Source organism: Sarcophilus harrisii, chromosome 2 (assembly GCF_902635505.1).
Source record: "Sarcophilus harrisii chromosome 2, mSarHar1.11, whole genome shotgun sequence".
Taxonomy (NCBI): domain Eukaryota; kingdom Metazoa; phylum Chordata; class Mammalia; order Dasyuromorphia; family Dasyuridae; genus Sarcophilus; species Sarcophilus harrisii.
Window position 1 is genome coordinate 34,752,945 of NC_045427.1, and position 67,984 is coordinate 34,820,928.

Genomic DNA, 67,984 nt, shown 5'->3' on the forward strand with positions numbered 1-67,984 from the left:
TGTCACACGTGCGGAGGCTGAGGGGGTGTCTGTCTGAGACTTGTCCATCACTGCCCAGACAAGATAAACCTCTCTAACCCTCAGGGGGAATGGCTGCGGACGGGAGTAAGGTGGAGTCAGATGGAATCAGCGCTCAATCATTAGGCAGTGATTGTATGGCTAGGGACAGAATTATTGGTAAGAAATACAGTATCACCTGTACCTACCACTCTTCTTAATACTATAACGTGAGAATTCTAGTAACGTCCCCACATTCCTACTTTTTAAGTTGCCTGATCAGAAGTCAGGAAGATTTACTCAAAACTGGAAACTGGGCGCATGCCCATCAGAGGGAGAATGGCTGAATAAGTTATGGTATATGAATGTTACAGAATATTATCATTCTCTAAGAAATGACCGGCAGGATGATTTCAGAGAGGCATGAAGAGACTTACAGGAATTCACGCTGAGTGAAATGAGCAGGACCAGGAGATCAAGACACAGGCAACAAGAAGACTATACAATGATCAATTCTGATGGAATTGATCTCTTCAAAAATGAGAGGATTCAACCCAGTTCCACTTGTTCAGTATGAAGAAAGCCATCTACACCCAGAGAGAGAACTCTGAGAACTGAGTGTGGAACACAACATAGCATTCTCACTCTGTTGTTATTTGCTTGCATTTTGTTTTCTTTCTCACTTTTTCTTTTCCTTCTTGATTTGATTTTTCTTGTGCAGCAAGATAGCTGTATAAATATGTATACAAATATTGAATCTAACATGTATTTCAACATATTTAACACGTATTGGACTACCTGCCAGGTAGGGGAGGGGGTGTGAGGGAAGGAGGGGAAAATTTGGAACAAAAGGTTTTGCAAGGGTCATCGTTGGAAAAATTACCCATGCATATGCTTTGTAAATAATAATAAAAAAGATAAGAAAAAGTTTCAAACCATGACTATCTCCAAGCCATCCTCTCAGTTCAAATAATTCCATTTAAGAAAACAAAATGGAAAATGTAGGAAAAAAATGAAAACCAGCAAAACTAGAAATTAAATATCTAGAAAAGTTTAGAAATACAATGACTTTTGCAAAGCTATGTTCTGATATAAAAGAAAGATTAGTTGCACGTAGGGAGAATGAATTCTTTGCATAGACAAATTCACATTCCAATCTATAAATGTACCTTCTAGGAGAGGAATCAGACTGACTGTCAAACTGAAAGTCTACAGAGCCATTGTGCTGATGGTTGTGTGCCTGTGAAACCTGGCCAGTCTACCCAGCACCCTGCCAGCAATTGTATTGTCTCAGGAAGGTTCTGAAGATTACCTGGCATGATAGAGAGCATGCTTTTTGGAACTAAACTGTCGAGCATTCAGACTCTACTGCAGAGAGCACAGCTCTGTTAGGCTGAACATTATTTGAATGACAAATGTACGTTTGCCAAAAAGATTGTGTAATGGAGAACTCACACAGGGCAAAAGGAAACCCCATGAGGTTGGAGCAAGCCTTTAGTTGTCAGGCTGAATCCTAAAAGGGATTTATACCCTTAAAAGAGAAGTGGGATTTGAGAAGAGTGCCCATTTGGCATGGGCAAGTGGTAAGGGGAAAGACATCAGGAGGCAGAGTATCCTGACAGCCTGACCCAAGGAGTTCAGTGTCAAAGCCATGGGCCATTAAAAGCTGATTTGTAGGGAAAACAGCCTCAGGCACTCGATATAACTTGAATTTCTGCCAGGATTACTTCTACATAAGGTGGGAGCACTGAGTTAAAATGGTCTCTATCAGAACCTTCTTCCTGCCACCCCTAGGGAACAATTTTATCAATACTTCAGTTTCTCTCTGCTCACCTAGTCCATCATTCAGGACTTTATCACTGTGAATTATTGAAAAGAGATTAAAAAGGAAAAGCTATGTGCTAAAATATATTTATGACAACCTTCCTGGTTAATGAAAAAAAATACCTTTTTATTTTAATTTGGTTAGATTTAATTTACTTATATTAGACATGTACATTTGTTTTGAATACATTTCCATATGAGTCATGTTGGGAGAGGAAAAAACAGAACAAAAGGAAAAAATCATGATTAGGAAAAAAAAAGAAAAGGTGAAAATAGTATGCTTTGATACACATTCAGTCTCCATAATTTTCTCTCTACATATAACTGCAATTTCCATCTAAAGTTTATTAGAATTGCCTTGAATCACTGAATTGCTGAAGAGAGCTGTCTGTCATATTTGATCACTTGCTGTTGCTGTGTTTAATATTCCCCTAGTTTTGTTTACTTCACTCAGCAACCCTTCATGTAAGTCTTTGCAGACTATTCTAAAATAAACTTTTTCATCATTTCTCATAGAATTATAATGTTCTCTTACATTCATATATCATTATTTATTCAGCTACTCCCCAACTAATGGCCAATTACTTACTTTCCAAATCTTTACCAACCAAAAAGGACTGCTACAGATATTTTTGCAAATGTAGTTCCTTTTCCCTCTTTAATATTCTCTTTAGGATAGGTACCCAGTAGTAATACTGCTGGGTCAAAGGGTATGCACAGTTTGCTAACCCTTTTGGCACAGTTGCAAATTGCTGTCTAGAATGGCTGGGTCAGTTCCTAACTCCACCAATGATGCTTTAGATGTTTTCCCACTTCCCCTCCAACATTTATCATTATTTTTTCCTGTTATCTTAGCCAATATAATAAGTGTGAGATGGTACATCAGAATTGTATTAATCTGCATTTGTCTGATCAATAGTGGTTTAGAACATTTTTTCACAAAACTACAAATGACTTTAATAAGAAATTGTTTTTTGATGAAGAATTGGAAGATGTTAGGCAAAAATTGGGGGGGAACTAATTTATTTTCTATTCATGTTGAAAAGAATGAGAAGCATCAAGAAATCTGAAATGATCAAAATGAAGCAATGAAAAATGAAGAACATAAATCCCAAAGAAGAGAGAAGCTTCTGAAAAAGCAAAAGTATATACATCAATAAGAGGAAAAATAATCAAAGGGGGCATGGAAGGAGTAGCTGTCATTTATTATAGGATATTTTCATCCATTTGAGTTGATATATCCAAACATAAATCATTTAAAATTATACCTATTAATTTATTTTCATTTAAGATGAAGTTCATGATAAATTATTAACAAAATAAAAGAGTAACATATGATGAATCTGTTGAAATTGAAAAATGAGAAAAATGGGGGCAGCTAGATAGAGTACCAACCCTGAAGTGAGGAGGACCTGAGTTCAAATTTGCCCTCAGACACTTAACACTTCCTAACTGTGTGACCCTGGGCAAGTCACTTAACCCCAATTGCCTCAGCAAAAAAAAAAAAAAAAGGAAAAATGAGGAAAAACAACAATTATTTCATTATTTAATGAGTACTTTTTGGGGAAAAAAAAGCAAATAATCACAAGGAAGAAAATGAATTTAAATGCATATGTAACACCATGTACCAAAGCAATTTAAAGACGGATGAATAAATCATGTGGGTAAAAAACTACGTGTTTTGTGAGAAAAAAATATAGAAAATTATGCAATATACCATAAATTAGAACTGACTGCATTAGTGTTCAAGAAAGTCAAAGCAAAGGCTTTATTATATTCATATAATATTATATTCATATAATATTCATATACCACAATTTATTCAGCCATTCTCCAACTGATGGGCATCCACTCAGTTTCCAGTTTCTAGCCACTACAAACAGGGCTGCCACAAACATTCGTGCACATACAGGTCCCTTTCCCTTCTTTATGATCTCTTTGGGATATAAGCCCAGTAGAAACACTGCTGGATCAAAGGGTATGCACAGTTTGATAACTTTTTGAGCATAGTTCCAAATTGCTCTCCAGAATGGTTGGATGTATTCACAGTTCCACCAACAATGTATTAGTGTCCCTGTAAAAACATAAGTCTTAAAGAAATGAGTTGGGAATGACTGAATAAATTGTGGTGGGCAACAGTGGTGGACCATAAAAAGCTGGTTCCTCAGGAACCAGGAGAAGTTCATCAGCAGATACTGATAGAAAGAGAAATCAATAGATGGGGGAGGACAGATGATGAGAGGAATAGCAGCAGTAAACCTGGCAGAAAGGCCATGCGTGATAGCCCGGAATTCCTGCTAATGGGGAGGTTGAGGCTGGTGGATTGTTGGAACGCAGAGGTTGGAGCTGTAGGAAGACGAATACCAAATCTGGTGTCCAATCCAAGTCTGGCCCCAGAATCAGCCCTGGTCTCTGCAACCAGGAGGCTGCCTAAAGACTTGTCACCTGGCTCAGGTCAGAAAAGGAGGACGTCAAAGTTTCCATGCTAATCAAGAACCGGATCTAACTTGTACTTCCAACCTGGTGAAATAGGGAGATCTAATCTCAAAACAATTTGGAAGGGGGGAGGGAGACCTTCATGATTTCTGGCAAGAAAAAAAAAAACAATTACAATTTAAACTCTCTCTGAGCCGTTAAAATGAATCTTGACCCACTTGGGCTGAGATTTAATATTGGCCACTCCCTAAGCCAGTGTGATTTGGATTTAAGGCACAGTCAAGTAGCTCAATTTGATCCTGAATAGGCTTTTATCATATCCTGGTTTTCCAGAACTCACATTCAAGAAATTTATATTCTTTTTGGTGGAACAACCACATCCAAGTGTATGATTTTGGAAAATAAGGATAGAAAGAAGAAAGCAAGAGAGGGAACAAAGGAGGGAGAGGAAGGAGGAAGGAAAGAGACGGAGGGAACTTTGGAGATCCTTTGGTTTACAAGGTATTATGAGAATGTGTCCCTTGGGTTGTTGAAGGGCAGATGCTTATTCTCTTCTATATGGTTTTTATATCTTTTAAAAAACTACAAAAATAAAAACGGGATTGCTGGTTTCCCCCTTGCATTTTATAGAGGGCGCAATTGAGGCCAAAAGGAGCAAAATGGTTATTCAGATGCCTTTTTCTTATTCAAGTCCATCTCCTTTTCTCCGCTTACAATGCTGTCACCATCTGTCAGGTGCTCCTTATCTCAAGCTGGACTCTTGTTATGGCTGTTTGGTTGGTTTCTATGTACCAGTTCTCTTCCCACTTAGCTGTTCAATGGATCATCAGAGTGCAGGTCTGACTATGTGACCTCCATTTGAGAAATTCCAGTCACTCTTTATCATCTTCAGAATTGAATATAAAATTCTCTTATTGGCTTTCCGCCCCTTGTTTACTCCCTTTCCAATTTCTTTAAATTTTAACTTCCTTCTGTTGAGGTTCAAAAGAGACCTCAAAAGGCTGAGATTGCAGATTGATGTTGTGAGGTATCTCAAAAGAATTTCCCATCTCCAAGTCAAGGGCAAAGTTTAGTGTGATTGTAACACTAATTGAATCCAACTGAAGTGGGCTAAGTTCCAAAAAGATTTAGCAAAGAACCAGGAGCAAGAAGACAAATTTGTAGGAAAAGATCTGGTTCTTCATGTTACTGATATGTTAATTTTATGGCTTACAGGTAGGTTTGAGGAGTGATCTATTCTCTATTGTCTCAGGAACTTGGTTGTCACTGATCAATAGATTGTCGTCTGACAGTCAGCAAAATTTCTAGGACTATACTATAGTATTCCTAAAGATCATCAACACTGTTAGAACAACAATCCTTTCAAGGTCTGGGGGCCTCAGGATTACAGCTATATTTCCCCTAGAAGCTGCACCCAATCACTTCCAAGTATTGCACAAACTAGTGATGCTAGCCTTCTGGCTGTTTATCATTATAAATGACACTCCTGACTTTGTGCCCTTTCCCTGGCTGTCCTCTGTGATTGGAAACCTCTTCTTCCTCACTTTTCCTTCCTGGTTTCATTTCCTTCTTATTTCTTTGCCTCGGCCCGCGAGGCACAGTGAGTGGACCCTGGAAGAAAAGAGGTAAGGGCAAGAGAGAGGGGACACACAGAAGAATGGAGGCAAGACAAAACCATCTGATCAATTATATACTTCAACAACAATACTATATGATGACCAGTTCTGATGGATCAGGCCATCCTCAGCAACGAGATTAACCAAATCATTTCTAATGGAGCAGTAATGAACTGAACCAGCTACGCCCAGAAAAAGAACTCTGGGAGATGACTAAAACCATTACATTGAATTCCCAATCCCTATATTTATGCACACCTGCATTTTTGATTTCCTTCACAAGCTAATTGTACAATATTTCAGAGTCTGATTCTTTTTGTACAGCAAAATAACGTTTTGGTCAGGTATACTTATTGTGTATCTAATTTATATTTTAATATATTTAACATCTACTGGTCATCCTGCCATCTAGGGGAGGGGGTGGGGGGGGGTAAGAGGTGAAAAATTGGAACAAGAGGTTTGGCAATTGTTAATGCTGTAAAGTTACCCATGTATATATCCTGTAAATAAAAGGCTATTAAATAAAAAAAAAAAAACATCTGATCAAGCCTCATTTAATTAGTGCAATAGTACAGATATATATAGCAGCAGGGTTATGCGAACTTAATACAGGAGATGGGGGTCCTAGACAAAGGATTGGGTTTCCACCCAAGGATGAGCTGATCAGATGTCTTTGGTCACTTAGGAAGCTCCAGGATGTGATTAGGAAATGTATATCTGCCTATTCAAGTTTAAGGTGGTCTTTGGTAACTCCATGATGTGATTAAGAGATTCCTGTTCAAGGTTAGGGCAGTCTTTTGGAATGTGGCCTTATCACCTGTAGATTAGTGCTTAGCTCCCCACATTTCCTTAGAAATAAACATGTGGTATTCAACATATATAGGACTGCTTGCCATCTAGGGGAGGGGTTGGAGGGTGGGAGGGAAAAATCAGAACAGATGTGAGTGCAAGGGATAATGCTGTAAAAAAATTATCCTGGCATGGGTTATGTCAATAAAAAGTTACTATAATAAATAAATAAATAAATGAATGAACAAATGAATAAAAAAAAAAATAAACATGTGTTAGCTTCTAGTTATAGTCACTGTGATATACTTAGCTCCTTTGAGCAATGCTGTGATTCAAGAGTATTCCAGTAGACTTGGAATGAAAAATGCAAATGGAAAGATTTATATGAAGCAATATAAAGCAATATATAAGGAAGATTACAGAAACAGAATGGAATTTGACAAAAATTAAATGAAAGCCAAAGAATATGGCAATGATTTTGTGGAAAAGAAAAAAGAAAAGAAACATGGAACAATCAGGTGGTGTTTGTTGTGGATAATAAAATTTGAATTTTCATCTATAAAATGTTAAACATTGTGAAATAGATTTCCTTGGTTTTAATGATTTATGGTTAAGTTGAAAATTATTGAATAAGTAAAAGATGAATATTTAACAAACTTGAATACTGAGAAAAGGACCATTATTTTTAATCATTATATTGTGGGGAATCATGGGAAATAGAGCAGAACCAGAGCATTGTACAGAGTAATAGCAGTAATGTAGCAATGGCCAACTGTGAAAGACTTGACTTCGTCTGGTAAATATAAGGACCTTCAAAGGACTCATGATGAAGTTCCCCTTTGAGAGAGATCTAATGAAACCATGGGTCAGCTGGAAGCATACTTCCTTCACGTTCTTTATTTTTCTTTTTTGTTGTGTATTTCCTTTTGCAATATGACTAATATGAAATGATTGAAAGTCCCTTACTTCATTGAAACTCCATCATCTCCCCTGAATGAAGATGCTCAGTCTGTCTGGGTAGTTAATTCTTGGTTGTAACCCCAGGTCCTTTGCCTTCTGGAATATGATATTCCAGGCCCTTTGATCCCAGAGACACTGCTAAATCCTGGGTAACTGCCTAATCTGTTATTGCTGCTGGAACTCATAAAGCTATTTTCATGTAAAATAAATAGCACTGAAAACAGTTCCTGTCCAGTGTGGGTTCTACTGGATCTATTGAGTGTTCCTGCTGATTGAAAGCTTTCTCACATTCTTTACATTTAGATTTCTCTCCAGTAGGAATTATCTCATGTTTCATAAGTTTGTGAAGTGCAAGAAAGTTTTCTCAATTTCATTACATTCGAAGTTTGCATTTTGATTTCAATCTGCTTCAACATCAGTTCCAGGATCTCCACCAAGAAAACATGAACTAGGGTCACAAAGTTTTCGACAGGACTCAAGTCCTCAATAGAAAAGGACCACTAAGAAATGAAGTGAATTTCTCAATGTCACACTTAGTTAGAGGCAGGCTCTGAACCCAGGTTTGCTACATGGGAAGTTGGTGCGCTTTATACTTGGTAACACATATGCTTTAGAGCCTTAGAGCCTGTTTTCATGTCCTATGTTTCCCTGTACTAAGAAAATCCCTATATTTGTCAAGATAGAAAGTCAGAGTATGAGTAGCAGTTGTGACACTTATGAGGTCACCATGGGCACTTATGCCTTTCCCCAGGCCTTATTCTAAAATGGGAATGATACAAACACCATACATCTCAAACGTTGGTAAAGCACGCCTAAATCTGCTCCTAGTATATTAGTTCTAGTTATTATTAAAGTTAGCAATGACTTAAAGACAATTTTCCATGAATCAGTGAAATGGCTGACAGCATCAATTCAAAGTGGGGGAAGGGAAAGTAGGAAGAGGATGGAAGGGGTAGAGAGCATCTTTATAGGAAATGTCACTGAAAAGAATGAGACCAATTGGAAGGAAGATAAAACAGACAAGAAGTTGGAGCAGTGGTCTGATTTTTTAAATAGAGGTCAGATTTAATTAAACCTGAAAGTTCTTTTCTCACAAAGGACTCATCAAAGGGAAATAATACTGTAAGGATTTAAGAAGAGAAAACAGTCATAGAAATAAAGAATAGAATGTAGCATATGGGTGGAAGGCTAAGCATGATCAAGAAGAATTACAGCTTTTTCTGAGACTAGAGAGAAATACAAGGGCAGATTTACTAGAAAACCATTTCTTGACATGGAAGGTGAGGTTACAGGAGGAGTGGAGGATGGACAACCACAGCTCTTCTCCTCAGGCCTATGGACCTTGAAAGAGAGCTCCAGGCCCAACATTCCAAGGTAACTCACTCTAATGACCCAGCCAAGCTCAAGCTGCCAGTGAGTCTCTGCTTAGTTTTTTGGGTCAGGGGTTTTCAGCTGCATGTGACCCTTTGTAAGCCCCTCTGAGGGATTTCTGGGCAGAGATTCATATCTCAGAGGAGTCTGCCATTTCCTTCTCCACATCATGTCACAGATGAGTCCAGGGTCTCCCTGCTGGGAAGTGTCTGAGGTCAGATTGAAACTCAGAACCCTGAGGCTCCTTCAGTCCAGGGCTGGCTCTCGGGGGATTGTACCCCCTGCCCGCCTGGTTATTACTCACCCTCAGAAATGCATCTGGGGTCTGCTCCCTTGATAGCCACCAGGCTTCATGTCTCTGCAGAAAAGAAATTACAGCTGGTTTAGTTACTGGAAGCCCTGCTCAAGGAGAAATAAGTGGGAAGTGCTGAGAACACAGGGACACCTCAGAACTCAGTCCTGGTCTCTCTCTACAGAAAAGGGGCATGTCTGGAAATGCCAGGGGAGAAGCATCAATGACCCCTTAAGGAAGTTTCCCTCAGCAAATGTGAAGGAAGGGACAGAGCCTTTGGTGCAAACACAGGACAGATGGGGTCACATTCACCCATTCCTAGTCTGCTGGGAGAAGTCTTTCCTTCTCTGTTCTGGGGCTCTATGGAGAACCTGAAGCCTGGCTGAGCAGAGAGTGTGGAAGGAGAACCTGCAGGGCTGCAGAATGAAGCTGCTGATTTCCAGCTGGATAAAGGACTTTTTGTCTGGGAAGAGCAACAACTGCTCACAAACTGCCCAAAGGTCTGAGGGCATCTCTATGTGAAAGGTATCTGTGTGACTCTCCCTCCCTGTCCAGTAAACTCAAATTCAGCCAAGCTCCTCAGCCCCGCACGGCCACGGACAGATGGAATTCTCTGACCTTGCAGTGGCTCACATGTGATGCTCTCCCTGCCATCTCTGCAGGTCACCATGGGATGGCCCCTCCCCCAACTCTGCCATGTCCTGCTCTTTATTTTACAATTCTTGTAAACCTAGTTTCCTTCATAGCTTAGCTGAGAATGAGTGATCTCTGGCATTTCTATATCTCAGGTTTCCTTTGTGTTGCTGCAGTTCTTCTATATGCACTCAGTGGGACATCTCAGGCTGAGACGCAATAGAATATGGATCATTTCTCTGTTGCGTGTCCAAGTTTGGCCTGAATATACTAAGAAAACAGAGGCTCTGGTTCAACCAGCACCACACCATCCATCCTTGGAACCATTAGGTACAACAATGGGAGAAATGTGGAATACTGTGGATGAGTCCACTTACCTCGGCAGTACACTATAAAGGGATGTACACATAGATGAAAAGGTTGATGCATGAATCGTTCAGTGTTTGGGAAGCCCAGAAGAAAAGGTTGGGAAAGAAGTATTAGCCCGATTACCAAACTGAAAGTCTTCAGAGCTGTTGTGCTGACTTTATTGTAGTTTGGCTGTGAAACCTGGAAAGTCTCCCTGCACCATGTTAGAAAATGGAGACATTTAATTGAACTGTGTTAGGGATAATGAGATAGGAGTCACATAAGATGAAAAGGGATGGAGAGAAGGGCAGGGAATCCCCATTATTCTAATTGAACAAATACTTACAGAAACGCGAAGTGGAGAATGCTGCAATGGATGAATACCATAGATTCAGAAGTTCCCACCAGCATCAGCAATCACAATATCTGTCCATCCTGTGTGATTCCTGGCCATGTCCACCTGATGCAATGGAGGTTTCTCTCACTTTTCCCTGTTATCTCCAGGCCTCTAGTGAAACATTCTGGCTGTCCACTTGTTATCTCTGGGGTTTGTCACAGGACCAGCCTGTTTTCCCTTCTCTTCACATAATCACTAAGGACATCTTTTAATCCTGTTCTTCAGTATTGAGAAACATTATTCATCAGAGCCTGTTCCATCTACTGTGGGCCTCTAAATTGTGCTCTGTGTGACATTAATTTTAAATTTTTTTTAGAGACTGTTGCATTCCTTCTCCCGCTGACATACTACCTTCTCTTGCCCTGATGCACAGCCTCTCCCTGTGTCCTATTGTGTCTGCATGCAGCATTCATACTCTTAGCCTAATTTGTTCCCCATGTCCCCAGACCTCCCAGACGGTCTCCCTTTGCCAAGCTAGGCTGGACAAAGGACTGAGTTCTGGATTTCCCTATCAGGATATGGTCTGATGCAGTTTCTACATTTGTCAGGAATAGAGTGACCAGTATTAAAAACACAGGCCATTGCTTTCCCAGGAAGCTTGGGGGTCATCCAAGGAGCTCTGTAACTTCCTGAAGGTAATCCAGCTTGCTCTCTTTTCCCTTTTCAACTTAGACATCTGTGTGTCCCAGATGTACATAGGAACGAGCAAGATCTATGCTCTATCCAAAAGCAGTCTCAGCTAAGGCTTGGAAACAAAAAGAATTTAAATACAGATAATGGCCCAGGTGAAATGAACTGAAGATGGAAAGAATTCAGAGACTTTTGGTCCACAAGGTATCCTGAGGAGGATGCATCCCTTGAGTTGTTGGAGGGGAGGTGTTTATTCTTCTCTTCTGTATTGTTCTATCTTCTTCTGAAGAACTACAAAGAGAAAAAAAGATTATTGGTCTCCTCCTTGCAGTTTGTACGTGGGGAAACTGAGGCCAAAAAAGCAAAATGGCTCTTCAGGTGCCTTTTTCTTACTGAAATCCAACATCTCCTTTGCTCCACTCAGAAAGTCACCACCTTCTGTCAGGTGCTCCTCTTTTGCTCACAATTGGACTCTTGCCATTTTTATTTGATCAGTTTCTATGCACCAGCTCTCTCCCCACTTCAGCCAATGCTGCACTCAGCTGTTAAATGGATCATTGGAGAGTGCAGGTTATAAAATATTACCCTCCTGCTCAAGAAAGTCTGTCACTCTCTATTACCTCCAGAACCTAATATAGAAAATCCTCTGATGGGCCTTGACAGTCAATTCTAACTTGACCATGTCCTCCCTCTCCAATTTCTTTAAATTTTACTTCTTCCCAAGTACCCCATGAGCTAGTGACAATGTCCCTCTGCCTGTATCTCATCATGAGGCTTCTGATGCTCTGACCGTTTCTCTTACTATCCTATAGACTGGAATGCCCTTTTTTCTCACTTTTCCTTGCTTCCTATTTCCTCAGAAATAAACATGAGGGAAAAACTTCAGTTTTATTCACTTGCTAATATCAACTCCCACTGGGGTCTTTACAATTTTGCACATTCTGCATTACTGGAGTCAGATAGGTATCTGTGTGTTTTTTAAGTTTTTTTTTTTTTTTTTTTTTTTTTTTTTTATGCTTTACTCAAATAATAAATCACTTCCATACTTGAAGAACATAAAAAGTAGATTCTCTGAAAAACTATCCATCTTCACTTCACACAGCTTGCAAAAGAAGCATGAATAATTCCATCCTGTTTTTTTTTTTTTTTTTTTTTTTGGTCAACTGTACTACTATTCTATTCTTCTGTTCTTTTTAAGCGGGTGTTTATTTAAAAAATAACTCGATGTTCTACTTTAAAAAAATTATGCTTGCTCATCTCAGTCCTGAATTAAAATTTGAGAAATAAAAAAATTTGCCATAACACATAATTGCATGAATCTGTTGAGTGATGAGATACTCTAACAGTAATGGGGGTCCACAGGCCACTTTTGCAGGTTTTGGTTAAGAATTCAAAGTCCCAGTCTGCAACCTCTGGAAAAATGGGTTTATTTTCACTGAGCAGCTCTCTCAGTGGGCCAGTTCCTGATTAGGAAGACAGCAAAGTTTGGGATAGTCTTGATTTTTTTTTTTTTTTTTTTTTTAGCCTTCTATGGATGGGGTTAGGGATCACTTAGGGGCTAATTTCCAAATCAATAAGAGTGGTGATTGTTTCCCAAATCAAAGTGATTCACAGATCAATTAGAGGTGGGAGGTTCCCATGGGAGACCAGTAAGAGGATGGGGATGCTCTCAGAGGCTGGAAGGGATTGAGATTTAGGGTTTTTGTAGCTCAGGAACACCCCCCAAAATATCAGAGGGACACAGAGTCCTATTACATCAAATCTAAGCAGTGGATAAAAATAACGGACTCTTTCTGGATACACGATCTTTTTGTCAGGAGATAGTTGACAACCTTCTCAGTTTCACTACAGACACAGCTGGGAATTGGTGTTTGTCTTTATAATGCTCATGTCCTCATGAAAATTAATCAGTTAATATCATCCCAGATTTTATGAAACAGACTCACAACAAGTTAATAGCATATCTTTGTACTGTTTTATTCAGTTATTTTCCAATTATTTAAGAGAAAATCCAAGGCATCGCCTTAGACTCTACTGATCCATGATGAGGGTGAAGAAGGGACCCTGAAACTCTAAAACCCCTTGAAGAAGAAAATCTCCTTCAATTCTGCCTCAGTGAGGGACCCCGCCTGAGGGAAACAAGACAAACAGCTTCATTCAGTTATCTAGGTAAGGTTGGTTCAGTCCTCAGTAAAAGAATTCCAACCCTATTCAATTAAAGATCTTCTATTCAATTCAACTGCACCCACCAGCTTTACAGGGAGGGGGTGCAGGCCTACCTTGCAACCAAAGACCTCCTTATAAAATTGGCAATTAAAAACTCAGTTCTTTGCAGAAGTCCTGATGATGATGTTGGAATGGTCTAGATTAGTGGCTATAAGAGAGCTGTTAAGAATCCCCTTTAAATCGGCCGCAGGTTTTAGGAGTGAAAGAATTCACTCATTTCCGAATATTAGTTGCAAGATGAAAAGTTTATTGTTGGATAGAAATCAGTGGCTCAGATTGCTCTTCGCACTACACATGTTTTGGGCAGCAAGGTGTTACAATGGGTAAAGCACTGGGCTTGAAATCATCTTCATGGGTTCAAATCTAGCTCAGATACCAACTGTGTGACCTTAGGCAAGTCACTTAAACTAGTTTGCCTCATTTTTCTCAATTTTTAAAAAAGTTGGAGAAAATATGGCTAATATTTTTGCAAAGAAAACTCCAAATAATATCATTAACAGTCAGAAACGAACAAATAAAAATACAAGTGGTGATCTGAATTGTTTGGGCTAGCTTTCTGGAGGGTCTTGGGACCAGTCTTGGTCTCAGCAGAATACTCACTTTGAGAATAGTCAGAAATAAAGTCCAAAGTCTTTATTGTGTCCTTCAGTCTCCCAGTCTGAACCAGTCTGCTCCACAGTCTGTCAGTCTGACTTGAGTCTGACTTTATCCCCAGTTTAAATATCCTATTGCAATTACATCAATTGTAGAACTATTACATCACCATGCTAAGTACTAAGTATATGTAAACTAGAAAACCATCATCTCATCAATTCCACTGAGTTAACAGCTTCTTTCAAGTATACTTCTCCAAAGTTCTGCCCTCTACATCCACCACTTAAGTTTTGTTGTAAATGGGATATATGCTTAAGTCCTTTTTGAGGGAAAGGGGTACAAATCAGGAAATAAGAAATATTTAATATTACCTCATTGTTTACAGTAACCTTTATCAGATATTGCATTGCTTCCTTATCTCTTTTAGTAAAATCTATTTTTATTTTTGCTTCATCTGAGATCAGAAGTGCTATCCCTGCTTTTTTAATTTCAGCTGAAGAAAAATAAATTCTGTTGCAGTCTTTTACCTTTAATCTGTATCTGTTTCTCTGTCAGATGTTTATTGTAAACAACATACAGTAGGATCCCGTTTTTTAATGCACTCTGCTGTTTGCTTCCATTTTGCTGGAGAGTTCATCCTATTCACATTCATAGTTATGATTAGCAGCTCTTTATTTCCCCATATCCTATTTTCTCCCCTCCCACCCTGTCCTTTAGTATTTTTGTTTTTTTTACCCACCTACTTATTACTTTATCTCCTGTCACTTCTCCCCTTTCTCTTAACTTTTTAACCTACTCCACCCCCTTCCTTTTTATCTGTCAACTCTTTCCCCCTTCACTTAACTTTTTCTCCTAGTGTTTCTGCCCTCCCTTCTATCCTGCCTCTCCCTTTTATTTTCCTTTCTCCTCCTACTTCTTTATAGGGTTGGGTAAATTTCTATATTCAACTGAATGATTAAATGATTCCCCCTTAGAACCAAGCTGAGATCAAGCTTTAGACAATGCTCATCCCCCTCTTCTTTCCCCCAATTGTAATAGGTCTTTTGCACCTCTTCATGTGATCTGGTTGTCCCATTGTCCTATACCTTTGCTCTTTTTCCAGTACAGACGTTTTCCCACCACTTAATATCTTTTTCTTTGATATCATCACATCAGAGTTCACTGACAAGCACACCCTCAGTCCATATGCTGCCCCTTCTGTAGGCCCCAGTGACAGATAAGAGTTCTCAAGAGGTACAGGGACTATTTTCCCATCTAGGGATATAAACTGCTTAAATTTTAAATAATATATATATTTCCCTGTTTACCTTTCTATGCTTCTCTTGATTCCTGTGATTAAAGATTAAATTTTCTGAATTTTAATAGAATTTTTTTTTTTTTTTTTTTTTTTTTAATAGAAACGATTGAACGTCCCTTACTTCATTGAAGCTTCATCACCTCCCCTGAAAGATGCTCAATCCAGTTGGGTAGTTAATTCTTGGTTGTAACCCCAGGTCCTTTGCCTTCTGGAATATGATATTCCAGGCCCTCTGATCCCAGAGACACTGCTAAATCCTGGATAACTACCTAATCTGTTATTGCTGCTGAAACCCATGAAGTATTTTCAGGTAAAATAAATAGCACTGAAAAAAGTTCCTGTCCAGTATGGGTTCTGCTGGATTTATTAAGCATTCCTGCTAGTTGAAAGCTTTCTCACATTCTTTACATTTATATTTCTCTCCAGTATGAATTATCTTATGTTTCTTAAGTTTTAAATGTGCAAGAAAGTTTTCTCAATTTTATTACATTCAAAGTTTGGATTTTATTTCAGTCTGCTTCAACATTAGTTCATTCAACAAATTTCCCTCCAGTATGAATTTGTTTTTCAAAGCTTCTATACCACTTAAAAGTTTTTCCACATTCCTTGGATTTGTAGGGCTTCTCTTCAATATGAATTCTCTTATATAAATTAAGGTTTCCCATACATTTGAAGGCTTTTCCACATTCATTACATCTATGGTTTCACTTCTATATGCGTTTTCTTATGTCTATTCAGATGTCCCTTATAGTTGAAGGCTTTTCCACATTCATTACATTTATAAGGTTTCTCCCCAGTATGAATTATCTTATGTCTATTAAGGCCCCCTTTCTCCCTGAAGGCTTTTTCACATTCATTACACTTATAGGGTTTCTCTCCAGTATGAATTCTCTTATGTGAAATAAGGTGTCCAATCTGCCTAAAGACTTTTCCACATTCATTACATTTATAGGGCTTCTGGCCAGTATGAATTTTCTTATGTACATAAATAACTTCTTTACAACTGAAGGCTTTTCCACACTCATTACATTTATATGGTTTTTCTCCAGTATGAACTTTCTTATGCCTTTTAAGGTGATCATTCCGGATGAAGGCTTTTCCACACTCATTACATTTATAAGGTTTCTGCCCAGAATGAATTGCCTCATGTAGATTAAAGCTTCTCCTACAACTGAAGCCTTTCTCACATATAGTACATTTATAGGGTTTCTCTCCAGTATGAATTATCTTATGTGAATTAAGGCCTTCCCTATGTCTGAAGAATTTTCCACATTCATTACATGTATAGGATTTCACTCCAGCATGTATTACCTTATGTGAATTAAGACCACCATTCCAGATGAAGGCTTTCCCACATTCATTACATTTATAGGGCTTCACTCCAGTATGAATTCTCTTATGTGAATAAATACCTTCTTTATAACTGAAGGCTTTTCCACATTCTTTACATTTATATGGTTTTTCTCCAGTATGAACTGTCTTATGCCTTTTAAGGTGCTCACTCCGGATGAAGGCTTTTCCACATTCATTACATTTATAGGGCTTCTGGCCAGTATGAATTGTGTCATGTAGATCAAGGTTTCTCTTACAGCTGAAGGCTTTCTCACATAGAATACATTTATAGGGTTTCACTCCAGTATGTATTACCTTATGTGAATTAAGGTGTCCCTTCTGCCAGAAGGCTTTTCCACATTCATTACATTTAAAAGGCTTCTCCCCAAAATGAACTGCTTGATGCATATCTAGAGTTATCTTATATCTGAAGGTTGTTCCACATTCATTACATTTATGTGGTTTCTCTCCTGTATGAATTCTCTTATGTATGTAAAGGTTTCTCTTCCAGCTGAAGGCTTTTCCACATTCATTACATTTATAGGGTTTCTTATGTTGACAAACACATCTCCTCTGACTCAAAGTTCTCCTACCTTTATTACATTGCTTTATAGGCTTTTCTTCCAGATTTTTCTGATGAACAGCAAGGTCTGAATCGTAGCTGGAAGCCTTACCACAGTCACCAGATTTATGAGCTTTCACTCCAGCCTGAATTCTTCCATGTACACTACAGCATGAATTAATGTGGAGGGTTTTGCTGCATTCATGAATTCTATGAGGTTTTCCCTGAGAGCATACTCTATGGTAAAGATTATGTTCTGAATGGTGATGATAACACTTCTTAAATTTATTAAGCTTACAAAAGTTCTTCTCCATGGAAATTCTGCTATATGAAGTTTTGCTGCACTTAATTATTAGCTTCATGGATTGTCTTTCCAGGTTGTTTATCTGACTTTCTAATTCAATGTCATAATTCCAAGCTTCTCCAAATTTAGAATCCCAGAAATCATCCTTTATGAGTCTCTCTCTGGATGGCTCTCTGGTAGGAATATACTGTTTTGGAATTGACTCCTTGGTTTCAAATTCTTTTTTTTCAACAGAGAAATCTGAAGGTAACACAAAAAAGTGTCAGCACCAGTGCTCAATGTTGTGGGAAAAGAAAAGTACTTTGTGCTCAATTCTAGATTCAGTCACTTCCATTAGGAAGAAGGGTGACTAATGGGCAAGGCAAGAGGGAGCTAAAGCTCAAAATGGGTCAAGAGGAAAGTAACAGAACTGCCCATGACTTCAAAAATGTTAAAATTTTCAGAGAAAAATAATTCTAAATCCATAGATGATTACATTTGAAGTTGATCTCTGGTAACACTGAAGAAAACAGTGACTAAAGCTATGAATTTATAAAGAGATTCCCTTGACCAAAAGAGGTTTACACCCTTCAATGAAAGTTATAGCTTGAGAGCTATCTAGACCATTGAACAGTGAGGTGTCATCGCCAAACTGCACAGAGCACTGAACCTCCAGTGAAGAAAACTCTTTTTCCCGAGTTCAATTTGGCTCCAGATACTTTCTAGATGAGGGACCCGGGTCAAGTCATTTAATTCTATTAGTCTCAATATCCCCATCTGTCATATGAGCTGGAGAAGGAAATGGTAGACTATTCCAGCATCTACACCAAGGAAACCCCAAACAGGGTCACAACTTGTTGGACTCAAGGCCTCAACAGAAAAGGAGCATTGAGAGGTGAAGTGAATTGTCCAATACCATACTTAGTAAGTGTTAGAAGCAGGCTCTGAACCCAGCTCTGATAAGTAGGAAGCTGGTGCTCTTTATACTTGATAACACGTCAGACCCTTAGATCCTGCTTTCATGTCCTGTGTTTCCCTGTACTAGGAAAATCCCTCAATTTGATGAGATAGAAAGTCAAAGTGTGAGTAGCAGTTGTGACACTTATGAGGTCACCATGGGCAAGTTAAAATCTTCTGCCTTTCCCCAGGCCTTCTTCTAAAATGAGAATGATACAAACACCATACATTCTAAACGTTAGTAAAGCACTCCTAAATCTGCTCCTAGAATATTAGTTCTAGTTATTATTAAAGTCAGTAATGACCTTAAAGACAATTTTCCATGAATCAGTGAAATGGCCGACAGCACCAATTCAAGGTGGGGAAGGGAAAGAAGGAAGAGGATGGAAGGTGTAAATGGCATCTTTATAGGATCTGTCCCTGAAAAGAATGAGACCAATTGGAAGGAAGATAAACCAGGCAAGAAGTTGGAGCAATGGTCTGATTTTTTAAAATACAAGTCAGACTTAATTATGCCGGAAAATTCTTTTCCCTTATCTCTCATAAAGGACTCATCAAAGGGAAATAATACTCTAAGGATTTAAGAAGAGAAAACAATCATCGAAATAAAGGGTAGAACCCAGCATATGAGTGGAAGACTACAAGAATTACAGCTTTTTCTGAGACAAGAGAGAAATACAAGGGCAGATTTACTAGAAAACCATTTCTTGACATGAAAGGTGAGGTTACAGGAGGAGTGGAGGAAGGACAACCACAGCTCCTCTCCTTAGGCCTATGGACCTTGAAAGAGAGCTCCAGGCCCAACATTTCCAAGGTAAGTCACTCTAATGACCCAGCCAAGCTCCTGCTGGCAGTGAGTCCTGTCCCTGCCTAGATTTCTGGGTCAGGGGTTTTCAGCTGCATCTGACCCTCTGTAAGCCCCTCTGAGGTTTTTCTTGGCAGAGATTCATATCTCAGAGGAGTTTGCCATTTCCTTCTCCACATCATGTCACAGAGGAGATCCACAGGGTTAAGGGACCTATCCAAGGTCTCACTGCTGGGAAATGTCTGAGGTCAAACTGGAACTCAGAACCCTGAGGCTCCTTCAGTCCAGGGCTGGCACTCAAGGGACTGTACCCCCTGCCCGCCTGGTTATTACTCACCTTCAGAAATGCATCTGGGGTCTTCCTTTGATAGCCAGGGGGCTTCATGTCTCTCCAGGCGAGAAATCACAGCTGGTTTAGTTACTGGAAGCCCTGCTCAAGGAGAAATAAGTGGGAAGTGCTGAGAACACAGACACCTCAGAACTCATCCTGGTCTCTCTCTACAGAAAAGGTTCATGTCTGGAAATGTCTGGAGAAGCCTCAATGACCCCTGAAGGAAGTTTCCCTCAGTAAATGTGAGGGAAGGGGCAGAGTCTTTGGCGCAGACACAGGACAGATGGGGTCACGTTCACTCATTCCTGGTCTGCTGGGAGAAGTCTTTCCTTCTCTGCCCTGGGGCTCTATGGAGAACCTGAAGCCTGGCTGAGCAGAGAGTGTGAAAGGAGAGCCTGCAGGGCTGCAGAATGAAGCTGCTGATTTCCAGCTGGATAAAGAAGGACTTTTTGTCTGGGAAGAGCAACAACTGCTCACAAACTGCCCAAAGGTCAGAATGCATCTCTGTATGAAAGGTATTTGTGTGACTCTCCCTCCCTGTCCAGCAAATTCAAATGCAGCCAAGCTCCTCAGCCCCCCACAGCCATGGACAGATGGAATTCTCTGATCTTGCAGTGGCTCACACGTGATGCTCTCCCTGCCATGTCTGCAGGTCACCATGGGATGCTCCCCCAACTCTGCCCTGTCCTGCTCTTTGCCTTTCAACTCTTGTAACCCTAGTTTCCTTCACAGCTTAGCTGAGAATCAGTGATCTCTGGCATGAAGCTTTTCCTTATCCCCCTACCTGCTACTGCCATCACTTGGAAAAGACTTGTTTGATACTGACATTTCTGTTAACAAGTATTAATATTCTTAGGAGCTCTCTGGATAGTACAGAAGCTCCATGAGCAGGCCTTTTTTTTACCTTTCTCCTCCTAGTGAGTGCCATAGTTCCTGGTACTTACCTGGAGAGAAATAAATGGTGACAGAATGACTAAAAAAAATTTATCTTACCTAGAAGTAGAAAGTTCTCATAGTTCTCCAGCATCACATCCCTGTACATGTCCTTCTGGCCAGGATCCAAATAGCTCCATTCCTCCTGGGTGAATTCCACAGCCACATCTTGGAATGTCAGTAATTTCTAAAACATGACAGAATCATAACTTGAAAGATGAAAGAGACTTTAAAAGCCACCTACTAACATGGGGTCAGAACAAAAGAAGGGAATCATTTGCATCTCAAAATATAGCCAAAAAGTGAAATAAATTTTATTTTTTTACATCCCCCTTTTCTTTTTTCCTTTTTAAATAATAATTTTTTCATTCTTCAAAATTCATGCAAAGAAAATTTTCAACATTCACTCTTGCAAAACCTGTGTTCCAAATTTTCTTCCTTCCTCTTTCCTCCCCCAATTGTTAACAGCAAGCAATCCAATATAGATTAAATATAAGCAATTCTTCTAAATATATTTCTACCTTTAACATGCTTTGCAAGAAAAATCAGGTCACAAGGGGGAAAAAACGAGAAAGAAAAAAAAAAAGCAACCAACCAACCACTCACAGAAAAAGGTGAAAATACTATGCTTTGATCCACATTCAATCCCTATAATCCTCTTTCCAGGTGCAGATGGTTCCCTTCATCAAACATCTACTAGAACTCCCTTGCATCACCTCACTGTTGAAAACAGCCAAGTCCATCTTAGTTGATTATCACATAACCTTCTTATTGCTGTCTACAATGCTCCCTTGGTTTATGTAAGTCTTTCCAGACTTTTCAAAAATCAACCAGCTTATCATTTCACATTGAACAATATTCCATTACACTCACAGCACAACTCATTCTATTTTCTAGTTCTTTACCACTACAAAAAGGGCTGCTAAAAATATTTTTGCACATGTGGTTTATTTTCCATTATATTATGATCTCTTTGGGAGATAGACCCAATAGAGACACTGCTGGATCAAAGGGTAATACTGAAATGTATAGCCTTTGGACAAAGTTACAAGTTGCTCTCTAGAATGGCTGAATCAGTTCACAACTCCACCAACAATGTATTAGTGTTCCAGGTCTTTTACATCCCTTCCAATATTTATCATTAATTTCCTCGCATCTTCACCAATCAGAGAGGTACCTCAGAATTGTTTTAAGCTGCATTTCTCTAATCAATAATGATTTGGAGCATTTTTCAATATGACTAGAAATGGCTCTTTCATTTCTTCAGCTAAAAATTGTCTGTTCATGTCCTGTGACCATTTATAGACTGGGAAATGACTTGCATTCTTATACAATGGAGTCAATTCTTTATATATTTTAGGAATGAGGCTTTTTTCAGAAACATTAGATGTAAAATATTTTACCTACTGCTTCCCTTCTAATCTTGGTTGCAGTTGTGTTGTTTGTACAAAACCTTTTTAACTTTAACACAATCAGAATTATCCAATATACATTGTATAATATTCTCTAGTTCTTCTTTGACCATAAATTCCTTCCTTTTCCACAGATCTGGGAGATAGACTATCCCTTATTCTCCCGAGTTGTTTATAGTATTATTCTTTATGTCCAAATCATGAACCCATTTCAACCTTACCTTGGTATAGAGTACTCAGTGTTGGCCAACGCCTAGTTTCTTGGACTCTATACTGGGTCTCCATCATAGTGCCTAAGACCACTGTCAAATATCCATAGGATATTTAGGATCAGAGCATCACAAGGTTATTTCTATTGCTATGTATCAAACAATCTTGAATGATTTTGATGTATGTAACCTTCTCATTGTAAAAGGAGTCAAATACATCATTCCACTGAATAAAAACTGGTGGGATACAATAAGTACAGTGGGATCTTATGTTTTCCATATTTTTCAGTTAAATATGAAAAAGGAAAGGTGTCCCTTTGTCAAATAATGATAGTGTAAGTTTACTTGTTTCCTACAAATACCCAGATTGAAGACTTTCAATTTATAAGATGATTCTCATAAACATCTTGTAATGACAGGAAAGGAAGAATACAGAGAAGTAGACACTGATGTTTTTTCAGATACATTTTAAAAATAATATTAAAGCACAATTATTTTCCCATGCCTATGGTACTCTTTATCTTTATCAAGCCTTAAAAACTCTTACACCTTTGCTTTTTCTAAACAAAGTACGTCTGTATAAACTTGACCCAAGACAGCTGTTTTTTCCATCTTTATCATATTTAATGCTATTTCCACTACCCCATTTTGAGGTTAGAGTGTGGCAGTTCCAACTGCCTGATGGTGAAACATAAGTGATATAACAATTTTCAGAAATCTTTTCAATTTTTCTTTTATACTTGACTTCCAGTTTTCATCCAAAAAATGTACCTCTTAGGACACCTTAATTAATATCAAGCCCTCTTTAAAATGGTTTGGCTTTCCATGCTTTTTTTTTTTTTGACTAAAGAAATGATGCTTCTCATGACTAGCATCCTTTTTTGTAAGATTTTATAAATAAGCATATATTATAATTTGGTATTACTTTTGGCAATCATCATTCTCTGCCATATAAGTTAGATATTCACTGCATCATATGAAAAGCAATAATCAGTCCAAATGTTTAGCATGTATTAGATACTTGAGATGTAGGGGAGGAGGTGGGGAAGGACGGGAAAAAATTTAGAACACAAGATTCTGTATGGGTGAACGTTGAAAATTATCATGTATATATGTTTAAAATAAAACGTTTTAATTAAAAGAAAAAAGAAAAAAAGAAAAGCAATAATTAGATATCAACAAATGCAAAAGAACTGTGGAAATGATTTGGAAGAAACAGGATGGCTACAAGGTGCAATTGCAGGATTTACAGGAAACTCACAGAAACTTATAAAGACCAAAAGATATTCAAAGGAGAAAGGCCAGAGGGAATGAACATAATTCACACAAGAGGAAATACAACTGGTAACTAAACACTCTAAAAATTTTTGCAACCATTAATTAGGAAAAAACTAAAACAAAAGAAAAACTTGTAAGAGGCATTATCATTTACTCCTTCAGGAATCAAAAATAAATGTGAGGAAACACAAGAAGTAGGTACAGACATATGCTTCTGGTGGTATACAAAAGTTTTTTGAGAAATAGGACAAGACCGCTGACCTTTCATGACCCAGGAGTTCATAAATAAGGACCATCCAATCTCTGTCTAATCACTGTTCTGTGCAAGGGACACTAAAATAGTGTTCAGTTCCAGTAGCTAGTTCCCCACAATCTCTTTTCCCCTATTAACATAACAGAAGACCATCTTTCCTTTTTCTCTTAGGATTTAGTTACAAGAAAAAAAAATTAATAAAAAATAAACAAGAAAAAGGCAAATGGTTTCTAAGGCTTCCAAGAATAAGGAGAATCACTGAGTCCAATGAGAACTAAAGTATGGTTCTCTGAGAGAACACATTGAGTAAATTTGATGGTTGAAATCTGAGGTAAAAGAGAAGCAGGAAATAAAGGGAGGGTGTGATACAGCTCTGAACTCAGCTATGAATAGTCAGAAAGATTAGCTCTCAGATTTGAGTTCAAGGAACTCAAGGGAAATGGAAAGATGAAAGCCCAAGGTGCAACATCAAAAGGTTTCTGGATTAGTGCCAAGAGGAAGCAAAGCTACTTCCACTTTTCTCACACTAGAATAGAAGGTCCTGGAGGATAGGGACTGTCTTGTGCTTCTTTTTGTATCCCCAGTGCTTAGCACAGTGTCTGGTGCAAGATTATTTCAAAGTATTTACTGATTTGAAAGATGTAGTAGAGAAAGTGATACACTGTCAGGAAAGAGAGCTCAATCCTTCAAGTTCTCTAGAGTAATATCCAGAGTTTTCTCATAAGGATTCAAGGACTTCTACAGTCTAACACTGATGCGGGAAAGATTCCAATCTTTGATTCCCAACCCCCCTAGCCAAGGTAAATAACCCTTTGACTCACAAATCCTGGTCCCTTTGAATTCCAATAGAAGATCTGGACCTGTCCCAGCCCCACCCGGATCTGAGCCAACTTTGGGGCTACATCCCAAAGCCCCTCAAGCTAAGTCTCCAACTTAAAAGGACCACACTGGGAACCCCTTTTTGCAGAGATTCCAAACATGGCAGCCATGTTAGGACCCTCTGTCCACTGCCCTCCTTATCTCTACCTTCACCTATCTCCTACTTCTAGACTCAATAATAAACCTCTTTTATCAATCTAGCTCTCGGGCTAATAAATGCTTTTATTGGGGACTCGCGCCGCTTCTAGACCTCATATACCACCGTATCCTTGGGCTGAATCCAAGAGGGTTGCAGTGGAGCTCTGTTTGACTCCCTGTACCCCAAACCTGCCACTAGACCTTAACTAAACCCTAATTTCATTTAGGTACCCCAAATCTAGACCTCAACATGTGGTCTACACCTCAACATTTGGTTCCTGACCTCAACAACACCATCTCTTTTGTAAGACTCCTTGATAAAGGTAACCATTGGATAGTGGATATTCTGTTAAAAAGATTCCAGTTCAAGACTTTCCTAGCTATATCATGTACCCTGGGTACTATCCTAGTAAGGGATGATTTCTCCCAAGTAGATAAAACTCGATCTAGTTCATTTAAAAAAAAATCCTCACCACTCCTCCCAAGAGCCTTTCACTCCAGCCAGTCTTCTTGGAAGTTCCTCTAAAGGAAGGGCATATTCACTTTGGGAAGGGATGGTCCATTCATGCTTCTTTTGGCTTTGTCTTGAGAGAAACAATTTGAGCTTTTCCCAACTGAGCTGCCCAGCATTCCAGCTCTGCTACAGAGGACACAACTCCGGGGCTGGTCATTTTGTTGGAATACCAAGTGTGCGCTCGGCAAAATAGTTTTATGGAAAACTCACACATGACAGTGTGTGCTCACGAGGCGGTCGGTGAGGCAAGGGTGCTCTCAATGGATCTTGAAAGAACTTTAGAATCGAGTGTTTGACAAGGGAGACACTGCCCCAGGACCGCCCAGTACGGTGTTCGCCCGCAGAAGGCGCCAGGCCCCACCAGAGAAGCAGAGCTGGATTCGCTCAGAAGAAACACGAGATGTGCTCAGGGGAGAAGCCCCCTGCAAAGGGTCCTTGGGATGACTTGTGTCTGACCCGTGGCCGAGCATTCCAGCTCCCAGTGGTCCGGTCACCCACAGTCCGACACTTGTAACTCGGCTCTGTCACAGGGACGTCATGGGGTGTCTTCAAGATCTTCACAGGAGAATTCCCAAAGGCTTTAGGCATCTAATAATTATTTTGAATGAACTTTCTCTTTTCAAGACTGGATCCTGCTACTGTTTTTCTAAATCTGTAAAGAAGTAACTGTGATTTTTGTGAATGTATTTGAAGTTCTGTTTTATGACAGAAGTTACAAATGTCTTTCTTTTCCATGCTGATTCTCTGGGGTTTTCTACAGAAATTAGCACATTGTCTACAAGTAGAAATAATTCTTTTTCCATTGCCAATGTATTTGTAACTTTTCTTTCTTCTTTTATTCCTATAGTTAGTAATATAACTATGTCAAACAGTATTGTGGATAAAATAATATCCTTGCTTTATCTTCATATTTATAGGGAAAGTTTTCTGTTATGTTACTATTACTCCAGAAAAACCCTGGAGATACCCTTTCTAGATTTTGTAAATATAAGTAAGTACATCTTATTATCAAAGATGTTTATTAATGGATTCTTACTGTTTTTGTTATGTAATTACTTTGATGACAATGAATAGGCAGAACTCAATGCTCCAAATATTTCTGATAAAAGCTTGATATCTCAGATATATAGGGAATGGGAAGAAATATAGCAGACCAAGAAACAGTCCACAACATATAAGTGAGGATAAAAGATGAAAATGTAAATTTTTTTTCAAATATAGGTAAAGACAATTTTTAATATTCAGCAAACTTTTTTTTTGAGTTCTAAATTCCCTCCTTCCCTCACTCACTGAGAAGGAAAGCAATTTGATATAAGTTATATGTATAATCATGCAAAACGTAGACCCCTGGTAGTCATGATGAAAATTTTTCATATGTGAAAACATTGATGATCAACAACCATATGAAAAAAAGTTCCACAGTGCTAACAATAGAAATTCAAATGAAAACATTCCAGTTTTGCTCCATATTTAACAAACTGGCAAAGATGATTTTAAAATGCCAAAGTTTAAGGGCCTAGGGGAAGGCAGACACACAAATGTACTACTGCCAAAGCTGCAAAGTGTTCCAGCCATTCTGGAAAATAAATTAGAAACTGAGAGGATGCTCATCAATTGGGGAATGGCTGAATATGTTGTGGTACATGACTGTCATGGAATACTACTGAGCTCTGAGAAATGAGGAGCAAGGTGATTTCAGAGAAGCCTGGAAAACTCACATGAATTGTGAAAAGTGAAGTGAGCAGAACCAGAACATTGTACATAGTAGTAGCCGCACAGTATTTCTGATCGATGATGCTATTTTTAGCAATACAATGTTGATGAAAAATGCTATCCAATTCCATGGAAAGAATGATATAGGAATACAGAACTAAAATACTATTTTTCACTTGCTTTCTCTCACTCTTTTTCCTTGTCTCTTCTTTCTTTCCTTCTATTAGTTTTCTTTCACAAAATGACCAATAGTATAATGCTTTACATGACAAAACATATATATGTGTGTGTGTGTGTTTGTGTATGTATATGTATTTCTTTCTATTGCTTAGTATATTTTGTATATACTTAGTATATACTAAGATTGGTATATCTTGAGGGAGGAAGGCAGGGAGGGAGATGTATAAAGTGAAATAAAACTTAAAAACCAACAACTATTAAATATTGTTTTTCACATATAAGTGGGGGAAAATCAAATAAAATTAAACAAAAAAAGAAAGAAAGAAATACCATGAGGAAGCAAGAAGACTTGGACAAAAAATGGAAGATGTGCCAAAGGAAGTGGCAATGATTCCAAGATCATGAAGAAAGTGACTGGAAGAATGATGGCACTCTACAAAGAAACAGGAAGCCTAGAGGAATGCCAGGTAGTGGGTTATGGGAGAAGGTGAGTTTTCTTTTGGATATGTTTCACTTGGGACACGTCCAGCAGGTGGACTGTGATGCAAGAGGGATACTGGGAGACAAGTTAGGCTGGGCAAGGTTTGTCCCTCTCTCCTTATTCCCACCTTGACATGTCTGTATTCTTACCTTTTTCTTGAATGCCATGGTCCTCCAAAATCAATCCTTTTTCGGTGTTTTCTTTGAGACTCTGACCTTTCCCAAGTCTTGTCTCCCTAGAAGATGGAAATTACCTTAGAATACATTTTTATTTCCCAGGACTGATCTGGTACTGGTACCAATAGTTACAACCAGGAGAGCAAGATTTCAGACGGTGTCTGTGAAGATTTTACCAAAAGTTGCAGGGACAACCCATGTCACCCTCAGAAAACTCACATTCAAACTTAAGCATCAGGACACCAACACCCACTTTTTCAAACACTGAATAGGATAGAACAATTATCATAACTGACAACAACATAACAATATTAAATACTAAATAAATACTAAATCCTTTGGTTTCTAAAAGAATTGATTATCTAAGGAAGAGGTCAGTCAATAAATATTCTAGTTATACTGAGATATGTACATATATACTCACATACATAACCAATACATTTGAGAAATAGAAAAGAAAAGAAAAAAAAGTACAAGAAAAAGCAGAAAAAGAACACAGAGATAGAAAAGTAAAAAGTCTGGAAAAACTGGCTCCAAATCCTACCTTAGTAGGATCTGTCATTTACTAGCCGTGTGAGCTTGGCCAAGTCACATTACTTTTCTAGGCTGATGAACTGAAAGTGCTGGACCTGAAGAATTCTGTTATTTTCCAGGGCAGGTAGGTGGTGTAGTACACAGAACACCAGGCCTGGAGGCAAGAATATATTCTTGCCCCAGATAATTGAGATAAGTCCCAGATAATTGAGAGCTAGATGACCCTGAGCAAGTCAATCAACCCTATTTGCCTCAGCTTCCTCTTCTATAAAATGAGCTGGAAAGGACTCCAGCACCTTTGCTAAGAAAGACTGAGAATGAGCTTGATACAAGTGACACAACTCCACAACATAACTCCTCCCCAGATTTCAAAGTTAAGTATTTTAGGATCATGAAGAGATCAGTAGGGATGTAGGTACCCACATACACATATATACATTTTTTTCAAACTTATCACCATTTCATTGGTTGGGGAGGTTCATCCCTCTCCAGGTGCAGATCGTCATTTCTCTGTGACCTGGGAGAACACCTCAAGAATTCTTTTCATCAAAACCTCAAGACCTGTTGCTGATCTGATTCTGAACTTAGCCAGGCCAGGCCTTGCAAGACAGCTGGAGATTATTCCCGGAAGCCTCTCCAGGTGGATAGGACTTTTCCATTATCTATTTGTATCCCTTCCAAGAATAAAAGTTCTTTTTCCTCCTTGTAGATGGACACACACCACAGCTGACTCCTGCTAGGCTGCCAAAGCTCCCTGATACAGACAACTGAGAACCAGCTGTATCTAAGTTTAGAAAGGTTAGCTTTCTACTAAACCTAGCTAACTACTTTTATGTTCAGTATCATAATGCACAAAAAATGAACTGGTTGTATGGTCCTGGACAAGTCATTCTACCTCTATGCCTCAGTTTCTCCAACTGTTACTTGAAAGTAAGCATAGCTCCTAGCTATTCCCTTTTAGTTTTTCTGAAAAATTAACACGACAATGGCATCTACTTCCCAGGGTTTTGTAAAGATTAAATGAGATAATATTGTAAAAATATTAAGCACAGTGCCTGGCTCATAGTAGGCAATCTACATGTATTTATTGCCTTTCCTCTCAATTCATCTGAAAAATGGGGAGATGAATAATAACATCTACTTTTCAGGGCTGTTGTATTAAATGGGATAAGCATGTTGAATGCTTTTAAACATTTAAAGTCTTTAAAAATACCTATTTTTAAAATTAAATACAACATAAAAAAGAAAATAAATGGGACAAGATGGAAAAGAGAATAACATTTGTGATGTGCCCAGAAGAACATAGGGAGGATTCAAAATATTTAAACAAACAGTAAATTTCCATTTGAAGAAACCATGTATAATAATAGTAAACATCTTCATGAATGTCCTTTTTTTTTTGCTTTTGTTCCCTATAATACACTTTTTGCTTTATTCTTTTTTTCTCCTTTCATCCTGTCCACTTCCCCCAAGCAGCTATAGTTAAGCAGACATATTTATGTTCATATTCATACACATAAGCTCTATCTCACTTACACACACCTACATGCATAAACACATAAGCCCATCTGCACGTCTCCCCACATGTATCTGTATACAGACTCACATACATTTACAAGTATATACACATATATAACCCATCCACACCCCAACACGTATAGGCATCTATATATACTTACATGTATACCCCCACACACATAACAGACACCTATCCGTACTCCCTTGTACATCGATCTATAAACAAACTTTTATCCACTTACAAGCACACACACACATACATTTACATCAAATACACACACATCTATGCACTTATTGAGACAGGAGATAACCCAACAATATTAGGATCCCCAAGACCGTGTTCCAGGCAAGGGAAAAGAATTCGCAAACACAATTAGTCTTCAAGTTAAGGAGCAAAGATTTATTATAATTATAACGCCAATGGAAGCTGGCTAAAGTTCCAAGGGAATTTAGCAAAGAGCCAGAAGCAAGAAGATCATTTTATGGGAAAGAAGTCACTGATATGCTCATTTTATGGCTTACAGGGACAACTGAGGAGTGTAGGAGTGGGGTAGTTCCCAGCACTGAATTAAACAGGTGGTTCTCCCCCAGCCAGCACCGTGTGTGACACTGCGAGACGGGTCAGCCCTAGAGCTTCCCAGGAACTGCTACATTCTCACAAACAAATATACATATACATGTATTATGTATATATCCCCACACATACCATATACTCATGCACTTACAGAGAAATACACACGCATCTAAACCAGGGCTGACACACAATGTACATTTCTGTCCTGACCGAATCGTTCAGTTTCCCTGCCGGAGAACAAGGATCCCAAGCCGTCCCTTGTGGTTTTCTAATTAACTCTCCCGCGGCTCCTTGTTACAATGTAGCCGGAAGTCTCCCCTTGCCTGTCCCGGCTAACTCCGCTCCTGGTGTCTTTCACTTGCCTGGCTTTTCCTTACCCTCCCCCACCCAGGGATCCCGCCCTCCTCTCACCCTCCCCTTTATCTCACTCCCAGTAATGTACACACCTGGACCCTAAATCTGGACACCCACCTTTTAAGGTCTTTGCAGAGGGTTGGCTGTTATCTTTCAGGCTCACAAAAACGGGTCAATGTGGACCTTTGCAACCACACACCTCCCGACTCCAACTGCCCCCTCCCCCGCCCCCCTCGGCTTTTTTCTCCCTGCCTTACCTCAATAAGGTGCCCCAGCTTCTCCCTCGGTGCGCAGACCCGAGAGGGCGGGGCCTCTGTTTGCCTTTTTCCACAGGCGCTCGATCAGTGCTTATTGTCTATAGGTATCTACAAGTTCCTTGTGGCACTCGGTGCGCAATCAGTGCAGGCTGCAGCTAGTCCTCACGTACGTAGTGCGCCCCTTTTAACAGCTGAAGAAAAAGGTGAGGCTCAAGGGTCTAGCTCGGGTCACGCCGCCAGGTAACCTCGATGATAGAATTAGAACCCAGGATCCTTGAGATCTATTTCTCCCTCTCCCAGCTCTGGAAGCTAAGCGGGAAAGGATGGAAATAGACGTGTCCCCAACTGAGCCTGCGTAGAGGTAACGTGGCCCTTGCTGGCATCCGTAGGACCCAACAGTCCTCTCCTGGCTTCTGGGAAATGTAGTCTCGGAGACGGCGCGCAGGTGCACGAGTGACTTTAGTTCACAGGTGCTTGCTTAAACTGACTTTGATTAAGCGCCAGCTACGGGGGTAGAGTTGAGGTGCCAGGAGGCTGACCCAGATAGTCCCTGTCCCTAAGGAGCGGGCAGAGAGAGGTAAGGCCACACACCGAGAGGTGATTTTATAATATTTGCCTAAATAAATACCCAATTCATCCGCAGAAATTTCTGGTGCTTCTAGAATCTCCCTGTCCAGGCTCTAGCGCTCAGTCGGGCAAAGAATGACGTCATGGATGCTCCGCCCCTAGACAGCCCTGGTCCCAGCGCGCAGGTGTACAGGGCTTTTACCTCCCAAGCGCTTTGCGGCAGAATGGAGATCAGGTCCAGAGCTGGAGGGGCTCTCAGGGGCCGGGCCTCTGCCCGGCTTTTCCTGGCAGTGTGTCTGTATGAGACTTGTCCATCACTGCCCAGGTACGATAACTCTCGGAATCTCTAAATCTCAGGAGGGATGTCCGCAGACCGGCAAGAGATGGAATCATCAACACTCAATCATTAGGCACTGGTTATACGGCTGGTGACAAATATTGTTGATATCAAATGTAATATTGACGTAATATGATATTGTGGTCCCTTGGTGTTAGCGGTTTCTGTTCCGGCAATCAGTGATTCTAGATTTTCTGCCTCAGGAAGCTCCAGTGTCCAGCCTTGTCAGATTGGTTCTGGCCTGGGGAAACTCCCACAGATCAGACGCCTGAGACAATAATGAATAAGACCACTCCTCGATTCACAGCTGACTAGTGATCTTGTCAGTAATATGTGGTCAAGAGAACCAAATTGCGGAGCCCACTCCTTATCCATGAGCCGTCGAATGAGCATATCTAGGATTGAAAGCTGGATAAATGTAGCTCCTGGCTTGTGTTTCTCTGCTGAAATTCCCTTAGAATTCCAGCCGGCTTGTGTAATGCATTACACTCACTATTGCAATAAAACTTTGTCCCTTGACTAGGAGATGGGTTCAAGCCAGAGACACCTGGCAACATCGGCATGGTACCCCAAACTCTTGGGATCCTCCCTTTCCCAATCTCAACAGTATTATCGATTACTTATCACTCTTCTTAATAATCCTAATAATGTGAGAATTCCAATAATGTCCTCATATTCCTACTCTTAAGTTACCTGGTCAGAAGTCAGGAAGATTTACTTTCTTGAATTCAAACCTGGCCTCAAACACTTTCTGCACAAGTCATTTCACCCTGTTTGCCTCAGTTTCTTCATCTGTAAAATGAGCTGAAGAAGGAAATGGCAGACACTCCAGTTTCTTTGCTAAAACTAAACATTGTATCTCCCTCACCTCCCCTAGGATTGGAGGGCTGGATGGTGGAGCACTAAATGATGAGCTCTTCAATGTTGGAAGGGGGGTGGGGCGGGTAAGACAAAAATTAATCCTTGGGGCAGGCTGGGAAAAGATTCTGCTAGAGATCAGTTTAGTTCTGTGTGAGATGTAAAGGACCCTTACCCAAAATGACCACTCAGAGATCACTCAAAGTAGAAAGCAAAAAAAAATTTTTTTTTCATTATAGAATTTCATGAGAAGCTGGCGGTCCAGTCTTGTGTGGAAAAAGGGAAGTGGAATACTCACAGCAGGAGGGCCGAAGAATCAGTGAATGCACACAGCTTTTATAGCTTTTGTCACAAGAGATTACATCACAGATTAGAGGGCATTGAGAGGCATGGGGCCATCTAATTGGTTGTTGCTACCGAAGAGATTGGAATGGAAGGTTTCAGTTTCCCCCCAAATCACCTGATTTCTAGGAAACAGAAACTTAGGCCTTCCAACTTTAGATAATCTAGCTGACAGTGGTCAAGCTAATAGACTAAATATCGATAAATGTCAAATACTAATAAATGTCACTGACTACTGTTAAGTAAATATGTCTGCATATATTATGCTTATGCAGGACACAAAGAAATAACAAACGGGGGCAGGGGTGGGTAGGAGGGTTCATATAATACTCATCTTGTAAGTTCAACTTTCCATCTTACATAGCTCCATGGTCCCACGCTCTGGGGAGATAGAGCAGTCTGAAATCCAAATTATGTCAAATCCCAGAGACCCACCCTCTGTAGAGGTCTACAGCAGTCTCACTTTATCATCCCCTGTCAGAAATCCCAATCATGGCCCTAAGGTGAAATGTTCCGTATAAAATCTACTTGGGGGCCCTCCCATGACTGCTGCCTTCCTTTGGGTCAGTCCATCACAGCATCCTGCCTCTGGCATCTTTCCCCTTCTCCTAATACCAAGTAGTATTGACCATTATGAATTCTTCATATGACTGAACCAATTTTTAATGCCAAACTTCACATCATGAATCACATTATTTCCTCCCTGCTTTTCATCTTTCTTTTCTATATGGTCTTCCTGCATAGATAATCCCCTTGAGTGCAAGAACTGTTGTGGCTTTTTTTTTTTTCTTTTATATTCCCAGTGCTCTGCACTATGCCTGCCTCAGAGTAGATTTAATAAATGTTTAATGAATTTGTTGAACTGAATCTCTTGCAAATTGAAAATGCTCTGATTTTTCATAATCTTTCCTTCTCCCTAAGACCCACACATTCAAACCAAAAAAAAAAAATTAGAAAAAGAAAAAGCTATTCTCTTCCAGTTAAATTTCTTCCAGTTTATCTCTCCTCTCATCTTGCTGAAGCTGTATACAGTGGCAGTCTCTGGAGTTTTTACTTGCACGCCTTTCCATGATGTATTTTTTCTTTATCTCCAAGTCTTTCCCCCCCCTAGCTGTAGGGAAATTCTAGCTGGCATGGAAGGGGAGATATCAGCAAATTGAAAAGGTAGTTATTAAAACTAATGTGAATCCCGAAATTAGCTTATTTTTTCCCTTTCTCTGGAAATGCTAAAATACTCATTCTGAGAACTTAGTTTCCCAAACTGTCTTATTACCATAGTTAAGGTAATCCCAAAGTGGCCAGACTGCCTTAATGAACAACTTTAAGGGCTTTCCCCGACTGCCCTTGTTATGTTGAGGCAGAAGACACCCCAACAAGATTAGGATAAGTCATGTTGCAGGTTTGGTAAAAAGAATTTGCACAGTTAGTCTCCATAAGCTGCTTGACAGAGGGTTAATTTCTAAGGGAATTTTAGCAAAGAGCCAGAAATAATTAGACACTTTTACAGGAAAAAGAAAGATCTAGTAGAGGTACAAGTGAAGAGTGGTAGGGGTGAAGCAGTTCCCATCATTGAATTCTAAGGCTTACTGAAAAACATTGTTGTTCTCTGACAGCCAGCACTCTCAAGGTCAGGTAACCCTAGGGTTTCTCAGGAGTTGCTACTTCCTCACACCTCTTCAGTATCTTCTAGGTAGTCTCCACATGTCAGTACACATTCCTGTTCCCTCTTTTACTTCCCCTCCTCCCCTAAAAATTCCCAATATTATATTTCCCCTATAAAAAATGTGCTTATAATGAAGATCTTTGCTTCAGGACTAAGCCTACTTTGAGGTACTCTTTTATCTCCCTTCTCCTAGGGTTTTCCCTTTAATGCTCTCTTTCTCCAAAGTATAATTAGCTGTGGTTAGTCTGCTAAACTCTTCTATGGATTTAGCCTGCCAGTCAATGGTATATTTATGTCAGGTCTTATTTTTTTAATTGCTTCTTCTAAACTTCTTTCCTTGGTAACCCTATTGCTCTCCCAAATCTACCTTTTGACTAAAAAAGTCCTTGTAAATTTGTCACATATCACATGACATACATGTGTATGTCAAACTAGGAATTGCTGCCCTGATCTTATCATAACTTACTTTCCCCCTTGTTTATTCACATAATAAATACATAATTTGTAATCTATGATAAATGTCTTTTTATGGTTGTTCCATGTCTGAAATACTGTACATTAAAGAGAAACTTGGTGCCATACTGCTCTTCTGCAACGCCAGTTCTGCCCAGAGAGAGAATGAGAATGACTTTTTCTCCCAAGGCTAAGGTCAATTCCCTTCTGAAAAGTTTTTCACTACTCACCTGGCTGATTTGTGGCATGCAAGGTGGCAAACAAAGGCACAAATAAAACTTTTTTTAAGAAATGGAAATAAACATTCTCTTCTCTAACACATGGATCTTTATTCAAAGTAAGTCATATCAGTTCCAGGGAACAAGTCTATACAAAATCCATCTCAACAAATTAAGAACATATACAGAACCTCAGTACTAAAAAACACAGAATTTCCAGTACACATCATCCCCTTCAGAGCTGAGAAAAGAACTGCTAAAATGGATTTTGTTTTTTGCTGTCCAGTCATGTGTGACTCTATGATCCCTTTTGGGGTTTTCCTGGCAAAAACGTTGAAGTAGTTTGCTATTTCTTTCTCTAGTACATTTGACAGATAAGGAAACTAAGGTAAAGCAGGTTAAAGTGACTTGCCAAGGGTCCCACAGCTAAGAAGTGTTTAAAGCCAAATACAGACTCAGCTTTCTGACTCCTGGCAATCTAACCACTGCCGAGGCAGGAGCTGCTAGCTGGCTTGTTACAAACAAAATAAAAGAGCCATAAAAAGTGTCCTTATACAGAAGTAGGATGCAAGCAATGAAACCTCACACATGTTAGGAGCCATAAGGTTCCTAAAAAGGTCAATCCACATTAAGTCCAGAGTCCCACAGATTTGGAAGAAAGTGTCTTGAACCTACCCCTACCTAAACTTCATTTCTCAGGTGAAAACACTAAAGAGAGCAGAGGAGTTACACACTTCCTCCCACACCTAGAAAGTCACAGAATTAGATATGAACTCTATTCCTTGGATACAGATACAGGGACTGATTCAGCCATATATGAAGTATTTTTGATGTGGTCTCATCTGCCTTCAGCCAATGCTTTTAATTGAGGAAGGGACTGTCCACACACAAAGAGGAAGTTCTAGGGAAAATTTCTTCATACCCAATTTACTGTGACAACCATTCTGTCTTACACTAATGATCTATGATGATTGTATCCAGAAATCCACCACCTGAAAGTGTCAGATCATGTATTATCTTGCCATAGAATTGATTTTTTTTCCCTACTAATCTCATTCAATGTAGCATTGATTTAAATTTAAATTTCAAACTAATGGAATAGCCCTGATTAAAACCATGTCAAAGTGGAGCAGCTAAGTGGTGCAGAGTATAGAACCCCAGCCCTGAAGTCAGGAGGACCCAAGCTCAAATCTGGCCTTAGACACTTAACACTTACTAGCTGGGTGAGCCTGGGCAAGTCACTTAACCCTAATTGCCTCAAGGGAAAAAACAAAATAAAACAAAAACGAACCACATCAAAGGTCCCTTCAAATTTATAGCCTAATGTTCCAATTTACACCCAATTAACATTTTATATCCACCAAATCAATGTTTCCCAAAATTCTAAACATATTTGAATGGATAAATCCTGTATTGAAAAGACAAGAAAAAATTTCCCAACCATTTAAATAATATAGTGAAATAAAACATAAAATATGGGAAACAATCAAAACCAGAAAAACAAGAAACCAAATTTCTATTAATGTTTAGAAAATAATTGACTTTTGCAAAGCAATGCTCTGCATCCCAAAAAGGGTTAAGAGACCCTGCTGATGGACTCTTAGCCACAGGCCTTGGTGGAGGGAGTTGGGGAAAAAAAAGCTAAGATGCCTTTGTCTGATTCAAGCCTGTAATTTTACAAATGAGGAAGCTCTAAGTGAGGAAGACAGTAAGTCAGAGAGCCAGGTTTCACCCCAGTTCTTCTGATCATCAGGCTGGTGCTCTGCCCTTACCAGCCTTAATCACTGAATGGGTATTCTTTCAGGCAAACTGAGACTGATTAAAGATAAGGTAAGGTCTCTTCCTGCGTCCAGGGATATTTCCAATTGTCCAGAACTGTATCTGGACCCTGGACCCAGATGGTTCTGGAGAACAAAGGGAAGCTGGTAACCTTGCACAGCCTTCCCTCACTCAGGTCTAATTCATTTCCTGTCAGGGCATCCCCTCCCTGAGGTAATTCATCTTCAGGAATGAAGGGCAAACAATAACCTTGTAGGAGGACGACTCTCCCTGGGATGTATAAAGTTTTAGCTTCTCTCTCCATAACAGGGATAGTGACACCCAGAGGAAAAGGCAGACAGCCATGACTTGAAACTCTCCCTTATTCCTTTCCTCCTTCCTCAGAGAAAGCCAAGGTTAGGGTACCAGTTGTGACAATTAAGAGGCAGGTGACCAAGGGTGAGTTAATATTATGGATTTTCACAGCTCTTCTCTGTAAAAGGGGAATAATACACACAGCACATCCCAAAGTCTGGTAAAACATACAGGGATGGTGGGATAATAGTCACTGTTATCATCAACGTCAGTCCTGACCTTAAAGACAATTTTTCATGAAGCTGGGCAAATAGAAAGCTGACTGAACCAATGCAAGATGGGATAGGGAAAGTTGAAAGTGGATACAAAGTGTAGATGACCTCTTTCTAGGATCTGTCAAGGAAAAGAATTGGATAAATTAGAAGTAGATAAAATAGGCCACAGGATAAAGCAATGGTTTGATTTTTTAAATAGAGGTCAGACTTAAGAAAATTTGAACAAGCCAAACTTCCTAAAAAAAATTCTCAGCCCAGATGGATTTACAATCGAATTCTAGCAAAACGCTACTAAAGACAAATTCACTGAAATACTATATAAATTATTTAGGAAAACAGGCAAAGAAAGAAGCCTGTCATATTTCTTTTATAACACAAAGTACTGATTCTTAATCTAGGAAAAGCCAAACAGAGAAAGAAAATTATAGACCAATTTCCCCAGTGAAACTTGGTGCAAAAATTTTAAATAAAACATAAGAAATGATGTTATAGAAATTTATCACCAGGATAATACACTGAGATGAGATGGGATTTATACCAAGAATTCAGGGTTGCTTCAAGATTAAAAAAATTACCAGCAGAAGTAGTCCTACCAATAACAAAAGCAACAGAAATCCTATGATTATCTCAACGACAAAATACAACACCCATTTCTATTAAACGGAGAGAGGAACAAATGGAGTTTTCCTTAAAATAAGTACTATCTATCTAAAGGCACCAGATAACATCATTGGTAATGGGAATAAGTTAGAAGCCTCCCCAATCAGATCATGGGTGAAGCAAAGACCCATTATCACTATTATTGTACTGGAAATGTTAGCTCTGGCAATAAAAGAAAAGGATATTGATGGACTCAGAATAGGCAATGACAAGACAAAACTATCATTCTTAGTATAAGATCCTGTACTGGCTAAGAAATACAGTGGTGGATCAGCAGAATACATTAGGAACACAAGACTCAAGTAGCAAATGACCTTAGTAACCTAGGGTTTGATGAACTCCAAGACTCCTGACCTTGCATTAAGAACTCACTATTTGACAAAAATATCTGGGAAAACTGGAAAAGAATATGGTACAAAGTACATAAAGACAAAAATATTACACTGCATACCAAGATAAAGTCAAAATGGGTACACGATTTAAACACAAAGGGTGATAATATAAGAAAATCAGAAAAGCAAGGAAAAGTTGATGTTTCAGAATTATCAAAAAATAAGACTTTTCACTAAGCAAGTACCAGAGAGAACTATGAGATATAAAATGGAAAATTTTGATTTTACTAAATTAAACAGGTTTAGCACAAACAGAACCAATGCAACCAAAATTAGAAGAGGGAAAAAGTGGGAAACAATTGGCAAGGCTCTCATTTCTCAAATATACAAAGAATTGGGTTATACAATTGATAAAATGGTCAAAGGATATAAACAGGGGTTTTCAGAGGAACTGATTCAACCACTATAGAAGACAGTTTTAAACTCTATTGGAAAAGGGAAAAGAACTATGTTTACAAAAATATTTAGAGCAGCTATTTGTGATGAGAAAAAAAAAAATAGAACCTGAGAAGATGGCCATTAATTGGGGAATGGCTGAATTAATTGTTATAAATGAATGTAATGGATTATACTATCCTATAAGAAATATTGAATAAATTTCAAAAAACCCTGCGAAGATTTACATGAACTGAAGCTCAGTAACTAAAACCAGAACACCCTAACAGCAACATTGTGCAGATCATCAACTCAGATGGACTTGTCTTCTCAGCAATGGATTGATTCAAGAGAATTCTAATAGATTTGGGATAAAACCTATGAAGATTCAATGAAGACCCAAGCATATTATTATCACTTTTTCCCCTCCATCCTTCTTTTTCATAGTTTCCCCCATTTGTTTGGGTTCTTTTTTTTTTCCTCTCACAACCAATATGGAAATATGGTTAAAATGCCTACATGTATAACCTATACCAAATTGCTTCAGAAGGGGAAAGGGAATAGAAAAAATTTGGAATTCAAAAGTCTTAGAAAAAATGAATGTTGAAAATTATCTTAACATATAATTGGAAAAAAATAAAATATTACTAAGAGGAAGATAAAAATAATTAGAAAAATTATGATAATAATAGCTAGTATTTATGATGTGGACTTTAAACAAGTTTATTTGGTCGCCATTGTAAGGAAAATGAAATAAGCAGAACTTGTCTTATTTGCTATAAAATGATGTGAAACTGGAGTTTAATTGACTTTGTAATCTATACTGTATTTAAACTCTGAGATTATCTAGTTATCTTTAAACAACTTTGCTCAGAAGTGTCAAGATCTCAAACTACTCCTCCTTGGATCTTATCCCTCAACTATTCCATGTTCCCTAGTTAAATAAGATTGTTCTCCCCAAACCAATTGCTCAATATGACTCCTAACTGTATTATATAATTATTACATAATACTGACTATATTATATTAGCTTAAGCCAGTGAAACTATTTTCATGTAAAATAAAGTGTTCCTGTTGCTTAAAAGCTTTCTTCTGTTCTTTACATTTAGATTTCCCATCAGGATGAATTATCTGATAGTTCTTAAGGTTTGAGCTGTACAAGAAAGTTTTCTCTATTTTTCATTTTTTTATTATGCAAAGTTTGGATTTCAGCTATAGTCTGCTTCAACATTGGACATTCAAAGGATATCTCTCCAGTATGAATTTCTTTATTTTTTAAAGTTTCTATATATTCAAAACTTTATCCACATTCCTTGCATTTTTAGGGTATCTCTCCAATATGAAATCTCTTACATAAATTAAGATGTCCCTTACATTTGAAGGCTTTTTCATGTCATCACATATATAGTTTCACATCAGTATGAGTTTTCTTATATTTATTAAGCTACCTATAGTTTCATGTCAGTTATGACTTTTCTTATGTGAATTAAGATGACCTTTCTCCCGGAATGCATTACCACATTCATTACATATATATGGTTTCTCTCCAGTATGAATTTTCTTATGCCTCTTAAGGTGATCCTTCCGAGTGAAGACTTTTCCACATTCATTACATTTATAGGGCTTCTCCCCAGTATGACTTGCCTCATGTACCTCAAGTCCTTTCTTAGATCTGAAGGCTTTTTCACATTCATTACATTTATAGGGTTTTTCTCCAGTATGAATTCTGTTATGTATATTCAGGGTTCCCTTAAGTTTGAAGGCTTTTCCACATGCATTACATTTATAGGGCTTCTGTCCAGTATGGATTACCTCATGTATATGAAGGCTTCCCTTAAAAATGAAGGCTTTTCCACATTGTTTACATATATATGGTTTATCTCCAGTATGAATTTTCTTATGCAAAGTAAGGTGATCCTTCCGTGTGAAGGCTTTTCCACATATATTACATTTATAGGGCTTCTCCCCAGTATGAATTGCCTCATGGACCTCAAGGCCTTTCTTAGACCTGAAGGCTTTTTCACATTCTTTACATATATATGGTTTATCTCCACTATGAATTTTCTTATGCCTATTAAGGTGATCTTTCCGGAAGAAGGCTTTTCCACATTCATTACATTCATAGGGTTTCTCTCCAGTATGAATTCGTTCATGTCTGTTAAAGGATGCCTTGTCCCTATAAGCTTTTCCACATTCATTACATTTACAAGGTTTCACTCCAGTATGAATTCTTTTATGTACATCAAGGGTTCCCTTAAGTTTGAAGGCTTTTCCACATGTATTACATTTATAGGGCTTTTGTCCAGTATGAATTACCTCATGTACATGAAGGCCTCCCTTAAACATGAAGGCTTTTCCACATTGTTTACATATATATGGTTTATCTCCAATATGAATTTTCTTATGATTATTAAGGTGATCCTTCCGAGTAAAGGCTTTTCCACATTCATTACATTTATAGGGCTTCTCCCCACTGTGAGTTGCTCCATGTACACCAAGGCATCTTTTCAACCTGAAGGCTTTTCCACATTCATTACATTTATAAGGTTTCTCTCCAGTATAAATTCGTTCATGTCTATTAAAGGATGCCTTGTCCCTATAAGCTTTTCCACATTCTTTACATTTACAGTGTTTCACTCCAGCATGAATTTTCTTGTGTCTATTAAAGGTTACCTTAAGGCTGAAAGTTTTCCCACATTCATTACATTTATAGGATTTCTCTCCAATAGAAATTCTCTTATATTGAGACAGATATCCCCTCTGGCTAAAAGTTTTGCTATCATTATTACATTGTTCAATATGTTTTTCTTCCTTAAGATTTTTCTGTGGAACACCAAGGTATGAATTGTAGCTGGAAGCCTTACCACATTCACCAAATTTATGAGATTTCACTCCAGAGTGAATTCCTCCATGTATATTAAGGCATGAATTGATGTGGAAGGTTTTGTCACATTCATCAATTCTATGAGATTCTCCTTGAAAACACACTCTATGGTAATGGTTCAATTTTGAGTGGTAACTCAAAAGCTTCTTGTATTTATTAAACTTACAATGGTTCTTCAGGATGGAAATTCTGCTACATGAAGTTTTGCTGTGCTTAACTATTAGCTTCATGGACTTTCTTTCTGGGTTGTTTATCTGCCTTTCCAATCCAGTGTCATAATTCCAAGCATCTCCCAATTTAGATTTGCAGAAATCATCCTTGATGACTCTCTTTCTGGATATCTTGCTGGTAGTAATACATAGTTTTTGAATTGACGCCTTGGTTTCACATTCTCTTTTCTCAACAGGGGAATCTGAAAGTAACACAAAAAAGTGTCAGTCCCCCGTGCTCAATGTTGTGGGGAAAAAAAATTCAGTTACCTCCATTAAGAAGAAGGGTGACTGACATGGACAAGGTAGAAGAAACATGATGAAGAGGGAGCTGAAACCCAAAAACAGGTGAGGGGAAAGTAACAGAACTACCCAACACTTCAAAAACAGTTAAATTTTCAAGAGAAAAACAATAATTCTAAAACCACAAAGTATTACATTTCAAGTGGATCTCTGATAACACTGAAGAAAAACTAGTGACTGAAACTGTGATTTTATACATATAACCAATTTCTAGATGAAGAAACTCCTTATAGAAGGTTGCTACCTTCTATCAAAGTCATAGCTTAAGAGCGGTTGAGACTATTCAACAGTAAGGTGTTACTGCCATAGTGCATCTTCCTGAATTCAATTTGGTCTCAGATACTTTCAAGCTAAGGGAGCCTGATCAAGGCACTTAATCCTGTTGACCTCAGTTTCCCCATCTGTCACATGAGCTAGAGAAGGAAATGGTAGACCATCCCAGGATCTCCACCAAGAAAATCCCAAATAGGGTCAAAAAGTGTTGGATAGCACTCAAGGCCTCAATAGAAAAGGACCACGGAGAAATGAAGTGAATCGCTCAATGTCACACTTTGTAAGTGTTAGAGGCAGGCCCTGAACCCAAGTCTGCTAATTATGAAGCTGGTGCTCTTTACATTTGGTAACACTTCAAATCCTTGGACCTTATTCTTTGTTTCTCTGTACCAAGAAAACCCCTAAATTTGTGGAAATAGAAAGTTAAACTGTGAGTCCCAGTTGTGACACTTATTAGGTGACCATGGGGAAGTTATGTTATGGATTTTCACAGGTCTTATTCTAAAATAGGAATAATACAAAAACCATCCATCCCAAATGTTGGTTAAACATTAGTAAACAAGGTATAAATATTAGTTATAGTTATTATAAAAGTAATTATTTTTAGTATATATATATATATATATATATATATATATATATATATATACACATATATATATCATTTAATAATTATCTATCATCTATATAATTATTAAATGACCTTAAAGACAATTTTCCATGAAGCAGTAGAGACAGCTGACTGCACTAATAATTAAAGGTGGGAAAGGGAAAGTAGGAAGTGGATAGAAGGTGTAGATGGCATCTATATAAAATCTGTCACTGAAAATAATAAGACAGATTGGAAGGAAGATAAAACAGGCAACAGGATATGGCTAAGGTTTGATTTTTTAAAATAGAGATCAGGCTTAATTATAAATGAAAGTACTTTTCCATTTATCTCTCAGAAAAGCCTCTTCAAAGATAAAAAATAATCTAAGGATTTAAGAATAGAAAATACTTATGGAAATAAAGGACAGAACCCAGCATATGGGTGGAAGGCTAAGCAACATCAAGAAGAATTACAGCTTTTTCTGAGACTAGAGAGAAATACAAGGACAGATTTAGTAGAAAATCATTTCTTGACATAAAAGGTGAGCTTACAAGAGGAGTGCAGGAAGGACAACCACAGCTCCTCTCCTCAGGCCTATGGACCTTGAAAGAGAGCTCCAGGCCCAACATTTCCAAGGCAACACACTCTAATAACCCAGTCAAGCTCCTGCTGACAGTGAGTCTCTGTCTCTAGATTTCTAGATCAGGGGTTTTCAGCTGCATCTGACCCTTTGTAAGCCCCTCTGAGGGATTTCTGGGCAGAGATTCATATCTCAGAGGAGTTTGCCATTTCTTTCTCCACATCATGTCAAAGATGAGACCCACAAGGTTAAGGGACCTGTCCAGGGTCTCACTGCTGGGAAGTATCTGAGGTCAGACTGGACCTCCGAACCCTGAGGCTCCTTTAGTCCAGGGCTGGCACTTGGGGAACTGCACCTCCTGCCTGCCTGGTTATTACTCACCCTCAGAAATACATCTGGGGTCTTCTTCCCCTGATAGCCACGGGGCTTCATGTCTCTCCAGCTGAGAAATCACAGTTGGTTTAGTTACTGGAAGCCCTGCTTAAGAAGAAATAAGTAGAAAATGTTGAGAACAAAGACATACCTCAGAACTCCATCTTGGTCTCTCTAAAGAGACATCACTATCACAAATTATTATTAAATATTGTATTAGAAATGATAGCTTTAGCAATAAGAGAAAAAGAGATTAAAGAAATTAGAATAGGTAACAAGGTAAATAAATTATCACTCTTTGCAGATGATATGATGGTATACTTAAAGCAGAACCTTAGAAAATCAACTAAAAAACTATTCAAAATAATCTACAACTTTAGCAAAGTGGCAGGATACAAAATAAATCCACATAAATCATTAACATTCTTATACATCACTAACAAAATCCAACAGCAAAAGATTAAAAGAGAAATTCCATTTAAAATAGCTGTCAATAGTATAAAATATTTGGGAGTCTATCTGCCAAGGGAAAGTCAGGTACTATATGTGCAAAACTACAAAATGCTTCCCACACAAATAAAGTGCGATTTAAAGAACTGAAAAATATCAAGTGCTCATGGATAGGTCTAGCGAATATAATAAAGATGACAATACTACCTAAACCAATCTACTTATTTAGTGCTACACCAATCAAACTCCCAACAGACTATTTTACTGACCTAGAAAAAATAACAACAAAATCCATCTGGAAGAACAAAAAAGGTCAAGAATTTCAAGGGAATTAATGAAAACAAAAACAAACAAACAAACAAACAAAAAAACCCCAAAAAACAAATGAAGGTGGGGCCTAGCTGTATCAGACCTAAAACTATATTATAAAGCAGCGGTTATCAAAACCATTTGGTACTGGCTAAGAAATAGACTACTTGATTAGTAGAATGGGTTAGATTCACAAAACAAAACAGTCAATGATTATAGCAATCTAGTATTTGACAAACCCAAAGACCCCAGCTTTTGGGATAAGAATTCATTATTTGACAAAAACTGCTGGGGAAACTGGAAATTAGTATGGCAGAAAGTAGGCATAGACCCACATCTAACACCATATACCAAGATAAGATCTTGGTTCATGATCTAGACACAAAGAATGATATTATAAAGAAATTAGAAGAACATAGAATAGTTTGCCTCTCAGATCTGTGGAGCAGGAAGGAATCTGTGACTAAAGAAAAACTAGAGATCATTATTGATCAGAAAATAGATAATTTTGATTATATTAACTTTTTGTACAAGCAAAACTAATGCAGACAAGATTAGAAGGGAAGCAGTAAATTGGGAAAACATTTTTACATTCAAAGGTTCTGATAAAGGCCTCATTTCTAAAATATATAGAGAATTGACTCAAATTAATAAGAATTCAAGAAATTCTCCAATTGATAGTCAAAGGATATGAACAATTTTCAGACGAAGAAATTGAAACTATTTCTAGTCATATGCAAAGGTGCTACTGATCACTATTGATCAGAGAAGTGCAAATTAAGACAACTTTGAAATGCCACTACACACTTCTCAGATTGGCTAAGATGATCAGAAAAGATAATGACAAATGTTAGAGGGGATGTGGAAAAACTGGGACACTGATACATTGTTGGTGGAGTTGTGAACAAATCCAGCCATTCTGGAGAGCAATTTGGAACTATGCTCAAAAAGTTATCAAACTGTACATACCCTTTGATCCAGCAGTGTTACTACTGGGCTTATATCCCAAAGAGATACTAAAGAAGGGAAAGGGACCAGTATGTGGCCAAACGGTTGTGGCAGCCCTCTTTGTAGTAGCTAGAAACCGGAAATTGAAGGGATGCCCACCAATTGGAGAATGGCTGGGTAAATTATGGTATATGAATGTTATGGAATATTATTGTTCTGTAAGAAATGACCAGCAGGATGATTTCAGAGAAGCCTGAAGAAACTTATAGGAACTGATGCTAAGGTTAATGAGAAGACCCAGGAGATCACTGTACACAGCAACAAGACTACATGAAGATCAATTCTGATGGATGGGGGCTCTCTTCAACAGCAAGATGATTCAAACCAGTTCCACTTGTTCGGTGATGAAGAAAGCCACACTCAGAGAGAGGCCTGTGGGAACTGAGTGTGGTTCACAACAAAGCATTTTCCATCTTTTTGCTGTTGCTTGCTTGCATTTTATTTTGCTTTTTTTTTTTTTTACTGGCTTGATTTGATTTTTCTTGTGCAGCCCAATAATGGTATAAATATGTATGCATACATCAGATTTAACATATATTTCTATCATGTTTAACATATATTGGACTACTTGCCATCTAGGGGAAGGGAGGGAAAATTGGAACATAAGGTTTTGCAAGGGCTAATGTTGAAAAATTGTCCATGCATATATTTTGAAAAATAAAAAGCTTTAATAAAACAAAAAAGAAAGAAAACGGGCAAGTCTGGAAATGCAAGGGGAAAAGCATCAATGAGCCCTAACAGAGGTTTCCCTCAGAAAATGTGAAGGAAGGGACAGAGCCTTTGGTGCAGACACAGAACAGATGGGGTCACATTCACCCACTCCTAGCCTGCTGGGAGAAGTCTTTCCTTCTCTGCCCTGGGGCTCTATGGAGAACCTGAAGCCTGGCTGAGCAGAGAGTGTGAAAGGAGAGCCTGCAGGGTTGCAGAATGAAGCTGCTGATTTCCAGCTATACAAAGCAAGGACTTTTTGCCTGGGAAGAGCAACAACTGCTCAAAAACTGCCCAAAGGTCTGAGGGTATCTCTATGTGAAAGGTATTTGTGTGACTCTCCCTCCCTGTCCAGCAAATTTAAATTCATCCAAGCTCTTAGCCACCCAGCGCCATGGCCAGATGAATTCTCTGACCTTGCAGTGGCTCACACGTGATGCTCTCCCTGCCATCTTTGTAGGTTAGCATGGGATGCTCTCCCAACTCTGCATTGCCCTGCTCTTTGCCTTTCAACTCTTGCAACCCTACTTTCCTTCACAACTTAGCTGAGAATAAGCCATCTCTGGAATAAGGTTTTTTCTTATCCTCCTATGTGCCATTGCTATCCCCTTAGAAAAAAACTTTTTTTATACTGATATCTAGATTCTTGGTGTTTCTCTGAACAGTACACAAGCTCCATGAGGGGCAGGACCTGTCTTAATTTTACGTTTGTCACTTAGTGACTACCATAGTTCCTGATACTCTAGCCAGAGATGAATGAATGCTGATTGATAACTGAAAAGAAGTTAGCTTACCGAGGGAGACAAAGTTCTCATAGTTCTCCAGCATCACGTCCCTGTACATGTCCTTCTGACCAGGATCCAAATAGTTCCATTCCTCCTGGGTGAATTCCACAGCAACATCTTGGAACGTCAACAAATTCTGAAATACCATAGGATCTTAGTGTGAAAGATGAAAGAAACTTCAAAAGCCATCTAATTCTGAAATACCATAGGATCTTAGTGTGAAAGATGAAAGAAACTTCAAAAGCCATCTAGTAAAGGAAGTGGGAAGGAAAAGAGAGAGACAGAACTCAAAATGTAACCAAAAAATGAAATGATTTGCTTTTTAAAACTTTATTTCCATTTTAGTTTTTAATACTTTTTTCCCCGCAAAATATATCTAATGATACTTTTCAACATTTACTCCTACAAACCTTTGTGTTCTAAATTTTTTCCCCTCTCTCTGTACCTCCCTCCTGCCCTGTAATCTAATATAGGTTAAACATATACAATTCTTATAAAATTTTTTTCACCTTTATAACTCTTTGTGAGAAAAACCAGACCAAAAGGGGGAAAAAAATAAGGAAAAAACCCCCACGCAAATAACCACAAAAAAGTTGAAAATACTATTTTTTGATCCACATCCAGTTTCCATAATCCTTTCGCTATATGTAGATGGCTCCCCCCATCACAAGTCCACTGGAACTGCCTTGAATCACCTCACTGTTGAAAAAGTCATGTGCATTAAGTTGATCATGTCATAGTCTTGTTGCTCTGTACAATGTTCTCTTGGTAATACTCACCTCACTTAGCATCAGCTCATGCAAGTCTTTCCAGGCTTTTCTCAAATCAGTCTGTTCAATATATTGTACAACATTAATATTCCATTACATTAATATACCACATTTATTCAGCCAATCATTTTTCAGGTCCTTGCCACTACAAAAAGGTTTGCACATGTGGTTTCTTTTACCATTTTTATAATTTCTTTGGGATGAAGACCCAGCAGAGACACTGCTGGATCAAAGGGTATGCACAATTTAAAACCCTTTGGGCATAGTTCCAAATTGTTCCCCAGAATAACTGGATCAGTTCATAACTCCACCAACAATGTATTAGTGTCCTAGTTTTCCTACTTCCCCTCCAACATTTATCATTATCTTTTCCTATCATCTTAGTCAATCTCACAGTGTTTCCTCAGACTTATCTAGAAATGTCTTCAAGTTCTTTCTCTGAAAACTGTTTATATCCTTTGATCCTTTATCAGTTGGGAAACTGATTATATTAACATAAATTTGGGACAATTCTCTATGTATTTTAGAAACGAGGTCTTTATCAGAAAAAGTGTAGGTAAATTTTTTTTTTTCTCTGTTATCTGCTTCCTTCCTAATGTGCAGTTTTCTTTGTAGAAAACTCTAATTCTTCTTTGGCCATAAATTCCTTCCTTCTCCACAAATATGAGAGGTGAACCTATCCATTGTTCTCCTAATTTGCCCTTAGTTTTAACCTTTATGTCTAAATTATGACCCCCATTTCAAAGTTATTCTACTATAGGGTATTGAGGGTTGGTCAATATCTAGTTTCTGCCATACTATTTTCTGCTTTTCCCAGCAATTTTTGTCAAATAGTGAGTTCCTGTGGTGGAAGCTGGAGTCTTTGGGCTTATCAAACACTAGTCATTGTGTCTTTTGAATCTACTCCACTAATCAACAACTCTTATGTCTGAGCCAGTCACAACTGGTTTTGATAACCACTTCTTTATACTAGTTTTAGTATACTAGCATACTAATATATTTTAGACCAGTTTTAGGTCTGGCACAGCTAGGCCAGCTTCTTCTGCATTTTATTTTTTATTAATTCCCTTGAAATTCTTGATCTATTGTTCTTGCAGAAGAATTTTGTCATTTATTCTAGCTCTGTAAAGTCACTTTGTGTCAGCTTTTGTCTCAGGTCAGATTGCCCTTAGGAACCCCAATGTTGCCCATGCTGAGCTCATGAGAACTGAGCCGATTATGCTGCGTACAGCAACACAAGCCAGGAACTGGATGACGCAGACTGGGGCCCGAGCCCCGACCTCGCTGTGTCCCGGGATAAGATCAGAATGGAAGAGAAGCCAGTTAAGGGCTATGCTGACGTTGTCTTCCCTTGCTTGTGGCAGAGACTTTGGCCCAGAAAATCAGCACCTGCGATCCAGACAAGAATGATGAGAGCAACTGGGTCTAACAAGAATCTGGAAGCTGGGGGTTCAGGATTCTATTTGTTGTTTCACATTTACTCCCCAGAAACCCCAACTTTCATGGTGCCCTGGCCAAGGTCAGCAAATACCTGGACCTGAGACAAAGGTCTCTTTATGTGCCGGTGATGGTACAGATCCCTAAAACCAATGAACTCCATGTATCGCTCCCACATCATCCACTGAAAAAATGAAAGAAGGAAAACAATTTACCATTAACAAAGATGAATAGGCTGAAAGTATTATCTTTTAAGAGTAAATTTAAATTTAATCAATAAGTAGGAGAGACATTGCGCAACCATATGCCAATGAATATGAAAATCTAAAAGAAATGGAAGAATATCTCTAAGATTTTAAATTGTCCAGCTGAATGGAACAGAAAATAAAACACAAAATGAAACTTTAGAGAACAAAAAAACTGAGCATGCCATCAATGAACTTGCCAGAAAAAATCCATAGGATCAGATGCATTCACAAGTTAATTTTATCAATTTAGAGAACAATTAATGAGGTATTGATTACTAAACGAGGAAGCCAAATAAAGACAGAAAAATGATATAATACTTTCATACAATCCAATGGGAATACTGATGCAAAAAATTTATATATAACATTAGGAAGGGGATTAGAGAAATGTATCATAAAGATAATACATTATGACCAGATTGGATTTATATCAGAAATACATGGCTGATTCTAGATTAGCTAAATTTCAGCAAAATTGATCCCATCAATAACAAAACCTAAAGAAATCATTTGATTATCTGAATGGATGCAGAAAAAGCTTTTGACAAAATACAGCACCCATGCCTATTAAAATCACTTGAGAAAATAGGAATAAAGAGAGGTTTCCTTACAATGAAAATTATTATCCATTTAAAATCAACAGCCAGCATTCCCTGTAATGAATTTAAGCTAGAAGTGTTCTCAATAAGATCAGGGGTTAAACAATGATGATCATTTCCACCATTTTTGTCCTAGAAATTCGTACAGCATTGACAAGAAAAAGTAACTGGAACAAATAGTAAAGGCAATGAGGAAAAAATCTATCACTCTGCAGAAGATATGATGGCATAGTTAAGGAATGCTAGAGAATCAATTAAAAAAACCACCTGAAATACTTCATCTCTTGAGCAAAATTTTAAGACAAAATGAACCCAAAGGAATCATTAGCATTTGGATATATTACCAACAAAGACCAGCAGAAAGAGGCAGAAAGAGAAATTCCACTTAAAATAACTACATTTAATATAAATACTTCGGGGGCTTCATACCTTAAATCACTCTCCAGTCCAGATTGATGGGTTCAAGTGTACACATGCTTACAGAAAGGCAAAGTGGAGAATGCTGCAGTGGATTTCCAATGCCATGGATTCACAAGCTGGCATTCAGAGTCCACCTCTACCTGTGCCCCCCATGTGCCTCCTGGCCATGTCCTTCCAAAGGAATACAGCTTTCTCCTTCTCTCCCCGGTCTCTCCAGATGCTAGAGCAACATTCTATCTGTGCACTTGTTATCTCTGACAACTGCTGCATGACTGGCCCATTCTCCCTTCCCATCACATGATCACCAAAGACACCTTACAATCCTGTTCTTCTATGTTCAGCAGTGTTTGACATGAAAGCCTTCTCACATCTGCCTCAGGCCTCTAAATTGTCCTCTGTGTGAAATTAATTTTTAATTCTTTGGAGTCTGTTGCACTCCAGATCTTTCTGACCTATAACAACACTGGTATTAAAAACATAGAACGCTGCTTTCCCAGGAAGCCTGGGGGTCATCCAAGGAGCTCTATAATTTCCTGAAGATAATCCAGCTTGCTCCCTTTCTCCTGTTCAATTTAGCCATCTGTGGGTCCCCCAGGTACATCCTAATGGGCCAACTAAGCTCCTTCTCCAAATGCTGGGAGAAATCTGGGCAACAGACACTCTTCATGTTCTTGGTTTTTCCCATGTGGATAAAATACTCTTGTGGTACTTCCTGACACCACTTGGTGCCAAGTCTTTGGGTAATTACAGACTTCTCTCAAGAGATCTTTTGGGGCTGGAGGAAATTAGCACAATTTCCTATGCAAAAAGAAGCATGTCCAGGCCCTCTATACTAGGAATCCTCCATCACAGTAAAGACGGCTGGCAAATATCCATGCCATATTTATGATCAGAGCATCACTGAACAGGGTTATTTGCAATGCGGTATCTATGAAACAGTCTTGAATGACTTTGATGGAAACACTCCTTGTACAAGTGATTGTAAGTCACCATTTCCCTGAATGAAAACTGTTCTTTTTTAATTAACAAACACTAAGTGCAGTGGGATCTTGTTTCCCATATTTTTCAGTTAGTGTGAAACTAGAAAAATGTGACCTTTTGTCAAAGGCTGAGAGGGACAATCTGCTTGTTTCCTACAGATGCCCAGATGGAAGGCTCCTTCACTGTACAGAGATGACTGACGATGGGAGAGGAAGCACGCAGCAAGTCCCACACTGACTTTGTGCTCATCTCTGCTACTGCGGCCTGCAACGAACTCTGTGGCCCTGGGATGTCACCAAACCTTGGCTTCAGTTGCCCCTCCAGCCCCCAGACGCTGTATCTCACTCCCACTTACTGGACACACTCAACAAGTGTTGGGGACTCGGCCCCCAAAGTCTCAGCTTTGGTCCCACAGGCCCCCTTCTGTTTAGGGACCTCCGACCCACTTTTCAAAGATTCAAGAAATGAATTTAAGCTGAAATTAACAGAATTAAAGGAATGGGGAATGAACAGGTCCTGAGGGTGTTTTGATTCCTGCCGAAAGCAGGCAAAGAGCACTCACAGAGGTCAGCTCCCCTCCATGGCCCCACCCACTGGGAAGTGCTGCCCTCGGCAGTGTCAGACCCCTCAGACACGCCCTCTGTAGAGGCCTTAAGCACTCCCCCACAGCCCTGTCAGAAACCCCAGTTATGGTCCTCAGGTTGCATTTCCCTAAAAAACCCACTGGCGGGTCCTCCCACGGCCACTGCCTTCCTCTGTTCAGCCCCGCAGGCGCTCTGCCACGTGGTTTCTTTCCCTTTCCCCTCCCCCCTGCCACGTGGTTTCTCCCCTAGCTCCCCCACGCCTCCCATCCCCCACCCCCCTCCCTACTGCGAGCTCTCACAGGGCTAAGTCCCTTTCAGGGTTTACCTGCCAGCCTGGGACCCGGCCCAACCTCACGGGGGCGCCCTTCCTACGGGTAACAGTGAGCACCGCCGAGCGCCTTGTCTTGCCTCCGCTCCCCCACGCTTCCACACTGACCATTCCCGGGGCCTACGGATGCCCTCATTTCTCAGCGATCCCTCCCAACTAAATCTACGTCCGCCCGAGAGCGCGGCCGCTGTGACTCCTTCCCGCGGCGCAAGCCCGACTCTGGGGCCTCCATCACCCGCTCTCCGCAAGCCCCACAGCGTCTGGCTCTCCCGCCCAGCTCGGCCCCCTCTCTGCGCCAGGGCTGCCCGAGCCCGAGCGCTCCCGCCCACAGCCACTCACGCACGTGGGCAACGCGCCCCTCACACCTCCTCCTCCTCAGGCAGCGGCAAAGGCAGAAAACAGACATCTTCCCAACTGCGCCTGCTCAGAGACAGCCAGGCGCCTCTGGCTTCCGGGCGTCCCCGAGATGCCCCTCCTCCTTTCTGGGAAATGTAGTCTTTCGGCTGGAGCGCAGGCGCGGGAGCTCGTGCCAGTCTCTGGGCCTTAAAGGGGCTCTGGGTAAATCTCCAGCTGCGGGCGCCGGTGAGGGGCGCTCACCGAGGTGCTCTCTGTCCTCGAGGCGCTTCTTCTGCTGGGAGCTGGATGGGAGGGGAAAGCAGGCACAGAGAAGCGGCTGTGAAACATCGCCCGCAGAAATTGCTAGAAACTCCGTGTGCAGGCTCTAGCGCTCAATGGGGCGAAGAGTGACGTCATAGGATGCTCCGCCCCAAGCCGGCCCTAGTCCTAGCGCGCATGTATACAGTGCTTCTACCTGCCAAGCGCATTGGGGCAGTGATCAGCGCCAGAGCTGGAGGGCTTCTCAGGGACCGGGTCTCTCCCCCCAGCTTCTCCTGTGACATGTGAGGAAGCTGAGGCGGCGTGTCTGTGTATGGGGGTGGGAGACTTGTCCATCACAGCCCAGCTATGATAACCCTCAGAATCTCAATCCTCCCACTCCTGAGAGATCTTCCAGAGGCGGCCTTCCTCCCGGCCTTTCCTCCTGCACCCTGTCCCGCTATTTTCAGGGTCACCAAATAGATCTTTATTAAGCTTCTGCTGTGCCAGAAAATTCCCCTTTCTAAGCCTCAGGAGCAATGTTTGTGGACTTAGGAAAAGATGGAGAGAGATGAAACCCAGGAAAGAGATTTTAATGATTAATGAAGGAAAAAAACAAGTTCCTTTTATAACTTGCAATTAGCCAGGAGAAAGGAAACATACAGTGAGGTTGGAGTGTGCCCTAGCTGGTGGGCTAAATCCTGGAAGTGGTTTAATAGCCTAAAAGAGGTAGTTACCTGTAATAAGGAGAAGTGGAACCTGAAGGAAACACCAAAAGGTATAGTAAGGGTAGGAGATATGACAGGTAGTATAGAGAAGGGGGAAATACAACACCAGAAAGCCTATCCCACTTCTTAATGTTACTGTTAGATATCAAGAAGCTGAGGTTGTGTGTGTGTGTGTGAGAGAAAGAGACAGCCAGACAGATAGAAACAGAGACACAAAGACGTGATCCCCTTGATCACTATGTATAATAAGTATAAGAATCATTATGTTAGATATCAACAAACTGAGGCTGTATGTATGAGTGTGTGTGGGTGTGTGAAAGAGACAGACAGACAGACAAAGGCAGAGATAGAGACAGAGACAAAGACACGATCACTAAATCACTCCTGATGTATAATAAGTATAAGAATCATTAAAAATTCAGGAGTAATGCCTGCAGCTTGGAAAAGAAATGGAGTCAGATGTAATGAACACTCAATCATTAGGCACTGGAGGGCAGGGATCATAAATATAGTTAATATCAAATACAATATTACCTGTTATCTACCACTTTTCTTAATAATCCCAATAACATCAGAATTCGAGTAATCCTGAGATTCCTACTTGTTAAGGTTGTGACGACAACACTAGCACCTAGGATACCTCAGAATCAGCCGGAGTCAGGATAAGCAAAAGTCCTTAGTCTTTATTCTTGGTCTTTAGGGGTAAAAGTGAACAGGATGGAAATAGAATCTCTGTGACTGCCTTCTCCCTTGTGTACCACCAAAGAATGACCCTGGCTAGTCTTACTCCACCCCCTAGTCCCTCCTACAATCCTCTGTATACACCAATCATTGAGCCAGCACAGGATAGTGGGAAGGGCCATTTTACAAGCATATGCCCATTGGAGTATTGTCCAATCAGTTGTTAGCCTCAAGTGATCGGCTGTCCTGACCTCAGTGCATAGACTCAAGAGTTTTAACCCTCTACATAAGGTACTTGACCCAAAATCAAGAAGACATTTCCCCGAGTTCAAATCTAATTTTAGATATTTTTAACTGTGTGACTCTAGCCTGTGAAGATTGCGTTAGTACCCTGGATACTTTAGAATCAGCCAGAGTCAGGATAAGCAAAAGTCCTTGATCTTTATTCTTTGTAAAAGGGGGAAAAGAGAGAGTAGACACAGAAATCTTCTCTTCTACTGCCCAGTCACACTTGCTTGTCCTACTCCACCCTCTAATCCTTCCTCCAAGTCTCTATATACCCAACAGATTGAGCCAGCACAGAGTAGTGGGCAGGGCCATTCTTTCTCCAAGCATATGCTAATAGAGTATTGTTCAATTGGTAATTAGCCTTAAGTCCTCAGACCTCAGTGCATCAATTCAGTTTCACCCCATTCCAGTGGCCAAGTCAATTCACCCTGTTTGCCTGGTTTCTTCAGCTGTAACATGGATTAGAGAAGCAAATGGCAGCCTACTCCAGTATCTCTGGCAAGACTAAACATTTATTATCTCTCTCACATACCCTCCAGTTGGAGGACTGGACAACAGAGCACTAAAGTCCTGCCTTCATTTTATGAAGGGTTAAGGTCTGGAATTCATAATTAAACTCTCTACTTTTCATCTACAGGATGTGTTCAGGGTGGCTGGTACCTTCTTCCCTGCTTTTCAGCTTCCTTTGGTGTATAGCATTCCCCCATGGGTAAGTTTCTTGAAGATAAAAACTGTTTTCTTTTTGTCTTTTTGTTGTTCCCAGTACTTTGCACTATGTTTGGCTCAGAGTAGAGATTTAATAAATGTATATTGAATTTGTTGAATTGAATCTCCTTCAAATCCAAAATCCTCAGATTTTTCATCATCTTTCTTGCTTCTCCCTAAGACCCACACATTCAACTTAAAAAAAAAAAAAAAAGTGTTATTCTCTCCAGCTCAGCCTATCTTGTCTTGCACCTTAAGGAGTCTGTCTAGACTGGCAATCAGTGGAGTTTTTACTTATACACCTTTCCATGTGAATTCTTTCTTTATCTCTAAGCCCTTTCACACCCATGTATAAAAGGTATAGAGAAAGAACCCTTGGGTTTTAACAGGCACAGAATGGTAGACGTCTGCAAAGGGAAGAGACTGGAATTAAAACTGTTGAAACCAGTTTATTCCCTCTTTTTCATTGGAAATGATAAAATGTACATCCTGCAAACTTAAGTTTCCCAAACTTATTACCATAGTAAAGGTAACCATGATGTATCCAGATACCTAGGATGGGAAGCCAGGCTTTCTCAGACTGCCTTTGTTAGTATATTCAGGATAGTGTCAACATCTCAATGCACATCCTTGTTCCCTCCTTTAAGAAACACTCAATGTTTATTTCTCCTATTAAATGTGCTTATGATGGAGATCTTTGGTAATTCCTTTTTAGGACTAAGCCCACTATGAGGTACTCTCTATCTTCCTCTGTTGGGGCCAGCACAACAAATGGGCTAGTGGAGGTTGAAATAAGGAGATGGAATTGCTGATAATTCAACAGAGCCATTTATTGAGAGGAATCATGTTGCTTATATATCTTTAAATAGTATGTTACTATGAGAAACAATGTTCTGTAACCAACCCTGGTTTATGTTTTCTATGATCTAACTCTCTGAAGCATGTTGTTAGTTTCTAGGGACTCAATCTTATTTAAAGTGCACAGTGCCCCAGTAATTGTGCCAGGACCTTATGTTTTCTCATGATTTCAAGCTGAAATGCACTGCTGATTAATCTTAAGAGGAGGGGAACATCCCAATTACTGAAGTCTCTAGCTTCCTGGAAGAGTTCTCTATGTCCTTCTCCTAAGGTCTTCCGTTTAATGCTGTCTTTCTCCTTACTATAACAATATTTAATCTGCTAAATAAGTATCTATGGATATAAGCTGCAAATCAATGGCATATTCATCCCTCATGGCATATTCCTTTAATCATTTCTCCAAAAGTCCTTTCCTTGATAACTATATTGCTCTTTCAAAACTATTTCATATTTACCTCACCTTGTCCCTGTTTTGCTTCTTCATTTTGTTTTTAACCTCTTCTCCTAAATAAATGGACACTTGATCTGAGAGAAAGCCCTTGGGAAGTTATCATATGTGTATTTTGACTTAGAAATTGCTATCCTGATCTCATCAGAGGAAACTTATTTTTCCCTTTTAATTCATGTAATAAATAGCACAACTTTGAAATCTGTGATGGATGTTTTGAGATGGCTGTTTCATGTCACTTATTATGTCTGAAATATTGTAGTCTGAGAAAAAGAGATTTAGTATCATGGTGTTCTTCAGGAATCTTAATTGCTACGGGGGAGAGAGAGAGAGAGAGAGAGAGAGAGAGAGAGAGAGAGAGAGAGAGAGAGAGAGAGAGAGAGAGGGGGGCAGGCAGGCAGAGGAAGAGAGAATATGACTTTTTTCCCCCAAGGATAGGGTCAATTCCTTTCTTGAAAGTCTTTAACTGTTTAGCAGGCTCTGATTTGTGGCATGCAAGGTAGCATACAAAGAAACCAATAAAAACCTTTTTTAAAGAAATGGAAATATATGGGTTTAACATGCATTTTAACATATTTAACATGTATTGGACTACCTGCCATCAGGGGGAGGGGGGAGGAAGTAGCGGGAAAAAGGGGAAAATTTGGAATAGGTTTTGCAAGGGTCAACATCGAAAAATTACCCATGCATACATTTTGTAAATAAAAAGCTTTCATTTAAAAAAAGAAATGGAAATATACATTCTCTTCTCTAACACATGGATCTTTATTCAAAGTAAGTCTTATCAGTGTCAGGAAAGAAATCTATACAAAATTCATTCCAACAAACTAAGAACATATACAGAACCTTAGTATTAAAAAACACACTATTCCAGTACAGATCATCCTCTTCAGAGCTGAGAAAAGGGGTGCTAAAATATATTTTGTTTTTTGCCATCCAGTCACATGTGACTCTGTGACCCTAATGGTTTTTTTTTTTTTTTTTTTTTTTGGCAAAACCATTGAAGTAGTTTTCCATTTCTTTCTTCAGCACATTTGACAGGTGAGAAAACTAAGGTAAAGTGACTTAAAGTGATTTATCAAGAGTCCTATAACTAGTAAGTGTTTAAGGCCAAATTTAGACTCAGGAAGATCAAGTTTCCTAAGTCCTGGCAATCTATCCACTGCCAAGGCAGCCAGCTGCTGACTGGCTAGTTACAAATAAAACAAAAGACTCAAAAAAAATTAGTGTAAGAAAATGGGATGCAAGGAGTAAAACCTCACACATGTTAGGAGTCATAATGCTATTGAAAAGGAAAATTCACAGTAAGCCCAGAGGCCCACATATTTGGAGGAAAGTTTCTTGAAGCTTACCCTGCCTAATGCTTTCATTTCTCAGGTGAAAATACTAAAGAGATCAGAGGGTGAATCACACACTCCAGCCTCCCACACCTAGAAAGTCACAGAATTAGGATATGAACACTATTCCTTGGAACAACTCCTGGGGTTGGCCTTATTCAGCTACATATAAAGTATTTTTCATGTCGTCTCATCTGCCTTCAGCCAATCCTTTTAATTGAGGAAAAGACTGTCCACAAAGAGGAAGTTCTAAGGAAAATTCTTTCACATCTAATTTACTCTGACAACCATTCTGCCTTACACTAATGATTTAATAATGAATGTATCCAGAAATCCAGCATTGAAAATGTCATATTATGTATTACTTTGCCATAGATTGAATTTCTTTTCCTACTAATCTCATTCAATATAGCATTGATTTAAATTTCAATTCCAAAATAATGAAAGAGACCCAATTAGAACAATGTCAAAGCATTGATTCATTGTTGGTGGAGTTGTGAACGAATCCAACCATTTTGGAGAGTAGTTTGGAACTATGCTCAAAAAGTTATCAAACTGTGCATACCCTTTGATCCAGCAGTGTTACTACTGGGATTATATCCCAAAGAGATTATAAAGAAGGGAAAGGGACCTGTATGTGCACGAATGTTTGTGGCAGCCCTTTTTGTAGTGGCTAGAAACTGGAAACTGAATGGATGTCCATCAGTTGGAGAATGGCTGAATAAATTGTGGTATATGAAAATTATGGAATATTACTGTTCTGTAAGAAATGACCAACAGGATGATTTCAGAAAGGCCTGGAGAGACTTACACGAACTGATGCTGAGTGAAATGAGCAGGACCAGGAGATCATTATATACTTCAACAACAATACTAGATGATGACCAGTTCTGATGGATCAGGCCATCCTCAGCAACGAGATCAACCAAATCATTTCTAATGGAGCAGTAATGAACTGAACTAGCTATACCCAGAAAAAGAACTCTGGGAGATGACTAAAAACCATTACATTGAATTCCCAATCCCTATATTTATGCACACCTGCATTTTTGATTTCCTTCACAAGCTAAATGTACAATAATTCAGAGTCTGATTCTTTTTGTACAGCAAAATAATGTTTTGGTCATGTATACTTATTATGTATCTAAGTTATATTTTAATATATTTAACATCTACTGGTCATCCTGCCATTTAGGGGAGGGGGTGGGGGGGGGTTAAGAGGTGAAAAATTGGAACAAGAGGTTTGGCAATTGTTAATGCTGTAAAGTTACCCATGTATATATCCTGTAAATAAAAGGCTATTAAATTAAAAAAAAAAAAAAAAAAAAAAGAACAATGTCAAAGGTCCCTTCCACATCAAATTTATAGGTGAATGTTCCAATTTATACCCAATTCGCATTTTAAATACACCAAGTCAATGTTTCCCAAAATAGTGAACATAATATTTGAATGGATAAATCCTCTATTGAAAAAATAAGAAAAAATTTCAAAATTTCAAAAAAAAAATTCTAAGAAAAAATTCCACTTTTCCCAATCATACTGTCATTTTAATAATATAATTAGTGAAATCAAATGTAAAATGTGGAAAACAATCAAAACCAGAAAAACTTGAAACCAAATTTCTATTCAAGTTTAGAAAATACACTGATATTTGCAAAGGAATGCTGTGAACTCCAAAAAATTAAGAGACCCTACTGATGGACTATCAGCTACAGGGTGGTGAAAGGAGTTGGGAAAAAAGTTAAGATGTCCTTGGATAGTTCAAGCCTGTAATTTAGAAAATGAGGACCCCAAGACCGAGAAAAGTGGAAAAGCTGGGATTTACCCCAGTTTTTCTGATCACCAGGCTGGTGCTCTGCCCTTACCATCCTTAATCACTGAATGGGCATTCTCTCAGGCAAACTGAGACTGATTAAAGATCACTTATAGTCTCTTCTTGTATCCAGGGCTACTTCCAGTCATCCTGATCTGTATCTGCCCAACAGACCCAGATGATTCTGGAGAACAAAGGAAGGTTGGTAATCTTGCACAGCCTTCCCTCACTTAAGTCCAATCCATTTTCCTGTCAAGAACGTCCCCTTCCTGAGGTAACTGATCTTCAGGAATGAAGGACAAGCAACAACCTTGTTAGAAGGATGATTCTCCCTGGGATGTGTAAAGTTTTACTTTCTCTCTCAAAAACAGGGATAGTGACACCCAGAGGACAGGGCAGACAGCCACAACTTGAAACTCTCTCTTTTTCCCTTCCTCCTTCCTCAGAGAAAGCCAAGCTTAGAGCACTAGTTGTGATAATTAAGAGGCAGGTGACCAGGGGTGAGTTATACTATGGATTTTCACAGCTCTTCTCTGTAAAAGGGGGATAATACACACACAGCACATCCCAAAGTCATAAAGGGCTGGTGGCTATTCTTATTATCAAAATCAGTTCTAACCTTAAAGCTAATTTTTCTTTTTCTTTTTTTTATTTAATAGCCTTTTATTTACAGGATATATACATGGGTAACTTTACAGCATTAACAATTGCCAAACCTCTTGTTCCAATTTTTCACCTCTTACCCCCCCACCCCCTCCCCTAAATGGCAGGATGACCAGTAGATGTTAAATATATTAAAATATAACTTAGATACACAATAAGTATACATGACCAAAACATTATTTTGCTGTACAAAAAGAATCAGACTCTGAATTATTGTACAATTAGCTTGTGAAGGAAATCAAAAATGCATGTGTGCATAAATATAGGGATTGGGAATTCAATGTAATGGTTTTTAGTCATCTCCCAGAGTTCTTTTTCTGGGTATAGCTAGTTCAGTTCATTACTGCTCCATTAGAAATGATTTGGTTGATCTCGTTGTTAAAGCTAATTTTTCATGAAACCATGAAAATAGACAGGTGGGGTTAGGGAAAGTACAAAGTGGATACAAAGTGTAGATGACATCTTTCTAGGATCTGTCAGGGAAAAGAATTGGATAAATTAGAAGTAGAAAAAATAGGCCACAGGATAAAGCAATAGTTTGATTTTTTAAAGAGGTCAGACTTAAGAAAATTTGAACAAACCATCCGCAAACTTCCTTAAAAAATTCTCAGCTCACATGAATTTACAACCAAATTCTAGCAAAATTCTAAAGACAAATTTACTGAAATACTATATAAATTATTTAGAAAAACAGGCAAAGAAGGAAGTCTGTCAAATTCCTTTTATAAAACAAACAGGGTACTGATTCCTAACCTAGGAATAGCAAAAACAGAGAAAGAAAACAATAGACCAATTTTCTTAGTAAAACCTGAAGCAAAAATTTTAAATAAAACATTAGAAATGTGGTTATAGCAATTTGTTACCAGAATAATATGCTAAAATGAGATGGAATTTATACCAGTATTGCAGAGTTGCTTCAAGATTAGGAAACTTAGCAGCAGAAGTGGTCCTTTCAATAGTAAAACTAACAAATACTATGATCATCTCTATGACAAAATACAATATCCATTCCTATTAAATAGAGAGAGGAATAAATGGAGTTTTTCTTAAAATGATAGTTACTGTCTGTCTAAAACCACCAGATAACATTATTGATTATGGGAATAAGTTAGAAGCCTTCCAAGTCAGATCAGAGGTGAAGCAAGGAGACCCATTATGGTTGCAGCCATCTTAAGCACTCAAAGTATACGAGCCCTTTGATCTCAGAGGAGAGAGGAATGAGGCAGGAGACTCACAGTGTGAAAAGAGCTCCAGTTTATTATGCTGTATAGCCTTGCTGATATACATTTTTGCAGCGTGATCAGTGAGTGAACAGTAGGCAATCCCCAATCACCATTCAGAGAAGCAGCTCATGTTTTCTGCATATGCATGGCATCTACCAATGGGAGGAGAGCAGATCCAGCAATCTAGCAACCTGCTCACAGAGGAGAGGAGCAGGCTGATCCTGCTCCCATGGTCACAAATCACTGCTCCTTGCTCAACAAGGCCAAGTTTCTACAAAGTAGCAGAAAACTTATTCTGCACTAAAGGTCGAGGTGATCTCTGTACTCCTTCTCGGCAGGGTCCCATACCCTAGCACATTATCACCATTATTGTACTGGAAATGTTACCTCTAGCAAATAAGAGAAGAAATTGATGGACTCAGTAAGCAATGACAAGACAAAAACTATCATTCTTAGTATTAGATCCAGTACTGTTTAAGAAATACATTGATGGATCAGCAGAATAGATTACGAACAAAAGACTCAAGTAGTAAATGACCTTAATAACATAGGATTTGATGAACTCCAAGACCCCTGCCATTAGGATAAGAACTCACTATTTGACAACAATATCTGGGAAAACTGGAAAACAACATGGTACAAAGTACATAAAGACAAAAACCTTACACTGTATACCAAGATAAGGTCAAAATGGGTACATGATTTAGGCACAAAGGTTAGATAACATGAGAAGATAAGAGAGCAAGGAAAAGGTGATCTTCCAGAATTATGAAAGAATGAAGAATTTTTCAGTAATTAAGTGCTAGAGAGCACTATGAGATATACAATTATACTGAATTAAACAGATTTAGCACAAACAGAACAATGCAACCAAGATTAGAAGGGGAAAAATGGGAAACAATTGGTAAGGCTCACATTTCTCAAATATACAAAGAATTGGGTTATACAACTGACAAATGGCCAAAGGATATAAACAGGTAATTTTCAAATCAATTGATTCAACCACTATAGAAGGTAATTTGAAATTACTGGAAAGGCAATGCAAACCCCTTCACCAATACCAGTACTAATTCTGGATCCCAAAGAGATTATTAAAAAGGGGAAAAGGATAATGTGTACAAAAATATTTAGAGTAGTTATTTGTATTGATGGAAAAAAAAAAATAGAAGCTGAGAGGATAGCCATCAATTGGGGAAAGGCTGAGTAAATTGTTATGTATGAATGATATGGATTACAATTGTTCTATAAAAAATAAGCAAACAGAATTCAGAAAAACTGCAAAGACCTGCATGAAGTGAAGCTCAGTAAAGTGAGCAGAATCAGAACATTGTAACATCAATATTGTGCAGATGATCAACTAAGATAGACAAGTCTGCTCAGCAATGCATTGATTCAAGAGAATTCTAATAGATTTGGGATAAAATCTATGAAGACTTAATAAAGATCCAAGCATAATATTATCATTTTTTTTTCTTTTGTTTTCTTCCTCATAGTTTCACCCATTTTTTTTCTCTCTCACATAATCAATATGGAAATATGTTTAAAATTACTGTACATGTATAACCTATATCAAATTGCTTCAGAAGAGGAGAGGAAAAGGGAGGAGAAAAATTTGGAACTTAAAATCTTAGAAAAAATGAATGTTGAAAATTATCTTATATAGTTGGAAAAAAATATTATTAAGTGATGGGGGAGAGCAGATTAAAAATTACCATTACATTTAATTAGAAAAACTGAGATAATAATAATGGTTAGTATTTATGATGTGGACTTTAAAACAATTCATTTGGTCCCCATTATAAGGATAATGAAGCAAGCAGAATTTTTCTTATTTGCATAGAATGATGTGAAGCTGGAGTTTACTTGGCTTTGTAATCCATACTATGTTCAACTTCTGAGACTGTCTAGTTATCTTTAAACAACTTTTGTCCAGAAGTGTCAATATCTCAATCTGCTCCTCCTTGGATCTTGTCCCTTAACACCTCCACATTCCCTAGATACATAAGACTGTTGCCCCAAACCCAACTGCCCAATCAGCATGAAGGCCTAAAGTACTATATCAACTTGAGCTACTGAAGATTTTATGTAAAATAAATTGTTTTTGCTGCTTAAAAGCTTTCTCACATTCTTTATATTTAGATTTCTCACCAGGATGAATTATCTGATATTTCTTAAGGTGTGAGCTGTACAAGAAGTTTTCTCTATTTTTCATTTTCTTATTATGCAAAGTTTGGATTTCAGCCATAGTCTGCTTCAACATCAGAACATTCAAAGGATTTCCCTCCAGTATGAATTTCTTTTAATTTTAAAAGTTTCTATACACTTAAAAGCTTTTCCACAATTCTTGTATTTTTAGGGTTTCTCTCCAATATGAAATATTTTATGTAAATTAAGATATTCTTTAGGTTTGAAGAGTTTTCCACATTCTTTACATATATAGAGCTTCATGTCAGTTATGACTTTTCGTATGTGAATTAAAATGACCTTTCTCCCTGAAGGTTTTTCCACATTCATTACATTTAAAGGGTTTCTCTCCAGTATGAATTCTCTTATGTGAATTAAGACCTGCATTCTGCAGGTAGACTTTTTCATATTCATTACATTTAAAGGGTTTCTCTCCAGTATGAATTTTCTTATGTGTATTAAGGCCTACCTTGTGCCTGTATGCTTTTCCACATTCATTACATTTAAAGGGTTTTTCTCCAGTATGAATTCTCTTATGTGAATTAAGGCCTGCCTTCTGCCAGTAGGCTTTTCCACATTCATTACATTTAAAGGGTTTCTCTCCAGTATGAATTCTCTTGTGTGAATTAAGGCCTGCCTTCTGCCGATAGGCTTTTCCACATTCATTACATTTAAAGGGTTTCTCTCCAGTATGAATTTTCTTGTGTGAATTAAGGCCTGCCTTCTGCTGGTAGGCTTTTCCACATTCATTACATTTAAAGGGTTTCTCTCCAGTATGAATTCTCTTATGTGTATTAAGGCCCCCCTTCTGCCTGTAGGCTTTTCCGCATTCATTACATTTATAAGGCTTCTTCCCAGTATGAACTAACTCATGTACATCCAAGCCTTCTTTACGCCTAAAGACTTTTCCACATTTATTACATACATAAGGTTTCTCTCCAGTATGAATTTTCTTATGCCTCTTGAGATGATCCTTCCGAGTGAAGGCTTTTCCACATTCATTACATTTATAGGGTTTCTCCCCAGTATGACTTGCCTCATGTACCTCAAGTCCTTTCTTAGACCTGAAGGCTTTGTCACATTCATTACATTTATAGGGTTTCACTCCAGTATGAATTTTCTTATGTATATTAAGAGTTCCCTTAAGTTTGAAGGCTTTTCCACATGCATTACATTTATAGGGCTTTTGTCCAGTATGAATTACCTCATGTATATCAAGGCTTCCCTTAAACGTGAAGGCTTTTCCACATTTTTTACATATATATGGTTTCTCTCCAGTATGAATTTTCTTATGATTATTAAGGTGATCCTTCCGAAAGAAGGCTTTTCCACATGCATTACATTCATAGGGCTTCTGTCCAGTATGAGTTGCTCCATGTATAGCAAGGCATCTTTTCAACCTGAAGGCTTTTCCACATTCATTACATTTATAGGGTCTCTCTCCAGTATGAATTCGTTCATGTATATTAAAGGATGCCCTATCCCAATAAGTTTTTCCACATTCATTACATTTGTAGGGTTTCTCTCCAGTATAGATTTGCTCATGTCTACTGAAGCATGCTTTGTCCCTATAAGCTTTTCCACATTCTTTACATTCACAAGGTTTCAATCCAGTATGAATTACCATATGTATATTAAGGCTTCCTTTAAATACGAAGGCTTTCCCACATTCTGTACATATATATGGTTTATCTCCAGTATGAATTTTTTTATGCCTATTAAGGTGATCCTTCCGAGTGAAGGCTTTTCCGCATTTATTACATTCATGGGGTTTCACCCCACTATGAGTTGCTCCATGTACAACAAGGCATCTTTTCAACCTGAAGGCTTCTCCACATTCATTACATTTATAGGGTTTCTCTCCACTATGAATTTGCTCATGTCTATTACAGGATGCCTTGTCCCTATAAGCTTTTCTACATTCTTTACATTTACAATGTTTCACTCCAGCATGAATTTTTTTGTGTCTATTAAAAGTTACCTTAAGGCTGAAAGTTTTCCCACATTCATTACATTTATAGGATTTCTCTCCAATAGAAATTCTCTTATGTTGAGACAGATATCCCCTCTGGCTAAAAGTTTTGCTATCATTATTACATTGTTCAAGAGGCTTTTCTTCCTGAAGATTTTTCTTTGGAACAACAAGGTATGAATTGTAGCTAGAAGCTTTACCACATACATCAAATTTATGAGATTTCACTCCAGGGCGATTTCCTCCATGTACATTAAGGCATGAATTGATGAGGAAGGTTTTGTCACATTCATCAATTCTATGAGGTTCTCCTTGAAAACACACTCTATGATAATGATTCTGTTTTGAGTGGTAACTGAAAAGCTTCTTGTATTTATTAAATTTACAAAGGTTCTTCAGGATGGAAATTCTGCTACATGAAGTTTTGCTGTGTTTAACAATTAGCTTAACGGGCTGTTTTTCTGGGTTGTTTACCTGCCTTTCTAATCTACTGTCATGATTCCAAGCATCTCCCAATTTAGATTTGCAGAAATTATCGTTTATGATTCTCTCTCTGGATGTCTCTCTGCTGGTAATACATTGTTTTGGAGTTGACTCCTTGGTTTCACATTCTCTTTTCTCAACAGGGGAATCTGAAAGTAACACAAAAAAGTGTCAGCACCTAGTGGTCAATGCTGTGGGGAAAGGAAAAGTACTTTATGCTCAATTCTAGTTTCAGTCACCTTCATTAAGAAGAAGGGTGACTGATCTGGACAAGGTAGAAGAAGCATGATCAAGAGGGAGCTGAAGCCCAAAAACAGGTGAAGAAAAAGTAACATCACTGCCCAATACTTCAAAAAAGTTTAAAGTTTCAGAGAGAAAAACAATAATTCTAAAACTACCTAGTATTATATTTCAAGTGGATCTCTGATAACACTGAAGAAGAGACAGTGATTGAAGCTGTGATTTTATAGATATAACCAATTTCTAGATGAAGAAAGTCCTTGTAGAAGGTTGCTACCTTCCATCAAAATCATAGATTGAGAGCTGCTGAGACCATTGAACAGTGAGGTGTTATTGCCATAGTGCATCTTCCTGGTTTAATTTGGCCTCAAACACATTCTTGCTGAGGGTCTCTGCACAGTCATTTAATCCTAATGGCTTCAGTTTTCCCATCTGTCAAATGAGCTGGAAAAGGAAATGGTAGACCATTTCAATATCTCCACCAAAAAACCTCAAACAGGGTCACAAAATGTTGGACAGAACTCAAGACCTCAATAGAAAAGGAACATTGAGAGATGAAATGAATTGTCCAATGTCACACTTAGTAAGTGTGAGAGACAGGCTCTGAAAACAGGTCTATTAACTAGGAAGC

The 67,984-nt window shown here is 38.8% G+C and overlaps 2 protein-coding genes across 7 annotated transcripts; both read right to left on the reverse strand.

Moving 5' to 3' along the window:
* Positions 1–15,563: 15,563 nt before the first annotated feature.
* LOC111718858 (zinc finger protein 260) lies at positions 15,564–31,443 on the reverse strand. Its single transcript, XM_031949873.1, has 5 exons — positions 31,084–31,443; positions 27,820–27,905; positions 20,674–20,800; positions 19,687–19,779; positions 15,564–17,848 (listed from the first exon to the last, which is right to left on the reverse strand). Exons 2-5 carry the CDS (start codon positions 27,835–27,837, stop codon positions 16,107–16,109), a joined length of 1,980 nt encoding a protein of 659 aa, XP_031805733.1. The 5' UTR covers positions 27,838–27,905; positions 31,084–31,443; the 3' UTR covers positions 15,564–16,106.
* Positions 31,444–40,080: 8,637 nt separating this feature from the next.
* Positions 40,081–53,887, reverse strand: LOC111718859 (zinc finger protein 260). 6 transcript variants are annotated; one of them, XM_031949877.1, is made up of 4 exons: positions 53,480–53,887; positions 47,779–47,905; positions 44,519–44,617; positions 40,081–42,592 (listed from the first exon to the last, which is right to left on the reverse strand). In XM_031949877.1, exons 1-4 carry the CDS (start codon positions 53,540–53,542, stop codon positions 40,758–40,760), a joined length of 2,124 nt encoding a protein of 707 aa, XP_031805737.1. In that variant the 5' UTR covers positions 53,543–53,887; the 3' UTR covers positions 40,081–40,757. The 6 variants fall into 6 exon arrangements, with proteins under 6 accessions (XP_031805737.1, XP_031805739.1, XP_031805736.1 ...); XM_031949879.1 differs by having other exon boundaries at positions 53,476–53,546; XM_031949876.1 differs by lacking the exon at positions 53,480–53,887 and adding an exon at positions 53,134–53,435 and having other exon boundaries at positions 44,519–44,614.
* Positions 53,888–67,984: the final 14,097 nt, after the last annotated feature.

Bases quoted from the DNA above. Each gene is read 5' to 3' on its own strand.
- LOC111718858 (XM_031949873.1), bottom strand. The intron at 19,780-20,673 runs GTAAGATAAATT...CTCCTTGAGCAG, and splicing joins TGAGAACTTTCTACTTCTAG to GGCTTCCAGTAACTAAACCA. The intron at 17,849-19,686 runs GTGAGTAATAAC...TGTTACCTTCAG, and splicing joins CCCCAGATGCATTTCTGAAG to ATTTCTCTGTTGAAAAAAAA.
- LOC111718859 (XM_031949875.1), bottom strand. From the start codon at position 53,247: ATGGTCAGTGTGGAAGCGTGGGGGAGCGGAGGCAAGACAAGGCGCTCG. The intron at 44,618-47,778 runs GTAAGCTAACTT...TTTCTTCTTAAG, and splicing joins TGAGAACTTTGTCTCCCTCG to CAGGGCTTCCAGTAACTAAA. The intron at 42,593-44,518 runs GTGAGTAATAAC...TGTTACTTTCAG, and splicing joins CCCCAGATGTATTTCTGAGG to ATTCCCCTGTTGAGAAAAGA.